Raw genomic sequence first — 58,157 nt, 5'->3', positions numbered from 1 at the left:
CAACTTCCTGATACTTAAGGGGCCAAAACTGCTATTAAGCCTTAATAAATAGGCTAAATCGGTCCCATAAGTCCTAGCTCAACTGGCAAAAATGCCGAAATTGTTAGGGCGAACGTCATGATCGGAGTTTGAACCCCGATACCTCAACTTTGTGTGTGTGAGTTTATGATGGCTTTGCCATCTCGTCTATCTACAAAAAAAAAGGCTAAACTGCACTTTTTGACCCTTAAGTTTTAAAATGTTGCGATTTTGGTCCCTTATTAAAAAAATGAAAATTTTACCCCTTAATTTTACAAAATGTTGCAAACTAATGAGAATACACCACGTGTCCCAAAACAAGGGGCTAAAATTGCAATTTTTTGTAAAGGTAAAGGTCAAAAGAGCTTATTTCCCTAAAGATAGAGGGTTAAAAGAGCATATTTCCATAAAATTAGAGGGTCAAAAGAGCATATTTCCCTAAAGATAGAGGGACAAAATTTTCATTTTTTTTAATAAGGGTTAATTATGTTTCTAGTCCCTATAAAATAGTGACCTTGTAAGTTTAGTCCCTACTTAATTTTAATAGCATTTTTAGTCCCTAATTTTGTTTTTCTGCACTGAGTATTAGTCCTTACTCAATTCAAATTTGTTTAATTTATGCTTAAACTCTTAAATTTTTGAACAATTTTTTGCAGACATGTTTAGAACATTACTAAAAGTTCGTCCGCAAAAAATTATCGCAAAATTTGATTTCTACATCCAGATTTTATTACTTTTTATCTTTAACTTTTGTCGTTTTAAAAAATTCATATTTAGTAAACGAACCTTTCATAGTGTTCTAATCTTGTCTCAAAAAAATCGTTCAAAAATTTAAGAGTTTAAGGATAATTAATCAAACTTTGTTTTAGCATGGACTAAAATTATAAGTAAATTTTTTTTATAGGGACTAAAAATGCTATTAAAATTAAGTAGGGACTAAACTTACAAGGTCACTATTTTATAGGGACTAGAAACATAATTAACCCTTTTAATAATAGCCAAAATCGCAACATTTTAAAACTTAGGGGGCGAAAGTGCAGTTTAGCCCAATAAATACAAAGGTTGTATTTTTATACGCATAACTATAAATACTTTAGATGAGGAATGAATTCTCTCGATTTGAATTTTCTAATTTTTTTATCAACCGCAACATCTTATTTTATGAATTTCTATGCATATCCATTAGATGAGGAATGAATTGTACTCATGAGCTTAACTCAGTTGATTGGAACAATGCAATAATATATGTAAGATGCGAAGTTCAAACCTCGACCGATGAGGAAGGAATGAATTCTCCTTATTTAAATTCTTTTTCTTTCAATTTTTTTTATTTGCAACATCTCAATTTGTACGCCGTTAAACGCGCACACACACATATATATACACACACAAGAATCAATTATCTTTGTATTGTGTTTGTTTACCATAATAAAAATGATTTTTTCTAAAAAAAAAAATAACTATAGAAAATGATTTTCGCGTTTCAAAACAGTTTCTCAATCAAATGAATTTTTAGTCTAACCGTCATAAACCATATACACATATACTACATCATATAATTTGTGTGGATTTATGAGGGAAAAAAAGGGAGTGGAATTGTATTGGTCTCACCAAATCAATTACATGAACTTGATTAGATATATACAAAGACACAAATTTATTGCTAAAAAGAAACAAAAACACACAAATTTAAGGTAAGATTCATTGCCGACCTACTCATACATAGTAAGACCGGTGTGATGCGGTGATTGATATGGATTACGGTAATGATCATATTTTGGATGACTTTGAGCAGAAATTGGAAACGAATAATTCCGTAGTTGGGACCGACTCTAACTTGTCAAACTTTAGTGGAAATGTTATTCATGATATGCAAGTTTTAGGACTTGTCCCTTCTGTGGCCCAACAAACTATGAATTTTTCGAGTGATTCCTCAGCTAACATGGGTCAGAAAAATGAAACTGTTGATTTAGCAAGAGACACTGATGAACCTTTTCAACTTGTGGTCCCAAGGAAGAAGAGGAGCAAGAAGCAGCAGTCTGAAGCGAGCAAAGGTTTCAAGCTTTTAATTTTCTTGAGGGTTTTGGTTTTGTCCCCCCTCACTCTTTGTACTTCTTTTTATATATGATTAGGGTTATGCAGCATGAGACCCCTCTGCACCCCTTCTTTTGCTTAAAAAAAAAAGTATGCTCATGGCTTTGTCCACTACTCCTATGATGCAACTTCAACACTGCCAACATTACGAAGACACCACCAGATCATGTTGAAGTTGTAGATGAGTTCGTCTATTTTGAATTTGTATAGGCATAGGTATCGTGCAAGATTTGAATGAGGGTCATTATGTATGACTAGGTTTTCATCGCAAGATTTGGATAAATTATTTGTTGTAGTAATAAATGGTTTTTCATTGAAAACTCAACATTGATCGATTAAATATAACACCTGCAACTATTATTTAATTTATTTTTAATATTAAAATAATATTTATAATTAATTATGCATGTGTGGCCCACAAATAGTAGGAGAGATGAGGGGTGTCTATAAAACCACCATGTCTATAAATACTCAATTTATTGATGTCGCAATGAAACGTTGATGCGTTTGTTTCAAGTTATATTCGTAGATTCACGGGAATAAAACAATAGAAATATATATGTCTATGTTTGTTAAGTTTAATAAATTTTATTTCTGGTATAAAACGTTTATGGGAATAGAAAATTTTTTCCAAAGGAAAAGGTGGGAATGAAGTTCCAATGAAGATGATAATAAATTCATGTGTAATTACCTATTCTAATCCCTATTTTAATGGTTCCCGGGAATATTATAATGTTAAACAAACATTTTTTTCTTCTAAATACTTTGAAATAAAATTCTCATTCTTTATGTTCCAAGGAATGTTATTTCTAAGAATAAATTTGGTAAACTTGAAATAAACACACGTTAAATAATGGAATGACCCTTCATCTTAGATGATCTAACTATCAAACAAGTAAAAATCGCGGGTTGCTCTCATGGTTTTAGTTTGGTATGCAACTTCTTGGAAGATATGGAGGAAAGAAATGCACAAATATTTCGAGTCACTAAAATCTCACATTTTCATGACTGGTGCCGGACCCATTTTTATGTTTCGGTGGCGGTCAGTCTGTAAACTGTTTGATTGAACTCTGTTGGTAATCTATTGGTGTTAATATACTCCTAAATTATAAGCAAAAAAAACTCATTTTCTTTGTCCCAAATTATAAGGAAAAAAGATCAACTTTTATCATATTTAATTATGTTTTTTCAAAAAATTATCTTTTCCAAAGGAAAATTAAATGCAAAGTGCATTCAATTTGCTCTCTTTTTCATTTTCTCTATAATCAACTACCAATGAAATTTTTTTTACATCTTCCTATAAAACTTATTTCAAAGACAACAAAAAAAATTATGTTACAAACTATTATGTTTTAGTTTTCTTAAGTGATTTTTTTTTCTTCTTATAATATGGGACGGAGGGAGTATTTCTTTTTGATTTCTTCAAAAAGAAAAAAAAATCACACTCATGTAAATACACAGGTATTTTGCTCGTTCATTGTATAAATAAGTGGCAACATTTGTGACAACATTAGCGTTCGAATTAAATATGAACTCCCGTAATTAGTTAACACTATTGATGAATAAATCAATGAAATCTGAGAGTTGATTTTTTTTTGACAAAAAATCTGAGAGTTAATGAAATCAGCATCTGACTTCCGAAATTATTCTATCATAGTCCATATATATTTGCCAATAATAATTCTATTAGTTTTTCTAAAACATATTTCGCCATAATTTATTCAATTAATCCATTTAATGCACCTTTGAAAAACGTGATTGGACGAAATTATAGGCCTGTCCACAACGCTTATGCTGAATTGTTATTAACAGAGTAACAGAGAGGGTGAATTTAGTTTTACAACAGTTATACAAAAGTTATAAAAGCAAGGGAATGCTTATATTTTTCTGAAACTAATTTCTAAGACAAATTTCAAATGAGAAAAACAATGTCTTCTTCATCCATTGGTCATACCTTAGTGTTTCTTCTCCTTTGCTTTCTGCTCCAGAAACCCACCCAAGCAAGCAAAAAAGTAAGTTTCATAATATATTTTGTTAAGTTTATAACATTAAAAATTGTTTTTTCTTTAGTGTTCTTATTTTTTGTTTCTTAACATAAAATTTATTACGAGTCTCATTATTATTCATGTTTTTTCTTTCTTAGTCCTACATTGTGTACTTAGGACCACAATCTTATGGGACAGGTCTTACAGCTCTTGATATTGAATCTGTCACAAACTCTCATTATAATTTGCTTGGATCATATGTTGGAAGGTAAAAAAATTAACCGATTTTCATGAAATTCTTTGGTAGCAAAATCAATATGAATTAATAATAGGATTATTTTTTCTTAAACAGCACTGACAAGGCCAAAGAAGCAATCTTTTACTCTTATAGTAAATATTTTAATGGATTCGCCGCAGTGCTTGATGAAGATGAAGCTGCAATGGTTGCAAGTACGTATTTTAATGGATTTGCATATGATTTATATATATGGACAATTTAACATATAGTTATTTTAATTAACCATTTGTATTATTGGTGCAGAGCATCCAAATGTGGCATCAATTTTCTTAAACAAACCACGAAAACTTCACACAACTCACTCATGGGATTTCCTCGGATTAGAAAGAAATGGTGGTGTTATTCCAAAGGGTTCATTGTGGAGCAAATCCAAAGGCGAAGATATCATTATTGGGAATTTAGACACTGGTAATTAATATTGAATTTCTTTATTCTTTCATTTGAATTCAATTTGCCTTATGAGACATGATTTGAACCATTTGATAGATGTTGTTATTGTTTTCTACACACGTTTCAATTATTTAATTCATGTTTTCACCCACCATTTCATCATGTATAATGGGTAAAAAACTTAATTCCTTTTGTAAAAGAAGGGTTAAATTACTATCGTATAAGTTAGCATCCATTTACCAATTTTGCAAGATACGTAGGTAAAATTATTCATAGATATATCTGGAACCAACAAAAAATGTATGCAATTGGATTAGAGATTAGAAATGAATTAAAATATAAAATAATAAGATTATACTGTATATAATATATATCACTTTTAATTATTAAAAAAAATATATAGCACTTTTAAATTGATTAAAAATTGAATCAATTTTTTGTCAAAAAAATAAAATAATTGGAGAACTTTCAACTACAAATTACTGTGTTGAGCTTTTCTCCCACAATTATTTTTCTGTTTATTTGGGTTTTTGTGTGACTACTCTCATAACTTGGGTAGAGACGTGGGCGTGTTTGGTAAAAAGAAGCTATAAGCTAGTTGATGATGGCTGATAGCCGATAGCTTATAGCTGAAAAGTTAGCTTTTTAAAATAAAAAGTGTTTGGTAAAATTAGCTGTTCAAGTGACTGATAAATATTCTTTCAAAAAAAAAAAGTGACTGATAAATATAAAATGACGTAAAAGGACAATCTTTTTTTTTTTTTATAAATCATATATACAATTTTTATTAATTATTGTATTTCTTTTTAAATGTTTAAATTTATTTCAAAATATTTTCATCTCCCAAATGATAAATGTATTTATGAATTCAATTGACTTTTTTTATTTAACAAAACTTTCTTTTAATGAATTTTACTCAACTAAACTTTCTTCACTATTTATTGTAAATTTCATATAAAATTATTTATTATTGAATTAAGAGTATGTTAAAAAGAAAGTGAACAAGAAAATTTGAAAAAGATTATGGGTAGTTTTTTTAAACGTGGGCAATTGAATAAGAATGTGGGTAGGTTTTTTAATTAAAATTAAATCAAACTATATTAATAAAAGGTTGGAAGAAAATATAAAAAGCTACCAGTTATAAACTCAAAAGCTACTTGAAATAGTTTTTTCAAAAAACGCTATAAGCTCATGAGAAAAGCTTGTTACCATACACATCACGTTTTCATCCAACAAGCTTATAAGCTAATCCAAGAAGCTATAAGGTAGCTTTTTTGTGTTACCAAACGCAGCCGTACAGTACTAGAGGATCACATTTTACACAGTAACTAAAACCCATCAAGAAAATGGAAAGATCCTTTAATTCAAATAAATTTATTGGAATTTATATTTTTCCATTCTTACAAAAGAATCTTTCCACATCTCACATTATTCCTGCAACTAATTTTTTGGTACTAATCATAGAAAAGGTAATTATAATTAATTGATAGAGCAAATTGCGAAAAAGTCCGAGAATGTCCAGCTATCCACATTAATGCTCTAATTTTCCTTTTTAATTCTTTTTTTGCTACATTTTTTTTTTGCTTGCATGAGAAAAAAAATTGTTTCCTATTATTTAGTACCCTAAATTTTTGTGTGGTTAGCGCGTAATAATATCATATTTTTTTTGTGTGGCTGAAGCTCACACAATTTAAATGTGGAGAAGTGGGGTGTCAGGGGTTCGAACCCCTGCCCCCTGCATAAATTATGCAATGTCCCTACCAACTGAGCTAAGCTCACGAAGACGCGTAATAATATCATATGCGAGAGCAATTCTTACATGAGCACAAACTAGATCAAATTTATTTGGGCACACACAAATGTAAAAAATTAAAAGAGAAATTATTTAATCACATTATTTAAATCTATTCTCTTTTTATTTTTTTTTATAAAATTAATTTTGAGGTTGTGTCTAAGTTAGAATTTCCTCGTATACGAGGCTTAACTTTTTGCTACCATGGAAATGCTAGTTTTTGTTTACTGCATGATGATATATATGTATGTGAAGCTAAATGTGGATGATAAATGCTCAAATGGCACTATTGAAGGGTGACTGAATTAGTAGGTTCTCTTTTAGTTATGGACATGGATCAGATCCTCCTATGGTCTTCTTGTGCTTTTGCTAGCAAACTCTACAAGCCCTTAGGCTTGCTTTTTTTTTTTTTGTTATTTTTTTCCCTCTCCTTTCTTTAATATGTATCTACCAAAAAAAACTAATGGAATATTGTATGAATTATGGTAGGTGTTTGGCCTGAATCAAAGAGCTTTAGCGATGAAGGTATGGGTCCAGTTCCAACCAGATGGCGTGGAGTTTGCGATGTTGACATAGATAATCCGGATAAATTTGAGTGCAACAGGTTAATCTTGTTATATACTCGTATTTATCTAATGAGCATTTTTTGTTAAAAGTAACACAATGATATGCCTTTGGTACATATATAGTTAGACATAATACCTAATTTTTACAATATTGATTTTTTTATCTAACTCCTTTATTATATTATTTGTTCATGATATATAGGAAGCTAATATATTATTTGTTCATGATATATAGGAAGCTAATTGGAGCAAGATATTTTTACGAAGGCTATTTGGCAGATGCTGGCAAATCCACAAATGTATCATTCCGTAGTGCACGCGATTTTGATGGTCATGGTTCACATACTTTATCAACCGCGGGAGGAAATTTTGTTGCAAATGCAAGTGTATTTGGCAATGGGCAAGGAACAGCAAGTGGTGGATCACCAAACGCGCGAGTTGCGGCCTATAAGGTATGTTGGCCACCGCTTGCTGTGGGCGGTGGATGCTACGAAGCAGACATTTTGGCTGGTTTCGAAGCTGCCATAAGTGACGGTGTTGATGTGATTTCGGCGTCTGTGGGTGGTGATCCCGTAGAATTTTATGAAAGCAGTATCGCTATAGGGTCTTTCCATGCAGTTGCTAATGGCATTGTTGTAGTTAGTTCTGCTGGAAATACAGGACCTAAACCCAAATCTGCATCCAACTTGGAACCGTGGTCGATCACAGTTGCTGCAAGCACAATGGATAGAGAATTCACTAGTTATGTTACCCTTGGTAACAAGAAAATACTCAAGGGAGCTAGCCTTTCAGAGTCCCACTTACCACCTCATAAGTTCTACTCATTAATAAGTGCAGTTGATGCCAAAGCTGATGGTGCATCTTCAGATGATGCGTAAGAATACTTGCTTTTCCACTAAGTTGTTCGAGTTTCAAGTTTTGTTAATTGTACATTAATTATCTCTTAATTGCAATCTATTCCAATGTTGTAGCCTACTTTGCAAGAAAGGAACTCTGGATCCAAAAAAGGCTAAAGGAAAAATAGTTGTTTGTCTTCGAGGTGACAATGATAGAACCGACAAGGGTGTGCAAGCTGCTAGGGCAGGTGCTGTTGGAATGATTTTGGCTAATAACATTGAATCAGGGAATGATGTTCTTGCTGATCCTCATGTGCTTCCTGCTGCACACTTTGGCTACGATGATGGAAGCTACATTTTTAGTTACATCAACAACACCAAGTAATTTTTTTATTAACATGCTTCATAGTTCATACATAGCATTTTATATATAGAATAAAATTTGTATAAGATTCCTACAGAGCAATTTATTTTATATGTTATACATATATGATGCAGGTCTCCTAAGGCTTCAATTTCTAAAGTGGAAACAGAATTAGGGCAAAGGCCAGCTCCAATTATGGCTTCATTTTCATCAAGAGGACCTAATATCCTTGACCCATCAATCCTCAAGGTTTATTATTTCTTTGAATTAGTTTATCAAAGATATCTAAGGTATACATTACTTTGAAGTGATTGTGTCATTGTAATTTTGGTTTTATGTTTCAGCCCGACATCACAGGACCGGGAGTCGACATAGTTGCTGCTTATAGTGAAGCTGCTTCTCCCTCTCAACAAAAATCTGATAAACGCAGATCTCCTTTCATTACTTTGTCGGGAACTTCAATGTCAACCCCTCATGTTGCTGGCATTGTTGGTGTAATCAAATCTCTTCATCCTGATTGGAGTCCAGCCGCTATCAAGTCCGCGATCATGACCACAGGTAAAATATAACTTTTTACTTACCTATGTGACCGAGGTCTCAAATTTGTTATACAATCTTAATTTTAATCTTAATCTTTAACAAATTCAAATATTTTGCAGCGAGAATAAAAGATAATACAGGAAAGCTTATGTTGGATTCAACACGTGTAAATGCAAATCCATTTGCATATGGTTCAGGGCACATCCAACCTAATCATGCCGTGGACCCTGGACTTGTTTATGACCTAAATATCACTGACTATGCAAACTATTTGTGCAACCGTGGCTACAAAGGTTCTCGCCTTAATATATTCTACGGCAAGCGATATATTTGTCCAAAATCATTCAATTTATTAGATTTCAATTATCCTTCAATCTCAATTCCCAACTTGAAGATCGGAGATTCTCTAAATGTTACTCGTACTCTTACCAACGTCGGGTCTTCAGGCACATATAAAGTTCACATTCAAGCACCTCATGAAGTTTTAGTCTCCGTAGAGCCTAAGGAACTAAACTTTAAGGAAAAGGGTGAAAAGAAAGAGTTTAGAGTGACTTTCAGTTTGAAGACTCTAACTAATAATAGTACTGATTATGTATTTGGGAGTTTGGATTGGTCCGATTGCAAGCATCATGTCAGGAGTTCTATTGTAATTAAGCCACAAAAGTGAGGTTTCCTTTTTATTTTCCTGGCAGTAAATAAACAATTTTTTTGAGATGTGCAAGCTCTTTGAAACTTGATAAATTGATTAAATCAATATCAATATAAATGTTCGTTCGGCTTACATGTTTCTGGTTGGAATACTCTTTTTTTGACACATGGTTGAAATACTCTTGTAAATGCATCATACTGCTGCCTATTCAAATGGGAAAAAGAAAAATGAAATTTTAGATTATATTTGGGTTGATTATTCACGTTTGACATTAGATTATGGTGTGTCACTGTGCTCTGCTCGATTTCTTCTTAAACACATGGAAGTAATTGGTAACATCATGTTTTATATTTTTTAACATTGTGCTATTATGAGCACAGAATCCTATAAGAAAATAGAAAAAGAGAAAGCACTATTTTTCTATGTAATTTTTCCTCCTTTAAAAACCATTTGACCATGAAAGTTTTTTTTTTTTTTATCTTTTTGAATAAGCCAAGAATGGGGAGAAAAATATGTGAGATACACAATTAAAACTAATCCTTCCAAATTAAGGAATGGAACATTAAAAATCACAAGGACGAATGGGAGTGCAAGGTGTATAGTGAATCAGTGATAATGGGAGTGCAAGGTGTGGTAGTGATGGCGAATGGTTAGGGAGTTTTGCAAAAAAATATTGGTATGTGTAGTGCATATATGACAGAACTTTGAGTAGTGTTTGTAAGTTTGGTGTATGCAAGAAGGTTGGGTTTTATAGCTGTAGAATCACATGTTGAATCCCTGATGGTTGCAAATGTCTTCGCTAGTAATAATAAAGGTAGTTATTTTGGGAGATTCTTGATGGTGAAGATTCGCTGCTTGTTTTTTTTTTTTTTTTGGTGGTGGCTGGGATTCGAACCCCAAACCTTGCATATATTATACATTGTCCATACCAACTGAGCTAAACTCGCGAGGACATTCGCCGCTTGTTTGAGTTAGAGTGGAAGGATTTGGTTCATCACAGTATAAGTGACTGTACTAAATATAATACTGCCAATTTGTTTTCAAATTTGAAAAGTTAACAATGTATATATCTATTACAAAGACTAATTTAGTACAGTCACATATATTTGAGACAAATTTATTAGTGCAACAAACTTTTTTAATACTCGTGATTTTTGTTACAAAGTCATATATAAAGGGACACCGAGAGTATATATATTTGTGAGAAATTGTTTGATAATATCAAAGTGGCGTAAACAATGAAGTAAAATAGTAAATGAATAAACCAAAAAATGAGAGTATTTTTTCCTTTCTTCGTGACAAACGACTATCTAGTCTGTCTCATATGGACCATTTATGCAATTGAGTATTATAGTCAAGAGACCATTTGACAATTCTACTTACACATTATCAGCTTGTATTTTCTATCATTTAAAATATCACATTACCATTTTTTTAATCTAAGAAATGAGAAAATGATTAAATACCGGTAAATTTTAAAAGTGGAAGATTAATTTTACGATTGAATAAAACTAAGAGATCAAAATTACAATTAATTAAATCTACATATGCAACCGTCTTATCCTTGGATTGGTTTGAATTCAGTGGATCCCCAACATATATTGGATAATTTTCTTCAGTTTGCTTACTCTTCGGGAGGTTTCATACCCTGTCGGCCGTTTTTGCAACTTATTTGGCTTTGCAGTGTTATGTGCTTTGGAATGAAATGAATCACATACTGTTTTCTAATAAAGTTAAATCTATTATGCAGCATCTGGAAAAGGTCAAAATTACTTCTTTGAATTGGCCGAAAGCTAAAAATGTTTGTTTTATTTTTTGTTACCATTTGTGGTAGCAGCAACCTCTTGTCTGTTTGAGCATTAGTTGGCGGTCTTTTTGTAATTATTTAAGATACCTTGTTGTTACTTATTCTGCTCTTCTTTGCATTCTTTGCACATCTTTTGCTGGAGAGTAGAATTTTGCCCTTGTGTAATATATCTCATTTTTGTTTGTTATAAAAAAAAACGGTTAGCCACAAATGATTTATATATACATGGTCAAGATCAAACCGTTTAATATCAAAATTTCTCTACTACGACTTTTTATCTAAAGAATCAAAGAATTAAAATCCGATAATACACGTACATGGTATCCAATAAATAACACGATTTTATTTTATTTTTGAGAATACAAATAAGTGAATAACATATTATTGATGTTGCCTTGTTTCGTTGTTTGAAAATAATTGTACCTCTTGACCAAATATAAAAAATAATAATTGTACCTGATTGTTTACCTTAAAAACAAAAAATCAATTTCTGATATTAAGTAGATTAAATTTATTTATTTAACATAAATGCTTAAAAAATGAAGAATGAACTTAACCACAATAGTTGACTCCATTACAAACTCATATTGGTTGTTGACAAGAGATATTTGAGTAAAAAACAATCACATAACTTAGTTATATAAGTGAGGGAAAACACATACCCTTTGTATAACAAGCATCATTCATGAGTGAAACAATGTCTTCTTCAATTTGTCATGTGTTAGTATCACTTCTTCTTTTTGTTTTGCTGCAGAAACCTACCTTTGCAATTAAACAGGCAAGCTTATTGTCTCAAGTTTTCATTATTCATTGCTCACTATTGTTTTGTTCTTTAAATTTGAAAGGGTTACAAAACTTTTGCCATTGTAAACAATTTATGATATTATTAAATTTCATGCTCATCATAATCTAATTTTCATATTTTAATGTTTAACTATTTGGTTTAATAATCTATCATGTGTTTTGTTTTTGTTAGTGCTATATTGTATACTTAGGATCACATTCTTTCGGTCCAAATCCTTCATCATTTGATTTTGAACTTGCAACGAACTCCCACTATGATATTCTTGGATCTTACGTTGGAAGGTATAAAATTCAATCTCCAAAATCCATAAAATTATGCGGTTAATTGAATTATGAAATGATGATATTTAACATTTTTTTTTTCTCTACACAGCATCGAGAAGGCAAAAGAAGCAATATTTTACTCTTTTAATAGATATATTAATGGATTTGCTGCAATACTTGATGAAGATGAAGCAGCGCAGCTTGCAAGTATGTAGTTATGTTTTAATTCTTACATTTATCTTCCATTTTGCATGATATATATGAATATTTTTTATACATTGTTATTTTAATTTTTCTAATTGGTGCTATATTATTGGTGAATCAATGCAGAGCATCCGAATGTAGTATCAATTTTCTTAAACAAAAAATATGAACTACACACAACCCGGTCGTGGGATTTCCTTGGGTTAGAGAGAGATGGTGGATTTCCAAAGGATTCGTTGTGGAAAAAATCACTTGGCAAAGACATTATTATCGGAAATTTAGACACCGGTAATAAAAAGATTAATGAAGTATTACTTTGTTTATGTTTTTCCAATGTGATCTGTCTCAAAAAACATTTTTTCTATGACAACATCCTCATAAGACTTTAATTTTTATGCATTTTCACAATTTTTAATTGTTTTTACTTTAAAAACTTATTGACAAAACTCATACACGCTAAGCGCGAAGAAGAAAAGCAAGCACTCAACTCTGCACCCAAGTATATTAATTATCAATTGCACTTAAATTTCGTGACCAAATTAAACAACAAGAATCGACACATAAATTTTAAATTTTAGGCAGCCAACTTTAACTTGGTATATTTTGGTCTATAATTATAGTTATTTTAATATTTTTCATATACTTTAATTTCAAAGATTAGTTTCTATATACAAATGCTGTAAAAGAATTTACATATGCAACCATTCAAATTATTCTAAAAGAATATGTGTAGAGATATTCTAGGAACTAATATATAAACGTGACATCCCCTAAAAAATATAAACGTGATATCATAGAGTTATTTGACTTGAGATATGTGTAAAAAAAAGCTTTACATTGATGTATACAAATTAAATTATACCGTTTTGGTTAATCATTTAAAAATATATATTTCATAATTAACCTCTACAAATATCTTCGTTTGTTTTTAATTTACAAATATGATTGAATGCTTAATATCTTCGGTTTTTTTTCTTCATAATTAACCTCTGAAAATATCTTTAGTCGAAATCTAAAATCATATTCGGTTGAAATATGATTGAATGCTTAATTATATAGTATATTTTTTTCTTAATTTTTTATTTATTTTTATAACCAATGTTCAATAACCCTCTTTTATTGATGTTTTGAATTTTAACAGGTGTTTGGCCAGAATCCAAGAGTTTTAGTGACGAAGGATTTGGACCAATCCCAAAAAAGTGGCGTGGAATTTGTCAAGTTACTAAAGGGAATCCATATAACTTTCACTGCAACAGGTCTTTTACATTTGATTATTCCTTGTAATTTCCATTTAATTTAATTGTATTTTATCCTCTAGTAGCTTAAATCCTTAAAATGACATTTTTTTTTGAATCGGCAAATATTATTAAACGTCATTCCCGCAAGACGCAGGATATGAACGAAACAAGATACAAATGATGCCGCATATAGACGGTACACCATAACCACCTAAGAAACACACCCCTGAAAATAAACCCACCAAAACACATCCACACCTAAAACAGACTTCCAAAAAAAACAAGCACTGTAAACACAAAATCCACCACCGCCCATCGTCACTACTCACCCCCAAAGAACACCCTCAAAATAAAGCTCCAATACCCCAACACTCCAGCTAAGCCACATTCCGAAAAGCACCTGACCGAAGGATAATGCGGTTGCCACAATCTCGCGACCCCTGATCCACCGAAAGAGCACAAAACAAAAGCCCAAAAAACCAACTTAAGACAAAGAACAGACTCCCGATCTCGAATCAAAAGTGATCGGCCCACCAGACTTAAGTACCAAATTGGCAGGGCACCCCTCGCCCTCAGAACACCAGAGAAAAACCAAAAACAAGTCAAAACAAAGATTGCAGCTGGACCCCAACTCCCGATCTCGAAGCCAAATGAGCCGGCCCATCGAAAACCAGCAAAACAATATGTAAGACGAAAGCATGGCATGCGAAGATTAAACAACAAACATACCAAAGGAAAAGGCTCAACACAATGGGACACACACCCTCCAAACTCCGAAAACACCCAAAAGGCACAAAACCAGAGCTAGTGACGACGAACAAGGACCCGTGTAACAGAGTTTGTTTCCAGAAGGAATCACACCAACAAACATCCACCTCCTCACTTAACACGCCAACCATCTTCACACATCATCACTCCCACCACACATCACCACCATCACACTGCACCACCTCCACCTCCACCTCAATTGAATAACCTCCACCACCACTGCATCACCACTGCGCATCACCACCACGATCACCATATCACTACGCCGCCAAACATCCTCACCAAGAAAACATGCAACCACACAAACATAAATCTAGAGGAAGACGAAATCCAACAACAAAACACGGGCAGCGACGCCGTTTTGAAGCGGAACCACAACCTAGACCATAAAAAGGCGGCCGCCTGTGACAAGGAGAAAGCTTAAGCTTCAGAATTTGCTATGGTTTTTTAAAAACTAATCTTTACAAATTATGATGGTAAAAGTTTAAGCTTCAGAATATATACAAGTTTAAATTGAGCTTAGTATCACTATGATTAAGACTATAATACCTAATAAAACCAATATAATAAATTGTCTTTGATATTTTTCTATATGCTCATAATTTGGATTTTATTACATCTCTGTAGGAAGCTTATTGGAGCAAGATATTTTTATAAAGGCTTTCTGCTTGCAAATCCTCATAGAGCCAAAAATGTATCGCTTCATAGTGCACGGGACAGTGAAGGTCATGGTTCACACACTTTATCAACTGCTGGAGGAAATTTTGTTGCTAATGCAAGTGTATTTGGCTATGGAAATGGAACAGCAAGTGGTGGATCACCAAAAGCACGAGTTGCAGCCTATAAGGTGTGTTGGGATTCATGTTATGATGCAGATATTTTGGCTGGTTTTGAAGCTGCCATAAGTGATGGTGTTGATGTGCTTTCAGTGTCTTTGGGTAGTAATTTTCCTGTTGAATTTTACCATAGCAGTATTTCCATAGGGTCTTTCCATGCAGTTGCCAACAACATCATTGTTGTGGCTTCTGGAGGAAATTCAGGACCTGATCCTGGTACTGTATCCAACTTGGAACCTTGGACACTTACAGTTGCTGCAAGCACAATTGATAGAGATTTCACAAGTTATGTTATTCTTGGTAACAAGAAAATACTCAAGGTATATTGTTTATCTCTAAAATTTGGGGATCAATTTTTTTATTTTTTTTGTTATCTCTAACTTCCTTTGTCATTTTAATTTTTTTTTCTTAAGTTTAATTACTTGTTTGAAATTTTTATTGTTAGGGAGCTAGCCTTTCACAGCTTGACTTACCACCTCATAAGTTGTACCCATTGACAAGTGCCGCTGATGTCAAATTTGATCATGTGTCTGCGAAGGATGCGTAAGAATGCTTTTGCTTTATGTTGACCTTCTCAAATAACTTTTTTGTAGTAATCTATAAGTTTGATCTTGTACCTTAAGTAATGAATTTCCAATTTACTCAGAGACTGTTTTAAAATGACCATTTCAATTTTTTATAGCCTTTTTTGCGACGATGGAGCTCTTGATCCACATAAGGCAAAGGGAAAAATATTGGTATGTCTTCGAGGTGACAATAATAGAGTTGACAAGGGTGTGGAAGCTTCTCGTGTAGGTGCTATTGGAATGATTTTGGCTAATGATGAGGCTTCAGGCAGTGAAACTATAGCTGACGCTCATGTGCTTCCCGCTTCACATGTTACCTTTAAAGATGGAAACGTCATTTTAAAATATGTCAATAACACCAAGTAATTTTTCTCCCATGATACGGGCTTCATAACTTTTTCCATGCTTTGATTTTATAGTTTTTATTACTCATATACTTAATTTCATTCATACATTATGTAGATCTCCTGTAGCTTACATTACTAGAGTTAAAACACAATTGGGTGTAAAGGCATCTCCATCTATAGCTGCATTTTCATCAAGAGGACCAAATACCCTTGACCCTTCAATCCTTAAGGTCACATTAATTATCAATCAATTATTAAGCAATATAACAAAATTTTTGTAGGTGAAATGTAACTGTAAATTTTATTTTCTATTTCAGCCTGACATCACTGCACCTGGAGTCAACATAATTGCAGCTTATAGTGAAGCTTTATCTCCTTCAGAAAATTCATATGATAAGCGAAGAACTCCTTTTAATACTATGTCGGGCACTTCAATGTCATGTCCTCATGTTGCCGGACTTGTTGGACTGCTTAAATCTATTCATCCTGATTGGAGTCCAGCAGCCATCAAGTCAGCAATAATGACTACAGGTATAGTATATTATTTATACACATATAAGATCATGTAACTCAATTTTCTATGCTTAATAATAATAAAATTTTAAACCTTTAACAGCAACAACAAAAGACAACATCGGAGGCCATGTGTTAGATTCATCACAAGAAGAAGCAACTCCTAATGCATATGGTGCAGGGCACGTTCGACCTAATCTTGCAGCAGATCCTGGACTTGTGTATGACCTAAATATAACTGATTATTTGAACTTTTTATGTGGTCATGGATACAACAGTTCCCAACTTAAATTGTTCTATGGAAGACCTTACACTTGTCCCAAATCCTTCAATTTAATTGATTTCAATTATCCCGCCATCACAATTCCTGACTTTAAAATTGGACACTCCTTGAATGTTACTCGTACGGTAACCAATGTCGGGTCTCCAAGCAAGTATAGAGTGCATATCCAAGCACCCGCAGAATTTCTAGTGTCAGTGGAGCCTAGCAGACTAAATTTTAAGAAAAAGGGTGAAAAAAGAGAGTTCAAGGTTACATTAACCTTGAAGAAAGGAACTACGTATAAGACTGATTACGTTTTTGGAAAATTGGTTTGGACCGATGGAAAACATCAAGTTGGTATTCCTATTGCAATAAAGTATCCACATTAGTGGTATTTATTTAGGTTACTGCTGCATTTTCTACCAACTGTTTAAGACAGTGTCAATATTTTTCTCCCGTTTTCAATAAAGGGACATGTTGTGTTGTGTACAAGTTCTTCAAAGTTTGTGAAGTGAATATATCAATGTTGTTTGAATGGTAATTTATGATGAATGGAATCAAATGAATTAGATAAAACAATATGAAATAAAATAATGTTTAACCACTCTGTCAACAATTTATTCCTATAACGTATTAACATTAGAAAAATTTGTGATTTGTCAAAAAAAAAAAAAACACATTAGAAAAATACTGCTAGATTATATGGAAAAGAGATTAATAATATCTTTTAATAACATTGAATTTTTTTTTGTAAGTATTTAGCAACATGTTAATAGAAACAATATAAAATAATTAGACACTAAGGAATTGAAGAAAAAGACTTTCCAACCATGATTCTGACAGTTATTACCGTTAGAGAACAAACGAATTGAATACAAGCATATGGAAAACCCATCACTGGGAATGTTTTTGCCTTCCTGTTACAATTCTTCATACAACGAAAAATGTAAAAAGGGCTAAGGGTAGTTTCAGATATTAATCTTCTTGGCACAAACGCACTATAATTGTAACCAATTATATCAGGTAAAATGATTTATATCCTATAGCTATTGTTTCCTTGACTAGTAAAATGAGCTTGGAAGATATGTATATACTATTGCATGTTAGGAGTAACTTTATTTTTCGCCACAGCCATTGTTTCCTCGATGTTCTCTATAATAGACAACTTGAAAATAATTAATAAAAATTTGTTCAATATCCCCAGGGTTGTCAGTGATAATACCCAAATGGATTTTGATAGCTTCAATGTTTCTCTTTTTCTCGGAATAATTTTATTTACGTATTTATTTTTGTCTCCATGTTAGATCCAAAGATTTATGGATCTTTGGTGCCACCACGTTTCTTTGCAATTTCAAGGTATCATCTAGCTCCTTGCTAACAATATTGATCGTATCCATTAAATTAGGGGTTTCATACTCGATAGGAGACCTTCAATATCATTTTGGAGCTCTTTATTTTTTTTTTTTAGGAATGTGACCAAACTTCGTATTGCCCCGATTAGATAAAGCATTCATAGTCTGCTCCAGTTTTATAATGGTATGAATTGATTGGTATTGGAGAACCAAGTTTCTTTGATGATCATTGAGCAATCCTCGCCACAAGCCCAAATTTGTTTGAATATCTTATTTACAATTTAATTGTTATGTTAAAATGTTTATTTTTTACTTATTCAAATGTATCTTTTTTAACGCTTTGTTGTTGTTGTTGTTGTTTTTTTTTTTTTTTTGTATTTCAGTTTCGAAGGACGTATAAGTTGACCCCTTCCTTGCACGGAAAGAAGCTCAAGGTTAACAAGTTGGAAGTCCTAGGAGAGGGTGCAGATTAGTTTTGGGGTCAAATTAATGGATTCGGTCTTGCCTTGCTTCTTCAGACTAGGTTTTCTTGCATCAACTCCGGCATCATCACCGCATTGTCAGAGAGGTGGCACGAGGAGACCAACAACTTCCATCTACTTGTTGGGGAGATGACTGTAACACTCAAATCCCAATGATGTGGCGTGTCTTCTACACGTCCCCATTATAGGGAAGTTGATGTCGTTCGACGACTTGGTTACGAGTTAGGCATTCAGCTGATGGCGAAGTTGTTGGGTGTTACTAATGACGAGGCTATAGGGGAGATAGTCGCACAATGGGGTGGAAATGTGAGTATTCCTTTGTTGAAGAAGTTGTACAAGAGACACTTTAGTAGGTGCAATGAGTTAGAGGACCCGGCTGATGAGGAGGAGGATGGGGAGGAGCTTCGTCGGACTAGGGAGTATTGTTTGAGGGCCTTTCTGTTGTTATTGGTTGGTGTCACCATTTTTGCCAACAAGAGCAACAAACACATTAGTTTGATATGACTGGAGGGGATGCGGTATTTGTACAGGGTGCACGAGTAGTCCTGGAGCGGGATGGCACTGGCTCATCCCTACACCCAGTTTTTGGAGACTACAGACCCTACAAAGGGTTCCATTGCCAGATACATGTCTCTATTTAAGGTAGTAATTAATCTTTTCTATAGTATATTATAAATGTGTTGATATGATTGTGTTTGTATATGCATGTGATGATGAAATATTTGTTTGTATATACATGTGTTATGATTGTTTGTTTGTATTTATAGGCATGAGTTATGGAGCACTTCACCAAAAATATATATGTGGAATGCTAATGCGAATTATGAGCATCATTTTTTGCATGCCAACCAATTTGTTCTGACAAGGGGTCATGCTTCCACGAGTCACTACCGAGGCCTCCTAGATCGGCTGGCGAAGGAGGATGTCATATGGAGGTCGTACGATGATCACCGGGACGTCATACCTTTTAATGATATATTTTGGTACTCTGATTAGATCATGGCTAACGCTAAAACAAAGTGGCCGTCACTAGTCAAAGAGGGTGATGAGGCAGTATGGGCGTGTGCAGGGCATTCCAGACCTCATACGGACGTGGCACCTCTTGATCCAGAGGAGATAATCCAGACCTTCAGAGATTATATGATCCATGTCATACAGTTGGTTGATCGGGGTCGGGTGGCAAGGGATTTGTGAAAGACTAGATCGGGGTATGAACCTTGGTTCTACCGTGTCTCTCATCTGGTGACAAGCCATCTGACAGAGGTTATTAAGAAGCCACCTCCTATGCCTCATAATCAGGAGGTCATTATTCAGGAGGATTATGCGAGAGAGCTTCCCGACCCACTCCAAGTTATTCGAAACATTTACGACATTACCAAGAAGGCGTTGCGTTATCTCGACCCACATCCATACTATCACAGTATGATGATGAGGATCTAGAATGAGATGCACCCGATGACCGAGCTGCTGATTGTTCGGAGGAGGAGGAGGAGGAGGAGGAGGAGGAGGGAAAGCCATAGTCCATAGGAGGGGGTAGTGGTTGATGGTTTTTTAGTGTTTATTTTTATTGTATATTTTTAATTTTTTATGACATTTTGTCTCTTGATGTAAAGTAATAACATTTATGTGACATATGCGCATTTGCGTATTTTTCTATGACATTTGAATAGTTTTTGATCTGGTTTTGATTTTGCGTATTTTAAGTTAGAATTGATTTTGAAAATGGTTAACTGAATGGATGAAAATGATTGAATGAATGGATAAAAATGATTGAATGAAAAAATGAATGTGGTGTTTAGGTGTTTAAAAAAACAATCTGTTATCAGAGATGAAACCAACGCAAGATAACTCACGATGGGAGCGTGAGTTAAATCACGTTAGATATCAGCGTGAGTTAAGTCATGCTGGTTGATGGGACTACCGAGCGTGAATTAACTCATTGTGGGGTTATGTTTGAAAGTTTAAGGTGGGAGTGAGCGAAATGGAAAGGGAGTAGAGCAATTTTCTTTGCCTTGTTACCTGGTGTGGTTAATTTTAGGGGTGTTGTGTTTCTGATATGAGTTTATCCTTGTTGGGCTTATACCTTGTTGTTCAGAGAATTGCTCTTCTTCCATCTGTTTTTGATCAATTCCGCTGAGGAATACACCTGCGTGAGTTAACTCATGCTGAGAATAACCTACGTGAGTTAACTACGCCTGACTATTTTGACGGGAATGAGCAAAAACAGATGGAAGAAGAGCCGTAATTTGTTGTTCATAGCTAGTATTGTAGTGTGGCACACCTTGTGGTCGCGATCATACTGTTTGAATAATATCAATTACTATAATTCAATCTATATTTTAAGTTTTAGAGTCTATTTGTTACAGATTAAAATAAACATGTTTTTGACATTGAATAATTTAGAGATTATGGGCCTGTTTGTTTTAACTTTTTTATAGTGTAATATATTTTTGCTATAATTTTTTTAGCAAAGAAATTTGTAAGGAAAATTTCAACTGAAAAATTCGTTTGAATAACTTATCTTAAAATGTAATTCTAAGTATTTTATCATTTTCTTAAAATATTTTTTTATACTAAAATTTTGAAAAAATCTCTACAAAAAAAGCTATTTCAAATAGCTTTTCATAAAAATCATTTTTGGAAGATGTCATTTTGAAAAAAAATATGTGACTTTTACTATGTAAATTCTCTAACGATGAATATTTAAGTTAGTGAATGTCAAAATTTCATTTTTAACTTATGTCAAATGAGTTTAAAATAACTTATACTATTTTTGAGTAAATTTCAAAAAAAAATAAATCTATTTTTTTTAAATATATAACAAACGGGCCCTTTATGAAAAATCAGAAACTATTTTTCTTTTGTTTACCGTGATAAAAATTAATTTTTTTAAAAAATAATTTAGATTGTTTGGACACAACTATATAAAAGGGATTTTTTTCATTAAAAATCAGTTCAATTTTTTTACCCTTATTTTCTCTCTCCTCTAAAAAAAATATTTTTTAGAACTTACTCTTAACAACTTCTCATTTGAAGTTGTTTTTAGAGTTTTTTAGATTATATTTTTTTTAAAAAGTTGTATCAAATGGATGCAATTAGCTTATAAGTGATTATTATTATTTTTAAAATGATTTTTTTTTCTTGAAAAAAAAAACTATAACAAACGAGCCCTTACTTTTACTTGACCGAATTCTAAATTGTTACGGGGTCGGTTTGTGTCTAAGAGATGATCGAGGGGAGTTAATTAAAGCGAAGACAGCGTGGTACAAATGTCTCCCACAACCCAAAGAAGCAGAAGCAAGAGGTCTAAAAGAAGCGATAATATAACTTGGTACTATGAGGTTTTCCAGGGTGTCTATCAAACTTGATTGCAAGCAAGTGGTTGACGGCATCTGTAGCAACTTCCATGTTTGGCGCGATTCTCAATACTTGCAAAACTTCAGTTATGAATCATCAAAACTTTAAGATAAGTTTCATTAGGAGACAAGCAAGTAATGTTGCCCACTTGTTAGCTAGGGCATCATTATCTTATGCTAGTTCCCAAGTTCATGATTATATGTCATCTTGTATTACAACTACTATTAGAAATGAAATGAGTTAAGTTTGTTTCTGTAAAAAAAAAAAAAAATTTTCAAAGAATTAAACTCCGATAATATTTATACATGGTATCCAATAAATAAAATGTTTTTATTTGAGAATATAATAACACATTATATTCCTAAAAAAAAATACATTATTGATGTTGCATTAGTCTACTTATTACCCTCCTATTCAAAAAAAAAAAAATCTATTTATTACCTTGTTTGAAAATAATAGTACCGATTTCCTACCATAAAAACTAGTAAAAGACTGGTGTTTTCGCATAGGTCACGTAACATTGCGATAATTATATAAAAGTTAATTAGATTATTTTTTTTTGACAAAAAAAGCTAATTAGATTATTAACATTTTAGAATCTTTATAGATATTAAATGAAAATTATGAGTATTAATATAATGTTTTGTAAAAAAAAAAGAGTATTAATATAATGTTTCTATTAAATATTTTTCTCTTATATATACAAAAAATTGTTAAATGTTGAGTCACACCAGTTATGGATTTTATTTGCTTATATACATGCAAAAACAAATTTTTATGTAGATATATGATAAAGTTTTGAAAACTCGTAACTATTTTCAAAATCAAAATTAACGTAGCGTTTCTATTAAATAACTTTTTATTTTATTTGCAAAAGTCTGTTCAATGTTTGCACTGCACCCGTTGTGGCTATATCTGCATAAACAATTTTTTATATACATATATGAGAAAGTCGATATGATAAAATTTTGGAAATTAATGACTATTTTCAAAATATCAACATTAATGTAGTGTGTCTATTAAATAAAGTTTTATTTATATTTTAAATACCGTTAAATATTTAAATTGCACTCGTTGAGGATTTTATATGTTTATATATGCAGAGAAAAAAATTATGTACCGATATGTGATAGTCGATATGATAAAATTTTGAAAACTCGTGACTATTTTCAAAATATGAACAATAATATAGTGTTTCTATTAATTAAATTTTTATTTTATATGCAAAACACTGTTCAATGTTTGCACCGCTTTCGTTGCAGATTTTAAATGTGTGTGTGTGTGTGTGTGTGTAACAAATTTTATATACATATATGAGAAAGTCGATATGATAAAATATTGGAAACACATGATTATTTCATTATATAAACATCAATGCAATGTTTTTATTAAATAATTTTTTTGACAATCAAATAAATTTTTGTTTTATATGCTCTATTAATTAAATTTTTATTTTATATGCAATATATATATATATATATATATATATATATATAACAAATTTTATATACATATATGAGAAAGTCGATATGATAAAATATTGGAAACTCATGATTATTTTATTATATAAACATCACTGCAATGTTTTTATTAAATAATTTTTTTGACAATCAAATAAATTTTTGTTTTATATTCAAATCATCATTCAATGTTTGCACCGCTCTAGGGTTTTCAGGTTACCTGATTGACTTGTTTTTTCTTGCTCTTTTCAGTTTCCTTTTGGTTTCTATTTTTTTTCTTGTTTTCTTTTAGCTTTTTTCCCCGCTTGAGAGGGTTTGGTGTTGGTCCCTCTTCACCTTTTGTACACGTTTCCTTTTTATATATGTATCTAGGTGTTGCATTTAGTTCTCCATCTGCACCCATTTTGCTTTAAAAAAATGTTTGCACCGCACCCGTTGTAAATTTTATATGTTGTTTATATCTCAAAATCAAATTTTATATATAACTATATGAGAAAATTGATATGTTACAATTTTGAAATCTAATGATTATTTTAAAATTATCAACATTAATGTAGTGTTTCTAATGATTTTTATTTATGCAAGTTAATGAAATTAAGAAATTAAAGTAGATGAGAATAAATTAATAATATCAAAATTACTCTAATTCAAACAATATTTAAGTTTTACTTTTAGGTCAATTCTAGATTATTATCTCCTTAAAAAAAATATTATTATGATTTTTTCTTCAAAGAATTAAGATCCGATAATATTTATACATGGTATCCAATAAATAAATAAAAATTTCCTGCAAAAAAATAAATAAAACTTTTTTATTTGATAATATAAATAACTCATTATTGATGTTGCATTAATCTATTTATTGCCTTCCTATTCGAATAAACAAAATATTTCCTTCAAAAAAAAATCTATTTATTACCTTCCTTGTTTGAAAATAATAGTACCTACTTCCTAAAATAAAATAAAAAAAATCTTTTTTTTGAAGGAAAAAAAATCTATTTATTACCGTCTTTGTTTGAAAATAATAGTACCGATTTCCTAAAATAAAATAAAAAATCTATTTATTACCTTCCTTGTTTGAAAATAATAGTACCAATTTCCTAAAATAAAATAAAAAATCTATTTATTACCTTCCTTGTTTGCAAATATTAGTACAGATTTCCTACCATGAAAACTTCCTGGTTTGGAAATAATAGTACCTGTTTCTTACCATGAAAACAAAAAATCAATTTTCAATATTAATTAAATTAAACTAATCCTTCAAAAAATATTAATTAAATTAAATTAAATTTATTTATTTAAATAAATGCCTAAAAAAATGAAGAATGAACTTAGCCACAATAGTTGACTCCATTACAAATAATGGTTGTTCACATGAGAAATTTGGTAAGAATCAATCACAGAAATTAGTATATAAGCGAGGGAAAGCACATACCCTTTGTACATCCCTAAAATTTATTTTGAAAAACAAACATCATTCATGAGAGAAACAATGTCTTCCTCCATTTCTTATGTGTTAATGTCACTTCTTCTTTTTGTTTTACTGCAGGAACCTACCCTTGCAATTAAACAGGCAAGCTTATTTTCTCAAATTTTCATTATTCATTGCTCACTATAGACAATGGTCACAAAATTAAAAATTTCACAAAATTAAAAATGATCACAAAATTTCTGTCACTGTAGACAACTTATGGTGCTCATCATAATCTAATTTTCATATTTTAATGTTTAACTATTTGGTCCAATAATCCATCATGTGGTTTTTTTTTGTTAGTCCTATATTGTATACTTAGGATCACATTCTCATGGTCCAAATCCTTCATCATTTGATATTGAATCTGCCACAAACTCTCACTATGATTTACTTGGATCTTACCTTGGAAGGTATAAAATTCAATCTCTAAAATGCATAAAATTATGTGGTCAATTAAATTATGAAATGATATTATTTTTTTTGTTACACAGCACCGAGAAGGCCAAAGAAGCAATATTTTACTCGTATAATAGATATATTAATGGATTTGCTGCAATACTTGAAGAAGATGAAGCAGCTCAGCTTTCAAGTATGTAGTTTTGATTTAATTCTTATATTTATCTTCCATTTTGCATGACATATATGAATATTTTTATACATTGCTATATAATTTTTCTAATTGGTGTTATATTATTGGTGAATGCAGAACATCCCAATGTAGTATCGATTTTCTTAAATGAAAAATATGAACTACAAACAACCCGGTCGTGGGATTTCCTTGGGTTAGAGAGAGGTGGTGGATTTCCAAAGGATTCATTGTGGAACAGATTATTGGGTGAAGACGTTATTATTGGAAATTTAGACTCTGGTAATAGAAAGATAAATGAAGTATTAATTTGTTTATGTTTGTCCCATGCGATCTGCCTCAAAAGACACTTTTTTTATGATAAGATTCTTGTAAAACTTTAATTGAACCATTTGATTTACGTGAAACTTTAGGCATCCAGCTTTAACTTGGTATTTTTTTTATTCTTTTCTCCCTCAAAAAAAACTTGGTATTTTTTTTTTGGTCTAGCTACTTTAATTATTTTCATTTATTTTAATTTTAAAGATTAATTTCTATGCACAAATGGTGTAAAACATTTTTACATGTGCAATCAATTAAATTGCTCTAAATGATTATGTGTTTGAAGGGTATTCTAATTGATATATGTGTAGAGATATTTTAGGAACTAATATATATATATTGACATCACATAGTGATTTGACATGTGTAAAAAACCTTTACACAATTGTACGTAAATTAAATTTTCCCGTTTTGGTTAATTATTATTTAAAAAAAATCATAATTAACCTCGACAAATATCGTAGTTGAAATATGATTGGATACTTCATTATATAATATATTTTTTCAATATTTTTTCAGATTTTTATAACCAATGTTCATCAACCCTATTTTTATTGATGTTGTGACTTATGACAGGTGTTTGGCCAGAATCCAAGAGTTTTAGTGATGAAGGATATGGTCCAATCCCTAAAAGGTGGCATGGTACTTGTCAAACTACTAAAGGGAATCCAGATAACTTTCACTGCAACAGGTCTTTTACTCTAGATATAATTCCCCATATATTTTAATTATATTTTATCTACTAACTTTAAGTCCTTAAATGGTCCTTCAAAAAAAAAAAGTCCTTAAATGGTATTACATCATTCATAATTTTCTATGGTTTTTAAAAACAAATCTTCACAAATTATGATCGTAAAAGTTTAAGCCTCAATATATGTACAAGTTTAAATTGAGCTTAATATCACTAGGATGTCGACGATAATACTTAATAAAACCAATTTAATTTTCTTTTATATTATTCTATATGCTCATACTTTGAATTTTTATTACTCTTTGTAGGAAGCTTATTGGAGCAAGATATTTTAACAAAGGCTATCTCGCAATTCCAATTCCTATTAGAGACCCAAATGAAACATTCAATAGTGCACGTGACTTTGATGGTCATGGTTCACATACTTTATCAACTGCTGGAGGAAATTTTGTTGCAAATGCAAGTGTATTTGGCAATGGCCAAGGAACAGCAAGTGGTGGATCACCAAAAGCTCGAGTTGCAGCCTATAAGGTTTGCTGGGGTGGATGTACTGGTGCAGACATTTTGGCTGGTTATGAAGCTGCAATAAGTGATGGTGTTGATGTGCTTTCAGTGTCTTTGGGTAGTAATATTCCCGTTGAATTTCACAATAGCAGTACTTCCATAGGGTCTTTCCATGCAGTTGCCAACAACATCATTGTTGTGGCTGCTGGAGGAAATTCAGGACCTGCTCCTAGTACTATAACCAACTTGGAACCTTGGACGCTTACAGTTGCTGCAAGCACAATTGATAGAGATTTCACAAGTTATGTTATTCTTGGTAACAAGAAAATACTCAAGGTATATTGTTTATATATCTCTAATTTCCTTTGTTATTTTAATTCTTTAGTAAGTTTAATTAATTGTTTGAAATTGTCATTGTTAGGGAGAGAGCCTTTCAGAGCATGGATTACCGCCTCATAAGTTGTACCCATTGATAAGTGCTGCTGATGCCAAATTTGATCATGTGTCAGCCGTAAAAGCGTAAGAATACTTTTATTTTAAGTTGACACCTTCTCAAATAACTTTTGTGTAGTTGTCTATCGGCTTGATCTTGTAACCTAAAGTAACAAATTTTCAATCTCTTCAGAGATAGTTTTCAAATGATTATTTTATTTTATGCAGCCTCCTTTGCATTAATGGATCTCTTGATTCCCATAAAGCAAAGGGAAAAATATTGGTATGTCTTCGAGGTAACAATAGTAGAGTTGACAAGGGCGTGGAAGCTTCTCGTGTAGGTGCTGTTGGAATGATTTTGGCTAATGACGAGGCTTCAGGCGGTGAAATTATAGCTGACGCTCATGTGCTTCCCGCTTCACATGTTACCTTTAAAGATGGAAACGTCATTTTAAAATATGTCAATAACACCAAGTAATTTTGCTCCCATGATATGGGCTCCATAACTTTTTCCATGCTTTGATTTTATAGTTTTCATTACTCATATACTTAATTTCATACATACATTATGCAGGTCTCCTGTAGCTTACATTACTAGAGTTAAAACACAATTGGGTGTAAAGGCATCTCCATCTATAGCTGCATTTTCATCAAAAGGACCAAATACCATTGAGCCTTCAATCCTTAAGGTTACGATAGATATTAATCAATCATTAAGCAATATTATAAAAAAATTGTAGGTGACCATGTAATTGTAAATTTTATTTTCTATTTCAGCCTGACATCACTGCACCAGGAGTCAACATAATTGCAGCTTATAGTGAAGCTTTACCTCCTACACCAAGTGAATCGGACAAGCGAAGAACTCCTTTTAATATTATGTCAGGCACTTCAATGTCATGTCCTCATGTTGCCGGACTTGTTGGGCTGCTTAAATCTGTCCATCCTGATTGGAGTCCAGCTGCTATCAAGTCAGCAATCATGACTACAGGTAAAGTATATTACTTATACACATATAAGATTGTGTAACTCAATTTTCTATGCTTGTTAATCATAAAATTTCAAACCTTTTGCAGCAACAACAAAAGACAACATCGGAGGTCATGTGTTGGATTCATCACAAGAAGAAGCAACTCCTCATGCATATGGTGCAGGACACGTTCGACCTAATCTTGCAGCAGATCCTGGACTTGTCTATGACCTAAATATAACTGATTATTTGAACTTTTTATGTGGTCATGGATACAACAGTTCCCAACTTAAATTGTTCTATGGAAGACCTTACACTTGTCCCAAATCCTTCAATTTAATTGATTTCAATTATCCAGCCATCACAATTCCTGACTTTAAAACTGGACAGCCATTGAACGTTACTCGTACTGTAACCAATGTCGGGTCTCCAGGCAAGTATAGAGTGCATATCCAAGCACCCGCAGAATTTCTAGTGTCAGTGGAGCCTAGCAGACTAAATTTTAAGAAAAAGGGTGAAAAAAGAGAGTTCAAGGTTACATTAACCTTGAAGAAAGGAACTACGTATAAAACAGATTACGTCTTTGGAAAATTGGTTTGGACCGATGGGAAACATCAAGTCGGGATTCCTATTTCAGTAAAGTATCATTAGTGAGATTTAGGTTTCTTTTGTATTTTGCTAGCACCTGTTTAAAGTGGTGTCTCAATTTCTCCCTGGTTTCAATAACAAGACATGTTGTATTGTGTACAAGTTCTTAGAAGGTTGGGAAGTGAATATATCAATGTTGTTTTAATGGTAATTTATGATGAGTTGAATCAAATGAATAAGATAAAATAATATGATGAGTCCTAATGTTTTATGATGAAAAATAATATTTAACCACCTAACATATTAAACATTAGAACAATATTGCTAAATTTTATAGAAAAGAAATAACTGATTTGTTTTAATATCATTTGAAAAATGTTGTATAAAGGCTATGTTGTTAAAAGGCTTTGACAACATGTTAATAGAAACGATAGAATATAATTAGACACTAAGGGTGTGTTTGTTTCAAGTTATATTTATAGATTCCTGGGAATAAAATCTTAAAAATGCATATGCCTATGTTTGTTACAAGTTTACTAAATTTTATTCTCGGGTATAAAATGTTCCTGGGAATAGAAAAGTTTTCTTAAACAATTTATAATTAATTTGTCTCTCGTTTAAAAACTGCAAAATTTCAATGTGAAGGTTCTTATTATGTTATAACCATGCCTACAAAATTAAGGAACGAAATTTGACCTGTGAGTATTCGCTTACTAGGAACAAAATTTTAATTTTGCACGTTTTGATTGAAAAATAAAAAAAAATGGAAATGTCTTCGAAATGCTGTGAAACTTTGCTGATTATTTTTATGTATTTTAATAGATGTCTCTGCAAACAATGACCTTAATATTCAATTTATAGGTCGAGATTTCCGTTGTTTTTTTATGCTTTAAAAATTCATAATTAATTTGTCGCTTGTCGAATTTTTTTTTTTTTTTTTTTGCGTATAGTCATATTCTAACGTTCTTAACATGCCTCTAAAAAATCATCAAAAATTCAATCTCTAGATTGTTTTTTTGGACTTCACGTATATTACAGGGTCAAATAGTAAAAATATCGAATTACAGAGTCAGGATAAGTATTTTTTATTTTACAGAGTCATTTTTTCAGACTTCGTGTATATTACGGAATCAATTTTAATAATTAACCCTAATTTTAATTATGTAATCTTTAAATTAAAGAAACACGAAAATTAAAAAGTGGCGATAGTTATTTTAAAAAATTAAGTTCGACAACTCTTTATTTGAGCACGGGATGTTTTTTTTGTTTCAATTGTGAACAGTGTCACACAGGTGTTGTTTAAGGGGTTTTTAGGTTTGTTTTGTGGTTCTCTTGGAGGTTTGGTTTGGTAGAGGTGTTTAGGCAAGGCCTTTATGCTGTCTCAGCTGTTGTCATTTTTCCGTCTCTAGATTTAGGCAGTTTGGTGACTTTAGGGGTTGAGTTTGTGGTTTTTGCCTTGTTACTTGGTGTGGCTAATTTTAGGGGTTTTGTGCTTCTGATCTGAGTTTATCCTTGTTGGGATTGTACATTGTTCATTGCTAGTCTTGTATGGTGGGCATGGCACGCCTTGTAGTTGCTATCAAACTTATTGAATAAAATCAAAATTTCTCTAATTCAAACAACCTTTACTTAAGTTTTACTTTTACTCGACCGAATTTTAGATTATTATGATTTTTTCTCCAAAGAATTAAAATCCGATAATATTCATACATGGTATCCAATAAATAAACTTTTTTTTATTTGAGAACATAAATAACACATTATTGATTGCATTAATCTTTTTTTTTTTTTTTGAAAGATGCATTAATCTATTTATCACCTTCCTTGTTTGAAAATAATAGTACCGATTTCCTATGAAAACTTCCTTCTTTGGAAATAATAGAATAGTACCGGTTTCTTACCATGAAAACAAAAAAGCAATTTTCAATATTAATTAAATTAAATTTATTTATTTAAATAAATGCCTAAAAAATGAAGAATGAACTTAACCACAATAGTTGACTCCATTACAAATAATGGTTGTTCACATGAGGAATTTGGTAAAAATTAATCACAGAAAGTAGTATATAAGTGAGGGAGAGCACATACCCTTTGTACATCCCTAAAATTTATTTTGAAAAACAAACATCATTCATGAGAGAAATAATGTCTTCCTCCATTTCTTATGTGTTAGTGTCATTTCTTCTTTTTGTTTTGCTGCAGGAACCTACCCTTGCAATTAAACAGGCAAGCTTATTTTCTCAAATTTTCATTATTCATTGCTCACTATTGTTTTGTTTTTTAAATTAAAAATGGTCACAAAATTTTTGTCACTGTAGACAACTTATGGTGCTCATCATAATCTAATTTTCATATTTTAATGTTTAACTATTTGGTCTAATAATCAATCATGGGTTTTTTTTTTTGTTAGTCCTATATTGTATACTTAGGATCACATTCTCATGGTCCAAATCCTTCATCATTTGATATTGAATCTGCCACAAACTCTCACTATGGTTTACTTGGATCTTACCTTGGAAGGTATAAAATTCAATCTCCAAAATGCATAAAATTATGTGGTCAATTAAATTATGAAATGATGATTTTTTTTTTTTGTAACACAGCACCGAGAAGGCCAAAGAAGCAATATTTTACTCTTATAATAGATATATTAATGGATTTGCTGCAATACTTGATGAAGATGAAGCAACTCAGCTTTCAAGTATGTAGTTTTGATTTAATTCTTACATTTATCTTCCATTTTGCATGATATATATATATATATATATGAATATTTTTATACATTGCTATATAATTTTTCTAATTGGTGTTATATTATTGGTGATTCAATGCAGAGCATCCGAATGTAGTATCGATTTTCTTAAATGAAAAATATGAACTACAAACAACCCGGTCGTGGGATTTCCTTGGGTTAGAGAGAGGTGGTGAATTTCCAAAGGATTCATTGTGGAAGAGATCATTGGGTGAAGACATTATTATTGCAAATTTAGACTCCGGTATTAATTTGTTTATGTTTGTCCCTATGCGATCTGCATCAAATGACAGTTTTTTTTTTTTTACGATAACTTTAATTGAACAATTTGATTTTACGTGAAACTTTAGGCAGCCAGCTTTAACTTGGTATTTTTTTTTTTGGTTTATTATCTTAGTTACGCTAATTTTGTCATATTAATTTAATTTTAAAGATTTATTTTTATGCACAATTGGTGTAAAACATTTTAACATGTGCAATCAATCAAAATTACTCTAAGAGTGTGTTTGGATGGGGGAATGTTTTGAGGGAATGTAATGTTATGAGGGAATTCAAATACGTTGAGGTGAATTTCATTGTTTGGATGGGGACATGTAATGTAATGTTGAAGAAATGTAATGTTATGAGGGAATTCAAATACTTTGAGGTAAATTGCCTAGAATTTTAAATTCTTTAAAATTTCCAAATTACCTCATCCAAACACACTCTAAATGATATTTTTTTTAAGGGAATTCTAAATGATATGTGTAGAGATATTTTAGGAACAAATATCACAAATGTACGTAAATTAAATTCTACCGTTTTGGTTAATTACTATTTTTTTTGGGGAAATATTAACTCGGGACACTGGTTAAGGAGTCAAATATAGTAGTATCTTGTATTGAAAGTTGTGCCGTCATTGTATTAAAAGTTTAAAAAGTGTTCTTTTTGACTTAAAATTTCCACACTTTTAGATTTCTTATGGGCACTGGTTAACATGACTCTTTTTTTTTTTTTTTTTTTAAGATCATAATTAGCCTTCAACAAATATCGTGGTTGAAATATGATCAAATCCTTCATTATATAATTTTTTTCCAATTTTTATAACAATTGTTCATCAACCCTCTTTTTATTGGTGTTGTGACTTATGACAGGTGTTTGGCCAGAATCCAAGAGTTTTAGTGATGAAGGATATGGTCCAATCCCAAAAAAGTGGCGTGGAATTTGTCAAACTACTAAAGGAAATCCAGATAACTTTCACTGCAACAGGTCTTTTACTCTCGATATAATTCCTCGTATATTTAATTGTATTTTATCTAGTAGCTTTAAGTCCTTAAAATGGTATTACAACATTCATAATTTTCTATGGTTTTTTTTTTGAAGGATTTTTCTATGGTTTTTTAGAAACCAATCTTTACAAATTATGATGGTATAAGTTTAAGCTTCACAATATATACAAGTTTAAACTGAGCTTAGTATCACCATGATTTCGACAAGGGAAATGCTTCTTATAGCGAAACATTTGCTCCCGAATGCATCACAACTGCTTTTATTGTGTAACTGCATCTTTAGTGGGTCCTCCTATTTTTTATCCAACAACCCATGTTGTCTGCCAAAGGAAATCTAACCGTTCAAAACCTTCGTGAATTGCTCGCTATAACTTTTTTCCCTTCAAATAGCACTGCTGTTTCGACAATAATACATAATAAAACCAATTTAGTTGTCTTTTATATTATTCTATATGCTCATACTTTGAATTTTTATTGCATCCTTGTAGGAAGCTTATTGGAGCAAGATATTTTAACAAAGGCTATCTCGCAATTCCTATTCCTATTAGAGGCCGAAATGATACGTTCAATAGTGCCCGTGACAGTGTAGGTCATGGTTCACATACTTTATCAACTGCTGGAGGAAATTTCGTTGCCAATGCAAGTGTATTTGGAAATGGCCTAGGAACAGCAAGTGGTGGATCACCAAAAGCACGAGTTGCAGCCTATAAGACTTGCTGGCGTGGATGTACTGGTGCAGACGTTTTGGCTGGTTTTGAAGCTGCCATAAGTGATGGCGTTGATGTGATTTCGATGTCTTTGGGTGGTCCACCCCAAGAATATTCCCAAAACAGTGTTTCCATAGGATCTTTTCATGCAGTTGCCAACAACATCATTGTTGTGGCTGCTGGAGGAAATTCAGGACCTGCTCCTAGTACTATAACCAACTTGGAACCTTGGACGCTTACAGTTGCTGCAAGCACAATTGATAGAGATTTCACAAGTTATGTTATTCTTGGTAACAAGAAAATACTCAAGGTATATTGTTTATTAGTAACAAACAACTTATATCTTTATATGAAAATGTTGATCATATATATGGTAGAAAAAGTTGAATTAAGTATGGAAATTTGGATATGAAAGACAAAATTTGAATTTGATTATGTCACTAAGTGTTAGAAAGGTTTAATTAATTGTTTGAAATTGTCATTGTTAGGGAGAGAGCCTTTCAGAGCATGAATTACCGCCTCATAAGTTGTACCCATTGATAAGTGCTGCTGATGCCAAATTGGATCATGTGTCAGCCGTAAAAGCGTAAGAATACTTTTATTTTGAGTTGACATTCTCGAATAACTTTCGTGTAGTTGTCTATCAGCTTGATCTTGTAACCCAAAGTAACAAATTTTCAATCTCTTCAGAGATAGTTTTCAAATGATTATTTCATTTTATGCAGCCTCCTTTGCATTAATGGATCTCTTGATTCTCATAAAGCAAAGGGAAAAATATTGGTATGTCTTCGAGGTAACAATAGTAATGTTGAAAAGGGTGTGGAAGCTTCTCGTGTAGGTGCTGTTGGAATGATTTTGGCTAATGATGAGGGTTCAGGCGGTGAAATTAGAGCTGACGCTCATATGCTTCCTGCTACACATGTTAACTTTAAAGATGGAAACTTCATTTTAAAATATGTCAATAGCACCAAGTAATTTTGCTCCCATGATATGGGATCCATAACTTTTTCCATGCTTTGATTTTATAGTTTTCATTACTCATATACTTAATTTCATACATACATTATGTAGATCTCCTGTAGCTTACATTACTAGAGTTAAAACACAATTGGGTGTAAAGGCATCTCCATCTATAGCTGCATTTTCATCAAGAGGACCAAATACCCTTGACCCTTCAATCCTTAAGGTTACCATATATATTAATCAATCTTTAAGCAATATTATAAAAAATTTGTATGTGACCATGTAACTGTAAATTTTATTTTCTATTTCAGCCTGACATCACTGCACCTGGAGTCAACATAATTGCAGCTTATAGTGAAGATTTACCTCCTACACGAATTGAATCTGATAAGCGAAGAACTCCTTTTAATATTTTTTCAGGCACTTCAATGTCATGTCCTCATGTTGCTGGACTGGTTGGGCTACTTAAATCTGTCCATCCTGATTGGAGCCCAGCTGCTATCAAGTCAGCAATCATGACTACAGGTAAAGTATATTACTTATACACATATAAGATTGTGTAACTCAATTTTCTATGCTTATTAATCATAAAATTTCAAACCTTTTCCAGCAACAACAAAAGACAACATCGGAGGCCATGTGTTGGATTCATCACAAGAAGAAGCAACTCCTCATGCATATGGTGCAGGACACGTTCGACCTAATCTTGCAGCAGATCCTGGACTTGTGTATGACCTAAATATAACTGATTATTTGAACTTTTTATGTGGTCATGGATACAACAGTTCCCAACTTAAATTGTTCTATGGAAGACCTTACACTTGTCCCAAATCCTTCAATTTAATTGATTTCAATTATCCAGCCATCACAATTCCTGACTTTAAAACTGGACAGCCATTGAACGTTACTCGTACTGTAACCAATGTCGGGTCTCCAGGCAAGTATAGAGTGCATATCCAAGCACCCGCAGAATTTCTAGTGTCAGTGGAGCCTAGCAGACTAAATTTTAAGAAAAAGGGTGAAAAAAGAGAGTTCAAGGTTACATTAACCTTGAAGAAAGGAACTACTTATAAGACTGATTTCGTCTTTGGAAAATTGGTTTGGACCGATGGGAAACATCAAGTTGGGATTCCTATTTCAATAAAGTATCCACATTAGTGAGATTTAGATTGTTGTTGCATTTTGCTACCACCTGTTTAAAGTGGTGTCTCACTTTTTCTCCCTGGTTTCAATAACAAGACATGTTGTATTGTGTACAAGTTCTTCAAAGGTTGTGAAGTGAATATAGCAATGTTGTTTTAATGGTGATTTAATTATGGTGAGTGAAATCAAATGAATAAGATAAAATAGTATGATGAGTCGTTATGTTTCATGATGAAAAATATTATTTAGACACCTACATACAATATATTCCTATAACATATTAATCATTAGAACAATATTGCTAAATTATATAGAAAATAAATAATTGATTTGTTTTAATAACATTTGAAAAATGTTGTATAAAGGCTATGTTGTTAAACGGCTTTCACAACATGTTAATAGAAATGATAGAATATAATTAGACACTAAGCAATTGACAAAAATAAATAAACTCAAATGACGAATCAGACAGTTATTAACGTCATAGCATAAGTGTATTGAATTCATCTATACTTCTATCAATATGTTGTTTGCCTCATCCATTCCTAGGAAAAAAGAGGTTTCAATAATTCACAGTTTGGCTAGTAGGTAAGTAAAGTTCAGTCAATGATTATTTCAATCGGTGATCAAACTCAGATGCTCTCAGTTAACTCAACAATAACTAAAACTCATTGACCATCTAAGTTCAATCACATATGATAGTTTTTATCTATCAAGAGTTTGGCCATAAGAGAATCAGGAAACATCGTGAGCCGCCATCCTTGTTTCGCAAGGAGGGCTTCATTAAATCCCCTGAGATTTAGATTTTCATAAATGATCCCACTTAATCCCATAAATTTTACTCTCAGAGCCTTCACTCCCCTACCAAAAGTTGCATATCATATTCTCCATTTTCTAGGGAAGTCCTTTAGAGGAAATAACTCATAACATAGGTACGGATATTTTGGGTCACTGTTTTGATCAAAGTATCATAAGCAGCAAAGGTTAGATTCTTCTCCATCCATCCATTAAGCCTTTTCCATATCCCATAATGCACATTATAAAAAATCGGATTTTCAAAATCTACCAATAAACATTGGAAGGCCCAAATATTTTGAGAACATATTAACAATTTTCATAGGTAGTCAACCAACTATGGATTAAGGATTAGGTATCATGAAAATGTTTCTTACTAATAATAATCTCCAACTTGTCCATGTTAATGAGTTTCTCTGAAGCTTGTTGATACATCTTCAAAATATTATTGAGCTCTTTTATTTTATAGATATCAACTTTACAAATCATAAGGCTTTCATCGTCAAAGAAAATATGTGTAATCTTAGGGGCCTGGTCAGCAATTTCAATACCATGTATAAGACTCCTATTTTGAGCATTTTTTTATCAGACGTGGAAGAACATCAACACAAATAATAAAAAGATAAGGAGAAAAATGATCTCCCTATCTAAAGTGCCATTTGACCAAGCTTTTATATGAATTCTCTTCTACTTCTAAGAAAAAGTTTTGCCAAACACTAACTTAAAGAAGCTTTGCAATAAATAAGACTTTTTTAATGAAGAGAAATAATAAAAAGTAGCTAAAGAAAAAGTTCTAAATATGAACTTCTCGATAACTTTTTTTTAGGGGAACATGCTTAATCATTGATTCATTTCTTTGGATATCAAATGGTAAATACACGGAGGTACATCAGTAAACAAATAAGAGCTAGGTAATATGGGGCTACTTTCACTAAGACGTGAGCGATCACATTGACTTACCTCCGAGTAAACTCGGCGTGATAGTTTTAAAACATAAATTACAAAGTTGGTTACAACCATTAATGATACTTCTGAATTCAGTATATTTTTTTGCTTCCTCCTTAAAAAGAATGAACCGCCTTTTTTTAATAAAGAGTGAAATCCATGTTATCCAGCTGAAGGCCAGACACCCATAATATAGCCAAATAAAGTCACAATGCTTCCCCAACCTCCACAAAACACAACGGGGAGAGCCAAAGGGTCTTTGCAAGCACAAAACTTCTATTTTTCTTGTGAATACACATATCAATCCCCACCTTATTTTGAGAGGAGGGAAATGAGGCATCTATGTTGCATTTATATCTTCATGGATCCGGTTTCAACCACCTTTTGTAAAGCTTCATTATTTGGTCTCGACTATTGATTATTCGTTCCACCATTACAGTTTGGTTTCATATCGTTGGTCAGCTTCCAATCTTCAAGTAAGTGATTCACTCGTTCCAAAATTTGGTTACTCATCTCATCGTCTTGCCAAAGTCTCATGTTCTTACTCTTTCATAATCACAAAATAGTTGCAAAATGCTCACTTTGAGATGCATGAAGGCGTTGCAACAATAGGATAATAACCTCATCCATACTAGGTTTGGGAATTTGCGATGAAAGAAGGTAACTTCCTCAAACTACCATCAAGTTTTGTGGGGTTCCTAGTAGAAGCCAAGAATATCTCAAAATTTAAACACAATCTTATATATAATGGAAGGGTATATTTCTATTTGGGCAATCCCAATGGGTGGGGGACATGGTATTGCTACATAGTGACAAAGATTGAGAGATCAAAAAAGCAATGAAGTCAAATATAAGGAGGTGGGACTGGGAGGGGTGGCTCAACACATTAAGCAATGACATCCTGGATTAATTTCGGGTAGCAGGGATGCTAAGGTACAATGCTTTGGAGTACCCTTGCATTCTTGAGAGGAATCTTTTTCCATTAATTGGGTGATAATTTGGAAATTTCAAACTTTATAGAAATGGATATTGAGACAAAGGAGAAACACATATTAGATATAGCAAGGCTTGCGATCTCAACAGGGGAGATGAAGATTATAGATCAAGAGGTGATTATTTTTTTTTATCAAGGGTGTTGATTTTAATATCTTGGAAGAAAATTTCCAGTGTTCCAGAAGTATAAATCTCTGAAATCAAGGGTTGTGATTGGTGGAGTGAAACATCATCTTCTCTGTAGCTTCAGTCGACGCTATAATATTATATTATCAAGTCATAAATATTATTTTGTAAGTCTGATTAGGGGTAGTTAACCAACAAAAAATAGTCATATGTATTCAGGTTAATTAGTGTAAGTGAACATAATTCATATGCATACACTAATTTTAGCATCCACAATTTCGAACTCTAATTTTGACAGAATTTAGTTTTTTTAAATTTGATCTTAGCATCCACATATGCTGATGCTAAATTTTGCCTAACTTTTACCGTTCACTTTTATAGATGTTAAGTAGCGTCTGCATAATTTACACTTCTAATATGACTTTAGCTTCAATTTTAGTGTCCATTTTTGTAGATGCTATTTTAGCATTAGTTGGATGCTAGTGTTTAGCATCCAAGCTTTTATTGTCGTAAATTTTTTGGACTCTATACTGATGTTAAAAGGTTGTTAGCATCCACAATTAGCCTTTTAGCATCCATTTTTCTGCTGAATCTAAAACACCATTTTCTTGCAGTGCCTAGATGTGTTATCTGATGAAAATTTGGCGAGGATTTGAAAGATAGAGTACAACCCTAATATTATGGTACTGGAGGTCAGGAGGTGGGCGTTTGTGGTTGATTATCAAGGAAAGACAGTTAATAAGTTTTTTGGACGTTAGATAGAAGATGGTGAAGTTCAAGATGTCGCTTTTGCTAAACAAGGTCAAGATATCAAGTCTGTGGGGGACACAACAATGGTTACAAAAGACAATACAAAGGAGGGAAAGGCAACATATGAGGAGGAAAGAAAAAGCCTTGTGTGACGAAAATGGGGAAGATTAATGCAATCAAGGCATTGAGAACTAATGATGGGTGAGTGGAACAACCTCATCAGACTACGGAGGAAAAAATTTGATACTTTAGTAATCAATTTACCTCTTTGGATTGTAGTTGACCTAAACTTGATCGCTTGACTTTTCCAATGGTGTCAGAGGGTGATAATTTGGAGCTGAGAGCTCATTTTACTTTGATGGAAATTGAAGACGTGGTTAGAGATAGTGATCGATGGCACAAAATTTATTGGACTGAAAGGCTTTAATTTTGCTTTTATTAATGAATTATGGGGTCTTTTGAAGAGTGGTATTAAATTCATGTTTGGTTCCATGGCAATGCATGTCTTCCAAAGACTATTATATTATGTCTAGTTATACTGTTGAAACTACTTAAGCAAAATAAGCTCATGTGCTTTCTCAATTAAAGTCACAATCTCTCTGCTATTCATATAGGGTTTGCATCTATTTAACTACTATTATTTTTCATCATGAAATATTTTGATAGTTTTATTTCATATTTTTTTATCTTATTCGTATGATTACACACATTGTAAAATAGATTTAAAACAACAGTAATATATTCTCTTTGCAACTTTAGAAGAACTTGTACACAACATATCCCTTTATTGAGAGCTGGAGAAAAAGAAAGACACCACTTTAAACAGTTGACAACAAAATGCAGCATCAGCCTAAACCTTACTAATGTGAATATTTATTGCAATAGGAGTTTCTACACTGTGTTTTCCATCGGTCCAAACCAACCTCCCGAAGACGTAATCTTCTATATACTTAGTTTGTGGCCTCAAAGTAAATGTAACCTTGAACTCAATTTTCTCACCCTTTTGCTTAAAGTTTAGTCTCCTAGGCTCAACTGAAATTAGAAATTCTGGGGGTGCTTGGACGCGCACTCTATACGTACTTGGTAAGCCAACATTGGTTACAGTACGAGTAACATTCAAAGAGTGTCCAATTTTAAAGTCAGGGATTGTGATGGCTGGATAATTGAAATCTCTTATATTGAAAGATTTTGGACAAGTATAAGGTCTTCCGTAGAACAGTTTAAGTTGTTTATTGTTGTATCCACGAGCACATAAAAAGTTCAAATAATCAGTAACATTTAGGTCATATACAAGTCCAGGATCCGCCACATGATTAGGTCGAATATGTCCTGCACCATATGCAAATGGAGTTGCTTTGTATAATGACGATTCCAATGCAGACCCTCTAACATTGTCTTTTGTTGTTGCTACAAAATGTGTAAAACTTGATTAATAATAGCAATAAGAAAATGAGTTTTAAGATCATATAAGGAATATACTTTACCTGTAGTCATGATTGCTGACTTGATAGCTGCTGGACTCCAATCAGGATGAATAGATTTAAGCAGACCAACAAGTCCAGCAACATGTGGACATGACATTGAAGTGCCTGACATCGTAATAAAAGGAATTATGCGCTTATCGGATGCAATTTTTGAAGGAGATGTAGATTCACTATAAGCTGCAATTATGTTAACTCCCGGTGCAGTAATGTCGGGCTGAAATAGAAAATTTATAGTAATTAATTACACGACCATGCATTTCCAAATTTGTTTTAAGATAATCATCATAACCTTGAGGATTGAAGGCTCGAGGGAACTTGGGCCTCTTGATGAAAATGAAGCCATAGATGGAGTTGGCTTTATACCCAATTGTGTTTTAACTCCTGTAATGTATGCCACAGGAAACCTACATATATATTGTATGTACAGAAATATAAATAAAATTCTATGTATATGAACAATCAAAAGTATTGATAGAGCACGGGAGAAAAATTACTCGGTTTTATTGGCGTAATTAAGAATGTAACTTCCATCGGTAAAATTAACATTTGAAGCTGGAAGCACATGAGGATCAGCTGTAACTTCTCCCCCTGACTCCCTCTCAATAACCAAAATCATTCCAATAGCACCTACACGAGAAGCTTCTACGCCCTTTTCAAGTTTACTATTCTCACCTTCAAGACATACCAATATTTTTCCATGTGCCTTATGAGGATCAAGAGCTCCATTCAAACAAAGAAGGCTAAAAAAAATAAAAATAATTATCATTAATAGAACATATACACTAAATATCATTTTTATACTAATTTCAACGTAATTTGAATAAGGTCAACTTAAAACAAAAGCATTCTTACGCATCTTCGGCAGATACATTATCAACTTTGACGTTTGCACCACTTATTAATGGGTACAATTTATGAGGTGGTAAGTGAGACTCCGAAAGGCTAGCTCCCTAACATTAAAAACCGAAAACATGAAACTTGTTAAAGTTTTTTTTTTTTTTTTTGAGGAATAAACTTGTTAAAGATGGAAAAAATAAAGTTGTCATCTTTATACGAAATTTAAGATATTTTATCTTTTTCTATCTCTAAATTTAAGATCAACTTTTTCATGTATAAATGTTAGCAACACTCACTCTCTCATTGAGTGAAATTTATGGGAGTCCCACCAATTTTAAAATAAATCTCACATAAATGGTGAGATCCATACAAATTCCAAAAGTGGGTATTGGAAAAAAAATAATTTGGAATCAGTGCTTACATGGTTACTTTACATAGGAGTATATAAAGTGTACCTTGAGTATTTTCTTGTTACCAAGTACAACATAACTTGTGAAGTCTCTATCAATTGTGCTTGCAGCAACTGTAAGCATCCACGGTTCCAGGTTTGCTACAGTGTTAGGAGAAGGTCCTGAATTACCTCCAGAAGCCACAACAATGATGTTGTTGGCAACTGCATGGAAAGACCCTATGGAAATACTGCTATGGTAAAATTCAACAGGAAAATTACTACCCAAAGACACTGAAAGCACATCAACACCATCACTTATGGCAGCTTCAAAACCAGCCAAAATATCTGCATCATAACATGAATCCCAACACACCTTATAGGCTGCAACTCTTGCTTTTGGTGATCCACCACTTGCTGTTCCATTTCCATAGCCAAATACACTTGCATTAGCAACAAAATTTCCTCCAGCAGTTGATAAAGTATGTGAACCATGACCATCATTGTCACGTGCACTATCAAACGACACATTTAGGTTTCTAATAGGATTTGCCACATAGCCTTTGTAAAAATATCTTGCGCCAATAAGCTTCCTACAAGGATGTATTATAATCCAAATCATGGTGATATACTAAGCTCAATTTAAACTTGCATATATGGTGAAGCTTAAACGTTTACTATCATAATTTGTAAAGATTAGTTTTTATAAAACCATAGCAAATTATGAATGATGTAATGCCATTTCAAGGACTTAAGCTACAAGATAAAATACATTTAAATTAAGAATACTCTTACACTGTCAGCCAATTAAAATCATTCTTTAAGACACATCAGAATAAAAAAAAAAAAAAAAAAAGAATCAAGAAAAATCTGGAGTAATAATTGCCACCAATTCACGTTTAAGTTTTTACTGTTTTTATTTAATCTCTTTTTGATCTTTCATATCCACTTCCTCCTTTCACCTCTCATGCCTAGTTTTATAATGGTTAAATGATACATTTCAATATTCTCTTCACACTTATCATGGCAACACTTTCGGTCTTAGAATGCTTTAGATCAATTTGAATCTCTTCATTGAAAAATCGAGTTTGGTCACCATAAAGAAATAACCGGAAAAAACAGAAGTTTGTAGCACAAAATGACAACATCAAGTCAGAAACTTCTCAATCAAGATTATTTCTTTCATGCTCTCACACCCTTATATAATGATCCCTATCTATTATTTTTTTAACAATAGTCCAACAAAGTTACAGAAAAGAAAAAAAAAAACGTTTGTCGTGAAAGGTGAAAGGAAGAAGTAGAATTATGAAGATAAAAACTTAAACATGTAGTGATGGTAATTAATCTTTTCCTTTATTCTTTCTTTTTTTTAACTTAGGTTGATGTGTCTTAAAGAATAATTTTAATTGGTTGATAGTGTAAAATAATTGTATAGTGTTAGAATATTCTAATTAAACTCTTTAATTAGCAAATGTAGAAGTTAGGTAGAATTATCGAGAGTAGAAGACCTGTTGCAGTGAAAGTTATCTGGATTGCCTTTAGTAACTTGACAAATTCCACGCCATTTTTTTGGGATTGGCCCAAATCCTTCATCACTAAAACTCTTTGATTCTGGCCAAACACCTATCATAAGTTACAACATCAATAAAATGAGGGTTGATAGGCTTTTATTCAATAAAACAAAAATCTTTACAACAAATACACAAAGAAATTAAATATTAGTTATTAATCTTTTATTACCCGAGTCCAAATTTCCAATAATAATGTCTTCACCCAATGATCTCTTCCATAACGAACCATTATGAATTTCACCGCCTCTCTCTAACCCAAGGAAATCCCATGATCGAGTTGTGTGTAGTTCATATTTTTTATTTAAGAAAATTGATACCACACTCGGATGTTCTGCACACCAAAAAACCAAATAGCGCCAATTAGAAAATTAAATTTACAAGAAATATGTATGAAAATGCAATATAAAAATGCATGAATTAACATAGCTACATACTTGCAAGCTTTGCTGCTTCATCTTCATCAAGTATAGCAGCAAATCCATTAATATATCTATTAAAAGTGTAAAATATTGCTTCTTTGGCCTTCTCGATGCTGTGTAGAGAAAAAAAATGTTAAATATCATCATTTCATAATTCAATTAACCGCATAATTTTATGGATTTTGGAGATTGAATTTTATACCTTCCAACGTAAGATCCAAGAATATCATAGTGGGAGTTCGTTGCAAGTTCAAAATCAAATGATGAAGGATTTGGACCAAATGAATGTGATCCTAAGTATACAATATAGGACTAAAAAAAAATACTTGAATGATTATTTGACCAAATAATTAAACATTCAAATATGAAAAGTAAATAAGTTAAATGAACACGCTGTGATCATAATGAGATTTAGTAATACAAAAATGTTTCATGGACATTCAATTTTCTATACAAGTGTGATATGTAGTCAACCACATGCAAAATATATGGTTAATTCAATTGAGTTAACCACGTTTTTAAACATGATTGATGGATTAGGTATCGTAAATGTACGGAAAAAAGGTGTCTGAATAATATCATTTTTTTAAGGAAAGATAATATCATAAGTTGTCTACGTTGACAAAGAAATTTGTAACAATTTTTAACGTAAAGAACACAAAAAGAATTATTGCATAATGAAAACTTGAGCCAAAGCTTGCCTGTTTAATTGCAAGGGTGGGATGTTCCTGCATCAAAACAAGAAGAAAAAGTGATATTAACACATGACAAATGGAAGAAGACATTGTTTAATTTCAGGAATATGCAAAGGGTATCTGTTTTCCCTCACTTATATAGCTGAGTTAAGTGATCATTATCGACTCAAAATCTCATATCATTATGAGTTTGTAATGGAGTCAACTATTGTGATTAAGTTCATTCTTCATTTTTTGATGGACAATTATGTTTAATAAATAAGGTAACATTTTTTGATGGACAATTATGTTTAATAAATAAGGTAAGATCGTGTAGTGATTTAACTTTTCCCTATATCGTCGTATACTAGAGAAATCGTATTATTTTTAGTCAAAAAGTAAACTTATTATTCATTGAATTCAATGGAAATCGTATTATTCAAAAAAAATAGTATTATTCAATGGATATATATGTTAAAAATACGATTTCCACGTAAATATTTTTCTTTAATTGAGTTAGCTAGATTATATTCACCTGTAAATATAATTATTTACTATTTATTTAAAATATCAACATTTTCCCTCAACAATACCCATAAGTGGATCGTCTATAACTAGGTGAGTCTGCTCAATCAACATCTAAGTATTCAATTATCTGAGTATGTCTTCTATCTTCATTAATGAGACATTTTCATAGAGAACATTTGATGTATTTCACAATCCGGATAACAACATCCATGAGTTCTTGGCAGGGGGAATTTAAGAATTGGCTTACCACACTAAATGCAAACGAAATGTACGGATAAATGATTGTAAGGTAATTCAATTTTTCAACCAATCTCCTATACCTCCCTGAATGAGATAATGGCTCCCCTGATTGCATAGAAGTTTGACGTTAGGATCCATAGGAGTATCAACTGACTTGACGTTCAAAAGACATGATTCTTCAAAAATATTCAAAGCATATTTTTGTTGTGAGTTTACCAAGGTCTTTTTGTCTAAAACTGGGTAGAGAGATGTTGTTTCAACTGGTAAATTCCCTGCTCATGACTACCAGTTATGACAATATATCATCTACATAAACAATCTATTAAACCAATCTCTAGGAGATTGCTTAAGACCATAAATGGATCTGTGTAGCCGACAACTCATATTAGATGACTCCCCCCGAGAAACAAACTCGGGTGGGTGCTCCATATACACTTCCTCTTCAAGATCATCATGTAAAAATGCATTTTTTATGTCAAGCTGATGGAAAGGTCAATGTTGAATGGCTGCAATGCTGAGAAGGAGTCTAATTGATATCATCTTAGCAATAAGTGATAAGGTGTCACTATAATCCAACCCAAAAATCTGAGTGCATCCTTTGGCAACCAACCGAGTTTGAAACGATCAATTTTACCATCCAGACCAACCTTCACCGTATAGATCAACCGACAACCTACCAAAGATTTTCCATAAGGGATAGGAACCAATTCTCAAGTACCACTGCCTTGGAGAGCACACATTTCATCAAACATTGCTTGCCTCCACTCAGGGTTAGATAATGTTTCACCTTGAAATTTAAGAATAGAAACAAAGGATAAAGAAGACAAACAATTACTCCCTTCGTCCCTATATCTAAGCATCTATTTGACTTTACTTTTGTCCCTAAATGTAAACCCCTTTTCAAATTACTAGATGCATTTATTATTTTTTCCTAAACATACCCCTAATTAATACTATTAGGTTAAAATATGCTTTTGGTCCCTGCAAATATAGTGAGTTTGGGTTTTGGTCCCTGGTAAAAAAAAACTTTTGAAAAACATCCCTGCAATATTTTTTGTTTTTTAAAATAGTCCCTGAACCCACTTTTTAGATGATTTGGCACATTTTTGCAGATGTGGCACTTGCTGAATATGCTGAAGTGATACATGTGGCATTTAAACTGATTAAAATATTTAAAATAAATAAATTAAAATAATTAAAATAAAACAATAAATCAGAAAATGTTCTTTTTTTTAATTTAAATTTCAATCCACATGCTTCTTATCTTTTTGTTCTTATCACCAACGATAACACCTAAACCATCCATAGCTTTTGTGAATCTCACAAACCCAAAGTTCTTTCTCTTGCAATTTTTGACCGTTTTCATCTATCTTGGTTCCATTTTGAGATTCAAGCTTTACACACACTTCTACGATCTTCGCCGGAGGCCGCACTATTTGTCGCCGGAAACCCATATCTGGTAGTTTTCATTGTTGTTCTTTGCACTGCTCGATCACCGCCACCACAGCTTCAGCAACGGCGACGGTAACAACGGCTACAGTGGCGCTGCTTCTCTCTTACCACCACCATCAGCACACATTATCCTTCTTAGCTAAACAAAATTAACACATAAATTTTATATTTTATCGTTAATTTTCCAGATCTTTCACCATGTGATGCTGATGTTTTTGTTCCATTTTCAGTCACCCACGACAAGCTTCAGAATCATAAATTAATCTCCACTGGCACCGACGGAAATTCCTACATCCCACCACCACCTCAAAAGCCCTTCGAGATCCACCACCCCTCCCTGATTTTCTCACCACTTCACCGCTTCAATGTGCTGCTTCCATGCCGGAGAATGGGTATTAATTAGGGAACGTGTTGCTGGAGAAATCCCCGGCGAAAGGGAGAGATTGAAGAAGGAGGAAGAGACTAGTTGGATGAAGGGCTTAGAGGAGACATTAGTGATGATAGAGGAAGAACATGATTTTGATGATGAAAAATTGTTGAGCAAATAATTGAAATTAAAATTAAAACAAACAAAAACTAATATAAAAATATTTTTTGATTTATTAGTTTATTTTCTATTTATTTAAATCAGATTAAATGCCACATGTACAGTTTATATAAAGTAGCAAGTGCCATCTAAGCAAAATGGTGGCAAATAAGCAAGAAAGTAGGTCCAAGGATTATTTTAAAAAACAAAAAAATTTGCAGGGGTGGATTTCAAAAGTTTTTTTACCCGGGACCAAAACTCAAACTTGCTATATTTGTAAGGACCAAAACCATATTTTAGTCATACTATTATCTTGTCTTGAAATATGAATAGTCAAATTTAATGCATATACAAATAAAGGATAATTTGGTAATATTAATTAACACACAAAACAGACACATTAATTGCATTGACAACTTTTCTTAAGAAATGTAAAAAAAGTAAAGGGAGTTTCCATACAGGGACGGAGGGAGTATAATGTAAAGGGAGAAATACATTTACCTAAGTGTTATACCCTAATTTTGGACCTAAAAATACTAGTCAATTTTTCTTTCCTTGCATTAAAAGTCATTTGAACTGTCTCTGATCAATTCCATCGTTCTCTGCATTTTATTTCAGTATTCTTTGCAAAATTCACATGTAAGGGTATTTTAGTCATTTCCTATGTCAAATGTCTCTCAATCTTTCAAAACTTTGTTGAGCCCTTTCAAATAGGTTGAATAAGTCTGTGTTTCATTCTATGTAAAAATCCATTTTAAAAAAATTGCATTTGAAGTCATTTTTTGAGTCAGTTTTGCCCCTAGGGGCATTTTGGTCATTTCAAGTGTCAAGTCACTATCTAAATCCTAAAAATGGTCTCTGAGTCTTTTAATTTTGCCTGTGTAAGTCTTTGATTCAATTCCTTGATAAAAATCCTCTTTAAAAAAAATTTCATCTGAGTCATTTTAGTCGTTTTTAGCCCCAGGGGCATTTTGGTCATTTCACACGAAATTTCGGCAGAGAGGTACTTTAAAGTACCTCATTTAGGCCATTGGTTCGTTTTAGTCCGTTTTGTCAATTTTAGGCGTTTCACTTTACGTTTGTTTCAAATTACAGTTTTTAATTCAATTTTATCTTTTTTATTTTTCTTAAGTCCCAATATTTCCAAAATTTGCATATAAGTCCTTTCCTTAGTTTAAAATTCACTTTTTAGTTTTTTTTTATTTTTTTCGAACTTGTGGATTTTTCTTTTAAGTCTTTTTTGTCCGAGGTTTAGTAAAATAGTCCTCCAACTTTCAAAAATTGCAGAAAAGTCCCAAGAGTTTGTTACAAAGTTCATGTCCAGGTGGCGCTCTCACATTGGTCCAGTAATACACTTGGCAGCCTATAAAAGGCGCCAATCATTGCAGTGCCATTCAGATTGCAACAACTCATCAAAAACACTTCCAATTTTCTCTCTCTCCACAAAAACGAATCAAACACCACAAAAATCCAGAAAAGCTCAAGAACATGATGAACAAGTTCATCATCTCAAAACCCTAACCGAATTCAGTTATCACAAAAATCCATCAATTCTCATCAAATTCAAGCCAAAACTGAATCAAGAACATGACACAACACAGAATTCTTCATCAAACGCAAGTTTCAATCCAGTAATCACGCAACAAAGGTCATCTTCGAACGAGATTTTGGTGCGAAGTTCTCAGAAGTTCTTCGCAAGAACTCTCATCATCGAACTAGTCCCTGCAATTCAAGTGCAAATCCAGGGGATTCACACGATCACAGGGACGAAAAGAGTGAGAAGAAGAAAGGTCAGAAGCTCTCTCTCGAGGATTTCCATTCGAATCTCCACCAAATCCAGGTATATTCACAAAAATCCTCTCGTTTATGCTTTAAAATCATCATCGAAGACTCAAGATTGAAAATGAACGGTGAATTGAAGTGAAAACTTCGAAGAAATCCAAAAGTTCGAAACGAAACCCTAATTCGAAAAATCATGGAGATTCACCGTTTGTTTTTCAAATACGAGTTCAATTTCATAATCAGAGAAGAAAATAGAGCATGTTAGGGTTTCGTTTCATGAAGTTTGAGAACGTAGAGACCGAATGTTTCAGTCCTAGATCTACTCCGATCTGAGTTTGTTTTCAAGAAAACGTTGCCAAAACCGTAAAGAGGAGAGAAAGAGCTTTAAAAAGATGTGTTCAGTTCTCAGATCGGAGGAGGTTGAAGCTCCGACGCGGCGGCGCCACCATGGGCCACCACGTCGGAGGAGGATAGTCTCATCGGAGAAGAGAGAGTCAGTTGCAGACTCTCTCTCTCTAGTTTTTGTCTTAGAGAGAGAAGTAGAGAGGGGAAATGAGTGGTGGACCGGTTCAAGGCCTTATATAGGCCAATGAACCGGTTCACCCATGGGTAAACCCATGGTTTCGCCCTGACCCGTCCTTAGGCCCAAGTGCCATGCCTGTTGCTGCTTGCACCCCCCATTTCTTGCATGTTCTACTGATTTTCTTGCTATATACACCCTTGCCTGTCCAAATTTGTTCACAAAAAATTCTAGAATTCTTCATATGTGTTCTTGATATTTTTCTTAACTTTTTTGTGATATTTTTTTTGTGCTAAAGCCTGTGAAAAATAATTGAAGCATTTTTTCCTTGTTTTTTGGTAGAATTAATAATTTTCTTACTTTTTTTAGTCCAAAAACCCTTTAAAAAATTCCTAAAAAATTCATGTAGATTTCTTGATATTTTTGTAGCATTTTGTGATAATTTTCATATGTTAAAATTGGTCAAAAAACAAAGTATTAATTTTCTTGCTATTCTTGTCATATTTTAGGCTAAAAAATAAGTGAAACTTTTGCTTGATTTCAATCCAAATTGCTTGTTAAATTTTAGTGACCTATGCCACTTGATTTCATAAGGTTTTAGCTACTGTTTGTGTTTAATTTTGTTGTATAATTGTGAACTTTGGTAGATTACTTAGCTTACAAGTCATTAAGTAGTTAAATAATGTAAATATGCTTCAAACTTGTTTTAAAATGTCAAGAAAACCATGTAGCCTTAATTCCCATTCCAAAACTTGTTTCTAAACCTTTAAAATGTAATTGGAATGTGAGGATTATAGGTCACTTGGTTCTTGCATTTTATGAACAAATTTTAGCCATGTTTGCACTTATTTTCTACCTTTTACATTCTAATATTTCTCTTGCTTCACTTCTTTGATATTGCCTTATGCTACTAACCTTTTCCTTTCATATTTCATATTCACCATAAGCATCATCATTGCATCCCATTTTCATCTCTATTTTCTTTCTTACAACTTAATTTGTACCAAAAGTTAGAATGTAAACACTTAGGAAATTTTGTAATATTCTTTCATGCTTTTAATTTCTTGGCAAAGAGGCCATAGAATGTATCTAGGGTATGATGTAAAGGACGATGGACTCTAATGGTGTACACCGACACAAGCACCGACACATGCACACACATCACTATATAGCTAGAATATGCATGTTTAGATGTATGTTTAGGATTGTATGTTTAGATGAATGCCTAGGACTCATACTTAAGAAAAACCCAATTTTCCAAACAAATGTGAACAACTTCACTCAAACCTTTTCCAAATAAACCTTGGGATCCAATATCCCATTGTATTTTCTTTTCCATTTTCTTAATCAAATTTCAATGAAAATAATCAAACTTTGACTTCTTTTGCAAATGACTAATTCAACCTCACAATTTTCCAATCTCATGCCCTTGAGGCCTCTTTCTATTCTTCAAACTCCAATCTTCAAACTTAAAATCAACCAACAAAAACAAAAACATTTTTTGAGAGAGAACTACGGTGGATTTGATCCCTTAAACGGGTACGTAGGCAAGGAACAAAATTCCTTCAATTCAACTAAAATAAAAATCCAAAAACATTCTTCTCCCTCCAATTCTTCACTTAGAACATCCTTAGGTTTAATAAGCATTTCAAAATAGCATTTAAAAATAAAGCGCGCGCGTAGAAATTAAAGACGGTTCCTATAGGTTACTATAGTCGTTATGGGTGCCTAACACCTTCCCGTAGCGAAAACAACTCCCGGACCTCGATTCTCAAGGGTTTTGCTTACTTTTTCCCTTCCCAAGAAAAAATAAGATATCACCGGTTTAAAAGGTTCAAACGTAATCAATGTTTGACACCCGAAAACCAAAGATAAAACAGCTGGCGACTTCACTGGGGATATGAGAGTTACGCCTAGTCTTTATTTCCACGTTTGCGCTTGTATTTTTACTTGCTTCTTTTACTTGCTTTCCTATGTGAATAAATGTTTAATTTCTTGCAAACGTGTGGGGTGAGAATATCAAAAGTCCTGCACCCGGGCTGAGTGAACTTAGGATTTAGGAGGGATATAATCGACAATTCATTCCGGGGGTTGCCTCGTGTTTTGGATTATGCGATCAATCCCACATAGCTGAGGCATTTTGGGGGTGATGTTGTCGGCGCGAGTTGTCGCGTTTAGGCACTTTACTTCTAATTGTTCTATGACGCTATGAACCGTAGATAACCAAACCCATCCATGGCCATTTTCTAGGATGTAGTGCGGAGGCTAAACCGGGTGTTGTCTCGAGTTTTAGTCGTCACGCGATACTACACTCAAGCTAGACCTTCCACGTATAATCATGGAGCGAGGGTTGTCTCGTGACACCATGAGATACGTCGGAGAGGTTGCAACTTGGGAACCTTTTTAGAACCCGGTTACTATTATCCTAAAACCCTAGTTTCACCGGACGCCGCGTCCACCCATGACTCCTCGACTTCGAACTTCAAACCCACCATGTTTTCTCCGAACTTGAACATAATCATGCATTCATGCATACATGCATACATGCATAAACTTTTTGTCATGCATTGTTATCGAAGGGCTTAGACAAGTTGAAATTGTAAACATTGTAGGGATGAAGATGACTAAGTCCTACAAGTTCAAGGAAGTGGATTTGGCTAGTTTGAGGGATTTGGCACTCAAGATTGAGGATCCGACTGGTTTCCGACGCCGTTACGGGGCTTTACTCCCTATTCTCCATACTAATGTGGATGAGAAGCTTGTGCACACTCTAGTGCAATTCTATGATCCGGGGTGTCGGTGCTTTACTTTTCCAGACTTTCAGTTGGTGCCTACTCTAGAGGCTTATTCTTCCTTGACAGGTCTATCTATTGCTAAGGGGATACCTTTCTCAGGACCTGAAAATCCTCTTCCTCCATTGGTTATTGCTAAAGATCTCTATCTCAAGACCACCGATGTCTCCAAGAATCTTGTTACTAAGGCACATATCCGAGGGTTCACTTCAGAGTATCTTCTTGGGAAAGCCAACCTCAATACCACTTGTCAGGACACTCTTGAGGCTATTCTTGCACTTCTCATCTATGGGCTTATTCTCTTTCCGAATCTTGATGGCTTCGTGGACATGAATGCTATTATGATCTTCCACTCCAAGAATCCGGTTCCTACTTTGCTAGCTGACACATACCATGCTATTCACGATCGTTCCAGCAAAGGTCGTGGATACATTCTTTGTTGTGTGCCTCTCCTCTATAGGTGGTTTATTTCGCACCTTCCGCAGTCTTTCCACGACAATCCGAGGAATTGGTCCATTTCACAGAGGATTATGGCTCTCACTCCTAATGAAGTGGTTTGGCTCACCCCCGCTTCTAGGGTCAAGGAAATCATCTTTGGTGGTGGAAAGTTTCTTAATGTACCTCTTCTTGGTACCCGGGGTGGAATCAACTACAACCCGGAGCTTGCTTTGCGACAATTTGGTTTTCCGATGAAAGATAAGCCCATCAATCTTGCTACAGCTCCTTACTTCTTTCACTACTCCAATGCCCCCACGGGAATTAGAGAGGATTTCATGCAAGCTTGGACCAAGCTTCGGAAGAAAGAGGTAAAGCATATGGGTGTGAGGTCTGGTATCGCTCATGAGGCCTATACGCAGTGGGTGATAAACCGAGCTGAGGAGGCTGGTACGCCTTACCCCTCTATGAGATATGTGTCTGCATCTGTCCCTACCATGCCTTTGCCTCTACTCCCACCTACCCAGGAGATGTATCAGGAGCATCTAGCTATGGAGAGTCGGGAGAAGCGTCAGTGGAGAGCTAGATACTATGAGGCTGAGAACTTGATCATGACTTTGGATGGAAAAGGTGAGCAGCAGACTCATGAAGTCTTGACACTGAAGAAAGAGTTAGCTAAGGCTAAGAGAGAGATTGAGGAGAAAGACAGACTGCTTATGAGGGACTCCAAGAGAGCTAGGAGTGCCCGTAACTTCTACGCACGATACTGCAGCTATGAGTCCGACTCTGAGGACGACGCTTCCACTTCCTATGCTTGAGGATTTCCATTTTCTGTTGTTATATCCATTTGTTTATGTTGAAATTGTCTTGTAAAACCATATGTTGGTTGTTTCCCGTTTATGTTAATTGTTGTTTAGTAATGTTTACAAGTTTATAATTTGTCTAAAACCCTTCGATAACCTAAAAAGAGTCTTTTTTGCATATACATCAACACATTTCATGCATCATATGCATTCATTGACCACAAAAAACTTCTCTCGTGCTCATTGCCTCCTGGTTTTGTCCGCCGCAGTCTGAAAAGTGGCTCGTGTTCGCAAAGTCTACCAACCAGATAGAATTCATCAGACAAGATTTCACAAGAGAAGGATAATGGCTAACTTTGAAGAAGAAAATGCTCAGCTCCGTGCCGAATTGGCTGCTATGAAAGAAGACCTGGCTAAGGCTCATGACGCTATGTCCGCTATGATGGCTTCACAGGAACAACCAGCCACTTCTGTTCCAGTTACCGCTGAGGTGATTCCCTCTATCCCACTATCTACTGTGGCTACTGATGCTCGTTTTGTTATGCCCAACGGCCGTCCTTATGGCCTCTCAGCTTACTACTCTCCTAATACTGCTGCTGGTGTCTCTGGTTTTGCTGGTCAAGGACAGATTCCTGTGTCTACTGCTATGCCTCAAGTAACTACTATTGTTACCGACCCCATTGTACACACTGTGCAACAGGTGATTGATGTTGATACTCCGCGTGGACAAGATCCCGCAATGGAAGCTATGAAGAGACAGCTAAGGGAGTTGGCTGGAGAACTCCGTGAGGTCAAGGCTAGCCGAGGAAACAATGGTGCTCCTGCTAAAGCTCGTGATCTGTGCTTGGTATCCCGATTTGAGGTCCCGAAGCAATTCAAAGAGCCAGAATTTGACAAGTACAATGGGACTTCTTGCCCACATAACCATGTCATCCGGTATGTCCGAAAGATGGCTAACTATGCCGACAATGATGCACTGATGATCCACTGCTTTCAGAGTAGCTTGACAGATGATGCAGCAGATTGGTACACTAGTCTGAGCAAAGACAACATCCATACTTTTGAGGAACTCGCTGCTGCTTTTGAAGGTCAATATGAATTCAATACTCGTCTGAGGCCAAACAGGGACTCTCTTAAAGCCCTATCTCAGAAATCAGATGAGACCTTCCGTGAATACGCTCAAAGGTGGAGAGGGGCAGCTGCCCGTGTTTCTCCTCGACTTGATGAGGAAGAATTAACACAGACATTCCTGAAGACTCTGAAGAAGGAATATAAAGAGAGAATGATAGTCTCTGCCCCAAACAACTTCTCTGATATGGTTACCATGGGAACTCGCCTAGAGGAGGCCGTCCGAGATGGTATTATTGTCCTAGAAAAAGGTGAATCATCAAACAGTGCACCAAAGAAGTACGGTAACGGTCATCACAAGAGAAAAGAATCTGATGTAGGGATGGTGTCTGGTAACCCGTCTGCAGCAGCCATGCAACTACCTCTGCCTTATCACTACATGCAATACTCTCAGCATCCGTTCTTCCCACCATTTTACCAACAATACCCTCTGCCACCGGGTCAACCACCAATGCCCGTCAATGCTATTCCTCAGCCAGCACAACAACAACCTCCTGCTCAACAGCAACGGCAGCAACAACAGGGTCCCCGACCCAAACCTTCTTTTCCAACAATACCAATGCTTTATGGTGAGCTGCTCCCAACTCTACTTGCTAAGGGACACTGCGTCACTAGACCAGGCAGGCCTCCGCCTAATCCATTGCCTCCCAGGTTCCGTCAGGACCTAACATGTGAATTTCATCAGGGTGCTCAAGGCCATGATATTGAAGGTTGCTTTGCTCTGAAATATATTGTGAAAGACCTGATAGAAAAGGGACGTTTGACTTTTGAGAATAGTGTTCCTCATGTCCTTGACAATCCGCTTCCAAACCATGCTGCTGTTAACATGATTGAGGCCTTTGAAAGGGTTCCTGTCCATCAAGAGGATCCCAGATTGGATGTCCGCAATGTCGTTACTCCCTTGGTGCCATTACATGTCAAACTTTGCCAGGCTTCTCTGTTCAAACATGACCATGATTCTTGTTCAGAATGTCTGCAGAATCCTATGGGCTGTTGTGTTGTGCAAAATGATATCCAGAGCCTGATGGATGACAAATACTTGATTGCCAGTGATGTATGTGTGATTGTACCAGTGTTCCATGATTCTCCTGTTGAAAGTGCAAAGAATGTTGAGCCTCTGGTGATCAGGCTACCTGGTCCTGTATCTTATACCTCTACCAAAGCAATTCCCTACAAATACAATGCAACCATGATTGAAAATGGGGTGGAAGTACCTCTGGTATCCCCAGCTACAGTTGATAATGTTGCTAGTGAAGTTACAGCTCTGAGAAGTGGAAAAGTCCGTCCGCCCTTGTTTCAAAGACAGGTGGTAACACCTATTGCCACGGTAACTCCACCAGTTGCTCCTCCTGTTGACAAGAACACCAGCCCAGCAGGCCAATCTATTGAAGAGTCCAATCTGGACGAAATCCTGAGGCTTATCAAGAAAAGTGACTATAAGATTGTTGACCAGCTGCTACAAACCCCATCAAAGATATCCATCTTGTCTCTGCTCATGAGCTCAGAGGCTCACAGGAAGGTGTTAATGAAGATACTGGAGCAAGCTTATGTTGACCACGAGGTCTCTGTGGATCAGTTTGATGGGATAGTGAGTAATATTACTGCCTGCAACAACTTGGGGTTCGGTGACGATGAGCTCCCCGAAGCAGGGAAACGCCACAACTTGGCTCTACATATTTCAGTACATTGTGGATCTGACCTGATATCCAACGTATTGGTAGACACTGGATCATCTCTGAATGTAATGCCCGAATCCACGCTAAGGCAATTGAGCCATCATGGAATTTCTCTAAGGGGTAGCAGTTATCTGGTTAAAGCTTTTGATGGATCCCGCAAAGATGTTCTCGGGGAAGTGGACTTGCCCATTACCATTGGTCCTGAGACCTTTCAAATTACTTTCCAAGTCATGGATATCAACGCCTCTTACAGCTGTCTCCTCGGAAGACCATGGATCCATGACGCGGGAGCAGTCACATCCACTTTGCATCAGAAGCTCAAGTTCATGAGAAACGGTAAGGTTGTCACCGTATATGGTGAGGAGGCATTTCTGGTTAGCCAAATATCATCGTTCTCTTGTGTTGAAGCAGGGTCCGCAGAAGGGACGTCATTCCAAGGCTTGACTGTTGAGGGTGCAGAGCCCCGGAAGGCTGGTGCTAGCATGGCCTCACTGAAAGACGCCCAGAAGGCTGTTCAAGCAGGGCAAGCTGCTGGTTGGGGCAAGGTGATTCAGATCTTGGAAAACAAGCGTAAAGAGGGCCTTGGATTCTCCCCGACATCTGCTGTTTCAAAGGGAACCTTCTACAGTGCTGGGTTCATCAATGCTATTGCTGAAGACGCTGCTGGAAGTAGTCACGTGCCTGCATTTGTTATACCAGGAGGCACTGTGAGAAATTGGGAAGCCATTGATGTTCCTTTAGTCATGCATGCTTCCATGTAATGTGTTTTGTTGCTCATGTTTCTTGTTTTCAAAATAACAATCCTTTCGCTCTGCCCAAGGCGAAAGTGATATCTTTGTAAGGGCGTGTTTGTTTCGACATTGCCGTTAATCAATAAAAAGTTGTCGTTTTTCTCACGACTCTTTGTTTTTTTTACTTTTTTTAGTGCCTTTTTCTTGGAAATAATGGTAATGCCAGAAAAAACCAAAACATCTGTATTTTTCTTATTAATTTCAAAAATCTGCATAGAAAAAACATTTTTTCTAAAAATCATCCCAATCATATTATGCAGATTGAACCACAATAAACCCGTTGAACACAGTGACCCTATGGTTCCTCCAAA

The 58,157-nt window shown here is 33.9% G+C and overlaps 5 protein-coding genes across 5 annotated transcripts; 4 read left to right on the top strand and 1 right to left on the bottom strand.

Moving 5' to 3' along the window:
* Positions 1–3,894: 3,894 nt before the first annotated feature.
* Positions 3,895–9,664, top strand: LOC146901593 (subtilisin-like protease SBT5.4). Its single transcript, XM_085737982.1, has 10 exons — positions 3,895–4,124; positions 4,256–4,365; positions 4,450–4,547; positions 4,639–4,803; positions 7,067–7,181; positions 7,379–8,017; positions 8,115–8,360; positions 8,478–8,592; positions 8,688–8,901; positions 9,003–9,664. Exons 1-10 carry the CDS (start codon positions 4,029–4,031, stop codon positions 9,548–9,550), a joined length of 2,346 nt encoding a protein of 781 aa, XP_085594108.1. The 5' UTR covers positions 3,895–4,028; the 3' UTR covers positions 9,551–9,664.
* A 2,353-nt stretch (positions 9,665–12,017) lies between these two features.
* Positions 12,018–17,633, top strand: LOC146901592 (subtilisin-like protease SBT5.3). Its single transcript, XM_085737983.1, has 11 exons — positions 12,018–12,117; positions 12,316–12,425; positions 12,517–12,614; positions 12,738–12,899; positions 13,753–13,867; positions 15,245–15,773; positions 15,899–15,996; positions 16,136–16,381; positions 16,482–16,596; positions 16,684–16,897; positions 16,983–17,633. Exons 1-11 carry the CDS (start codon positions 12,025–12,027, stop codon positions 17,528–17,530), a joined length of 2,328 nt encoding a protein of 775 aa, XP_085594109.1. The 5' UTR covers positions 12,018–12,024; the 3' UTR covers positions 17,531–17,633.
* A 7,605-nt stretch (positions 17,634–25,238) lies between these two features.
* Positions 25,239–29,569, top strand: LOC146901591 (subtilisin-like protease SBT5.3). The gene is made up of 11 exons (XM_085733672.1): positions 25,239–25,365; positions 25,567–25,676; positions 25,758–25,855; positions 25,973–26,134; positions 26,750–26,864; positions 27,173–27,704; positions 27,790–27,887; positions 28,029–28,274; positions 28,375–28,489; positions 28,578–28,791; positions 28,877–29,569. The coding sequence occupies exons 1-11, from the start codon at positions 25,273–25,275 to the stop codon at positions 29,419–29,421; spliced, it is 2,328 nt and encodes a 775-aa protein (XP_085589798.1). The 5' UTR covers positions 25,239–25,272; the 3' UTR covers positions 29,422–29,569.
* A 1,888-nt stretch (positions 29,570–31,457) lies between these two features.
* On the top strand, positions 31,458–36,430 carry LOC146901590 (subtilisin-like protease SBT5.3). Its single transcript, XM_085733673.1, has 11 exons — positions 31,458–31,584; positions 31,769–31,878; positions 31,962–32,059; positions 32,193–32,354; positions 33,244–33,358; positions 33,867–34,395; positions 34,574–34,671; positions 34,811–35,056; positions 35,157–35,271; positions 35,360–35,573; positions 35,659–36,430. The coding sequence occupies exons 1-11, from the start codon at positions 31,492–31,494 to the stop codon at positions 36,204–36,206; spliced, it is 2,328 nt and encodes a 775-aa protein (XP_085589799.1). The 5' UTR covers positions 31,458–31,491; the 3' UTR covers positions 36,207–36,430.
* A 4,087-nt stretch (positions 36,431–40,517) lies between these two features.
* Positions 40,518–45,366, bottom strand: LOC146901589 (subtilisin-like protease SBT5.4). The gene is made up of 11 exons (XM_085731973.1): positions 45,185–45,366; positions 44,702–44,792; positions 44,515–44,612; positions 44,250–44,411; positions 44,018–44,132; positions 42,577–43,102; positions 42,137–42,234; positions 41,779–42,024; positions 41,574–41,688; positions 41,285–41,498; positions 40,518–41,207 (listed from the first exon to the last, which is right to left on the bottom strand). Exons 1-11 carry the CDS (start codon positions 45,282–45,284, stop codon positions 40,651–40,653), a joined length of 2,322 nt encoding a protein of 773 aa, XP_085588099.1. The 5' UTR covers positions 45,285–45,366; the 3' UTR covers positions 40,518–40,650.
* Between the last annotated feature and the right edge of the window lie 12,791 nt (positions 45,367–58,157).

The sequence above is a fragment of the Medicago sativa genome, chromosome 8 (assembly GCF_051527215.1).
Source record: "Medicago sativa cultivar Bolivia chromosome 8, Bolivia_mono, whole genome shotgun sequence".
NCBI classification, from domain to species: Eukaryota; Viridiplantae; Streptophyta; class Magnoliopsida; order Fabales; family Fabaceae; genus Medicago; species Medicago sativa.
The sequence above is the reverse complement of the archived record's forward strand: the minus strand, read 5'-3'. Positions and strand labels throughout refer to the sequence as shown.

Bases quoted from the DNA above. Each gene is read 5' to 3' on its own strand.
- LOC146901590 (XM_085733673.1), top strand. From the start codon at position 31,492: ATGAGAGAAATAATGTCTTCCTCCATTTCTTATGTGTTAGTGTCATTT. The intron at 32,355-33,243 runs GTATTAATTTGT...GACTTATGACAG, and splicing joins TATTGCAAATTTAGACTCCG to GTGTTTGGCCAGAATCCAAG. The intron at 35,057-35,156 runs GTAATTTTGCTC...TACATTATGTAG, and splicing joins AAATATGTCAATAGCACCAA to ATCTCCTGTAGCTTACATTA.
- LOC146901592 (XM_085737983.1), top strand. From the start codon at position 12,025: ATGAGTGAAACAATGTCTTCTTCAATTTGTCATGTGTTAGTATCACTT. The intron at 13,868-15,244 runs GTCTTTTACATT...ACATCTCTGTAG, and splicing joins TATAACTTTCACTGCAACAG to GAAGCTTATTGGAGCAAGAT. The intron at 16,382-16,481 runs GTAATTTTTCTC...TACATTATGTAG, and splicing joins AAATATGTCAATAACACCAA to ATCTCCTGTAGCTTACATTA.
- LOC146901589 (XM_085731973.1), bottom strand. From the start codon at position 45,284: ATGTCTTCTTCCATTTGTCATGTGTTAATATCACTTTTTCTTCTTGTT. The intron at 44,133-44,249 runs GTAATAAAAGAT...AACTTATGATAG, and splicing joins TATTGGAAATTTGGACTCGG to GTGTTTGGCCAGAATCAAAG. The intron at 41,499-41,573 runs GTTATGATGATT...TTTCTATTTCAG, and splicing joins TCGAGCCTTCAATCCTCAAG to CCCGACATTACTGCACCGGG.
- LOC146901593 (XM_085737982.1), top strand. From the start codon at position 4,029: ATGAGAAAAACAATGTCTTCTTCATCCATTGGTCATACCTTAGTGTTT. The intron at 7,182-7,378 runs GTTAATCTTGTT...CATGATATATAG, and splicing joins GATAAATTTGAGTGCAACAG to GAAGCTAATTGGAGCAAGAT. The intron at 8,361-8,477 runs GTAATTTTTTTA...TATATGATGCAG, and splicing joins AGTTACATCAACAACACCAA to GTCTCCTAAGGCTTCAATTT.
- LOC146901591 (XM_085733672.1), top strand. From the start codon at position 25,273: ATGAGAGAAACAATGTCTTCCTCCATTTCTTATGTGTTAATGTCACTT. The intron at 25,677-25,757 runs GTATAAAATTCA...TTTGTTACACAG, and splicing joins CTTGGATCTTACCTTGGAAG to CACCGAGAAGGCCAAAGAAG. The intron at 28,490-28,577 runs GTTACGATAGAT...TTTCTATTTCAG, and splicing joins TTGAGCCTTCAATCCTTAAG to CCTGACATCACTGCACCAGG.